The sequence below is a fragment of the Hyaena hyaena genome, unplaced genomic scaffold (assembly GCF_003009895.1).
Source record: "Hyaena hyaena isolate Hyena2069 unplaced genomic scaffold, ASM300989v1 scaffold_118, whole genome shotgun sequence".
NCBI classification, from domain to species: Eukaryota; Metazoa; Chordata; class Mammalia; order Carnivora; family Hyaenidae; genus Hyaena; species Hyaena hyaena.
This window is the reverse complement of record NW_024080751.1, coordinates 813,939-882,147: the sequence shown is the minus strand read 5'-3', so window position 1 is coordinate 882,147 and position 68,209 is coordinate 813,939. Positions and strand designations below refer to the sequence as shown.

At 63.1% G+C, this 68,209-nt stretch overlaps 2 protein-coding genes and 2 long non-coding RNA genes across 4 annotated transcripts; 3 read left to right on the top strand and 1 right to left on the bottom strand.

Annotated features, from left to right (window-relative positions):
- The first annotated feature begins 12,105 nt into the window (after positions 1 to 12,105).
- LOC120234975 lies at positions 12,106 to 20,924 on the top strand. The gene is made up of 4 exons (XR_005529254.1): positions 12,106 to 12,198; positions 12,868 to 13,192; positions 20,336 to 20,477; positions 20,820 to 20,924. It is a non-coding gene; the product is annotated as an uncharacterized LOC120234975 (long non-coding RNA).
- Positions 20,925 to 28,224: 7,300 nt separating this feature from the next.
- Positions 28,225 to 41,604, bottom strand: YTHDF1 (YTH N6-methyladenosine RNA binding protein 1). The gene is made up of 5 exons (XM_039237046.1): positions 41,332 to 41,604; positions 41,143 to 41,167; positions 40,060 to 40,139; positions 31,323 to 32,843; positions 28,225 to 29,560 (listed from the first exon to the last, which is right to left on the bottom strand). Exons 1-5 carry the CDS (start codon positions 41,356 to 41,358, stop codon positions 29,534 to 29,536), a joined length of 1,680 nt encoding a protein of 559 aa, XP_039092977.1. The 5' UTR covers positions 41,359 to 41,604; the 3' UTR covers positions 28,225 to 29,533.
- A 142-nt stretch (positions 41,605 to 41,746) lies between these two features.
- On the top strand, positions 41,747 to 47,564 carry LOC120234918. Its single transcript, XR_005529241.1, has 2 exons — positions 41,747 to 41,861; positions 47,307 to 47,564. It is a non-coding gene; the product is annotated as an uncharacterized LOC120234918 (long non-coding RNA).
- A 6,166-nt stretch (positions 47,565 to 53,730) lies between these two features.
- BIRC7 (baculoviral IAP repeat containing 7) lies at positions 53,731 to 56,817 on the top strand. The gene is made up of 6 exons (XM_039236940.1): positions 53,731 to 54,082; positions 54,701 to 54,800; positions 55,055 to 55,136; positions 55,242 to 55,287; positions 56,433 to 56,504; positions 56,624 to 56,817. Exons 1-6 carry the CDS (start codon positions 53,731 to 53,733, stop codon positions 56,815 to 56,817), a joined length of 846 nt encoding a protein of 281 aa, XP_039092871.1.
- Positions 56,818 to 68,209: the final 11,392 nt, after the last annotated feature.

The window sequence follows — 68,209 nt, the reverse complement described above, 5'->3', positions numbered from 1 at the left end:
ACCAGCTCCAGACACTGTGTGGGCCTCCGCCTTTGCCTGAATATTCCGACACCGGGGTGGGGTCGGCCAAGGCTTCTGTCCCCTCCGTAGGGAGAGCGCCCCTCTGAGGGGTGGGTGGGAGCAGTCTAGGTGGAGTCCCACTCTGCCCTCCAGCCTCAGGAAGCCTGGCCACAGGCGGGTGCCCCCCCAGGCCCATCCAGAGGCCCTGAGGTCCCCGGAGGACCCCGTCAGGCCTCCCTCCTCAGGGTGCATGCACCCTGAACACACCAACCAAATGTGTTGGGGCCTGAAGCCCAGGCAGGGGCCCTCCCAGGTGCCACAGAAAGCCCACCCTGGTCCTGGGGCCGCCCTCCGTCCCTGGGGGTCTGTGGGGAACCGGACAGGCCAGGCGCCCTCCACACCCCTGAACATCAGGGTCTGGTGTGAGCGTCGGGTGAGGGGAAGGTGGGGCCCAGACACTCTGGTCCCCCTGTTCGCTCTTTAACCTCCACATACCACAGAGGACTGGACAGGCCCCCCCAGCCATGCAGGTGAGTCCCACGCACCCCCCCCCCAGTTCTGCGCATCCCGCTAGGTGATGTCATACCACACACAACCCATCAAATGTTCGATTCTGAGGACACCAGCCCTCGCCTGCAAACTCAGAGCCCAAGGCCTCGCAGGTGTGAGGGTGGCCTGCAGAAAGGGGCACATGGATGGGACGGGATGCCCTCAAGGCCTTCCCAGGAGCCCCAGGTCGCCCGGCACAGCGAACCTCTCTGTGGCCCTCCCCAAAAGAGGGTGCTGTGCAGGGCCGGGGATCACCCACGGGCCCCTGCAGCGGGGCGTCCACCTGCTTGCGGAACCTCCCGACAGGACTCTGCCCAGCTCCACGCACGCAGGGAGCCCCACCCCACCCCTCATCCCCCGATGCCAGGCTCAGCCCCAGAGAACCAGCCTGGGGCACACCCCCTGCAAAGTGGACTCGGCAAGGGGGTCAGGGCCATGGCTGGTCTGTGATGCCGCACGGCTCCACGGCACACCCTCTTCTCGGTGGTTCGCTGGGATGCGAGGTGGGGCCACTATGAGCAGTGAGGGGCGGGCCCTGAACCCCCCAGGGGCTCAGTCTCCAAACACCCCATCCCTCCATCCCAGCCCCCTGAGGGCAGGCCACAGACCCCTGAGGTCCTTTCAGATCCTCTCTCTGACTCCGGCCGGCCCAGGTCCCTCCTCCTTGCCTTTGCTCACATCCCCCCCCTCTCCAAATCTATCCGCCACCCCCCCCCCCAACTAGCACTGCAGAAACCAGATCCACCCACAGCTGTCCCACCACTCAGCCACCCCTCCCGGGTCTGGACACAAATCCGGAGGCACGGGAGTGAACCCTAACCCTTGAGGCTCTGGACAAGGCTGGGCACTGCCGTCTGAGGCCCCTCGTGAGGGGCTTTGTGGGGAACCCACCTCCCTCCTCCTGAAGCCAGCGCCTCCGAGCACAGAGCTGGGCTGGTTGGAAAACACCCTCATCCGCTCCTCCCGGACCCGCTGAAAGCCCCTCCCACCTGCCCGTCGTCCCCACCGCGGGACAGAGCGTAGCCCCTGCCCACCCAGTGGGCGGGGCCCAGCACCCAGCAGGAGTTTGGGGACCCCCCACTCCCCCCAAGAGATCTCCACGTATTCAAACCTGGACTCGTGCCCAATCAGCAGGCAGGATGTGTGCCGGGCGTCCGCCTCCAGAACCACGGCCACCAGGCCGCCCAGGCCCCCGGAAGCAAGGCCTGGCCCCCTTCCCTGACCACCAGTCAGAGTTTCCACTGCTGCATGGCTAACACGAGGGACCCTCGTCCGCTGTGTCGACCAGGAAGCCAGGCTGCCCCCCACCCCACGCGCGTCCAGGAGGAGACGGAGCATCGAGAAGCCCCTCTGTGCACAGAAGTAGTTTTCTCTACTGTGTTGTCTCACGACTCTGACTAAATGTGAGTGGTTGACTTTGGGCCCAATTTTCTAGACTTCTTGATCCTGACACACTATTGACATCCAAGAGTTAAACTTCCTTGATGTCTGCAAATAAAGGAAGTTTAACACCTCTCCAGGGTGTGAGCGGCCTCCCACGGATCCCTGCGGCAGGTTCCATGCTCCCCAGGCCTGTCTGGCCGGGGCACCAGACCCCGTGTCCTAGAGGCTGCTGTCGGCTCCCAGACCGCTCTCCCAGGCACGCTGGCCGGGGGCCGCAGGGCCGGCCTGCACCCCTCCGACCTCTGGTCTGGGCTCCAGATTTACCTAGGGGTCTTGCCAACTTCCTTGGTTTGCAACTCTCCTTCAATCTTTTTTCTTTTTTTTAATTTTTTAATGTTTATTTATTTTTGAGACAGAGAGAGACAGAGCATGAGCAGGGGGAGGGCAGAGAGAGAGGGAGAAACAGAATCTGAAACAGGCGCTGAGCTCTCAGCACAGAGCCCAATGCAGGGATCAAACCCACGAACCGTGAGATCATGACCTGAGCCGAAGTCGGACGCCTAACCGACTGAGCCACCCAGGCGCGCCTCCTTAAACCTTATCTAAAGAAAAAACCAAACAGCAACGCCAATCAGAGAGGGTCTTCCCATGACTTTCTTCCCAGGGGGCTGGCCCCTCGCTGCCCACTAGAAACCCCTTCTGGGGGGTAAGTCCACGACAGAGCTGGGTTGACCCTCAGCTGGGCCCCGGACACAAGCCCCAGCACAGCACGGGTCAAATCCCACCCACTCCAGCTCAGTGCCAGCACTGGACTGCGCCTGGGCACCGACTTCGCCCCTCCAGCAGCGAGGCCTGGGAGGGGCTGAGGACAAGCCCGAGGCTCCGAAGGATTCACGTTTGGGGACCTGGCCGGTGGGTGACGCATCCAAGGACGTCCCACGTGGGTCTGGAGCTGTGCCCTCATCACAGTCCCCAGACGAGGGGTGGGTGCAGCCAGGAAGCCGGCAGCTGGGGAGCAGTGTCACAGCCCGGGTCCCTGAGCTCTGCCCCCCAGTCCCTTCTTGCACGCACACCCAGACACACGGACACGCGTGCACACACCACAGCACAGACATTTCCACCCTCGCCCGTGGATTGCTGGCTCGGCCTGAGGTAAGAAGGAAGAGGGAAGAGTCGCTAGGCAACCGGCCAGGGTTGCTATGGCACCTTCGAGAGCAGCTGGGCCAATCAGAGCTGAGTGCGGCCAGTGTCTGTCAGCCGGACGGAGAGGGGGCGGGGCAGGCACTGCCAGCACGCAGGGCGCAGGGGCTTCGGCGCAGACCTCGGCCTGAGGAGGACAGCGCACCTCATGAATATTCATCGGGCTGATTGAGGCAAAGCCAATTAACCACTTGGTGGCTCAAGTATTCCTGGATCCATTCTTCTCTTCTAACCATTGGGCAGCCAAAGGGCAGCTGCACTGACTCTCTGCCTGGCCCTGGGAGTGGTCTTCATGCTTCGGCTTCGACCTAGCCAGTCGCAGTGCTGACCCAGGGCGTCCCGGCCACCCTGCAGTCAGCCCCCTGTTTGAATGTTTGAATTCCCGCCCAGGAGCCAAGAACACAGCGGCGGGGTTCCCAAAGGACGTGTCCGCTCCATCCCTTGCTCCTTGCTCCCTGATTGGGGCAGTGACAGAGCAGAGACCACGGCCTTTGCCAGCCTCTCCAGTGTCAGGCCAGCCACTTCCTGGAGTCCCAGTTCCTGTTTCAGGCTGCGTCCCCAGAGAGCAGAGCCTGAGGCAAGGGTTATGTACCTCAGAGGCAGGGAACAGAAACTACGTAAAGGAACTCTGTGGGGACAAGGTGGGGGTGTGTGTGTGACCACCGCTGGGCCACCACCTGAGGGCACACTGCAAAGAGTCCATCCCAGCTGGACGTCCAGAGGACAAGGACCACACCCCTCTCCCTGTAAAGTGGAAGCTGCGCCTCAGAGCAGACCAGAGAAGGGTCAGTTTCTCTGCCTGTTTCCTTCCAACCTCCCCTTCCCTCTGGTCCAGGTTCGCCCCTCGGGAGTCCTCTGGGGCCACTTGGGAAGCCAGGTCCCTCCCCATGGTGTGGCGTTTAACCGGGGGCTGCGGTGTGGGGTGTGCAAGAGGCTGGGGGACGGGTGGGGGAGCCGGGCTCTCTGTCCCAGCAGCCACTGCACTGACCTCTCTCCCAGTCTCCAGGCCCCTCCTCAGGGCCATCTGTACCCCCTCTCCATGCCCCCTGTGGGATGCCGCCCCACCCCTCCATCTACCTTTTGGCCCTTTGCATCAGTGAGACCTGTCCATCCACACAGGCCTGACCCCTACCCCGGCTCGAGCCTCCAGGGGAAGAGTCCAGAGACTGCTGTCACCACAGTGCCGGGGCCCAGGCCACAGCGGGTGCTCAGTCAGTATTTATTTTGGTGAGTGAGGATGACGTCAGTAGCTCCCCACCCACTTGTCTTTGTCGTTCTGTGACAGCAGCTACAAAATGGGACAGTCTGTCTGGATGGCCTGGCTGCTGACCATCCCTTATGGTGAGTGCTGGGCTGAGGGCCCCAGAGCTCAGGGCTGTGGAGAGATGGGGTCTGGAAGGCTCTCCATTTCCAGATGTGACTCACCCCCTGTGCCCCGGGCTCCTTAACCCAAGTGGGAACTGCCAGGACCCCCGCGAGAAGTCGGGACACCCCTGGCCTGGCCGGCTGTGGTCCAGGGAAAGGTCGCTGTCGTCCGGAGCGGCCGCTGGCCAGGGCGAGCGGCTCGCCGTGCCTGTCCCCGGGGCACATTCAACATCTCCACTGAGTCTGAATCTGCTGGAGACAGCCACCGAGCCCCACCCACACAGGCACGGGGGGCACAGCCGCTCCTTCCCCGGCCCCTGGCTCCACTGTCCTCCCCCCAGGTCTGGACAAGCTGTGCCCCAGAACTCATAGGGTGCACCCCTAAGCCCACCGGGTGCACGGAGCCCGGAGTCCTGCACGCTGCCTGCTGGGCAGGGGTCTGGCAGGCTCCAAGCATGGCCGGGGGGGGGGGGGGTGCACCACCAGCTTGGCCTCTGCCCCTTCCCATCCCACCCAGCCCCCTACGTGCGCCGGACCAGAGCAGGGTGCCTGCCCAGGGGTGGAATCCAGCTGCACCAGCTCCCCGGCCACAGGCCTGCCCTGCCTGCCCCCCGGGGCAGAGGGGAAGATCTCTGTGGGCCCTCAGGACCGTGCGCACCTGGGAAAGGGCGCCTGGCCACTGCCAGGCCCAGTCCTGACCACCCCTGCCCAGTCACAGGCCCTGAGGGGTCACTGCAGTCGGAGCCTGTTTTCTCTGCCAGAGAGGCTCCCTAGGGCCTTCGTCTGTGCCGTCAGGCCATCCCACTATGCCTGGCACAGAGGGGAGAAAACCGGCGACCGGCACGAACGCCCACCTGAGCCCTCACTGGGCTACCCCTCAGCTGAGGGCTCTGCCAGCCTCTCCCCCACCCACCGTCCTGCAAATCACATCTCCAGCTCCCGCTCTGACCAGGAAATGGCGTCTCAGCGCCACAGCCTCCAGCGGGGTCCGGGTGGGAGAGGCGGTGATGGCCCCACGCCCGCCCGCCGCCTTCCTCCACCCCCCACCTTCCCCAGGTGCTGCCCACTCCCGCCCTCCCTCACCCCGGGAATCGGCCCTCCATGTCTGGGGCCACAAGGCAGGGCCAGATGCCCCCCCCCCCCCGGGGCTCTAACATACGGGATGGGGAGGGTGCCAGCCGGCAGACAGACCCCCAGTGTCCCATCAAACCTTGGGGTCAAGATGAAAGCCTGAGGGAGACCCGGGGGCTGCTCTGGGTGGGGGCCAGGCGGAGGGTCAGATGACAACGGGGACAGGCCAGATGGGGAGGGGGCCCCTCCCGCAGGGCCCGGGGCAGCCGGTGGAGGCTCAGGGAGAGGACCGGGACTGCGTTTCGCCGCGTTTCGCCGGGGAGAGGATTGCTGGCAGGTGGGGGCTCCGGTGTCCGGGGGGGGCCACGGGGGGGGATGGCAGGAGGCCTGGGCCCAGCCAGGCCTTGAGGCGGGGGTGCCAGAAGTCAGTGGAGGCCCTGGGGGGCCCCAAGCCCCCTCGCTGTCCTGGAGGGAAGGCCGGCAGCCGCGAAGGGAGCAGGGCTCAGCAAGGTCCGGCGGCACGAACACTCGCAGGAGAGGTGGGGGCACTTTTACAGCCCTCGGGGTTCTTCTCGGGGACCCGCCCCTGGTCTGAGTCCCCCGAGCTCCCGCCACCCAGACTGTGGGGTGTGAGGCTGACGCTTAGACAAGCCAGAAAGGAGCCTCCTGCGAGCCCCGGGCTGGGGTGCAGAGAGCACGCGCGACGGCGGGGTGCGGGCGGGCTTCCAGCCCCGCGCACGGAGGGCTCTGCCAGCAGCTGTGCGGGTCCTTCCCCAGAGGCCTGGACACTGGCGGGGGGGGGGAGCCCCGCGCACGGCCGAGCGGGCGGGCGTGCGGGGCGCGCCCTCTGGGGCCCCGGAGGGGGAGTGAGGTCCAGCCAGCGCTCCCAGGGGCGGCCTGGCCTCGGAGGCCCTGCGGGGGGGGGGGGTCCCCCGAGTGTGGTGGCCCCTCCCCCTCAGCCTGGCTGTCCCGCCGCGGCCGGGCCTCTGGTGGTCTGGACCCTAGGACCACCCCTCACGCCTCTGGCCCACTTTTGGACGCGTCCCTTCTCCCTGCCCAGGCCTGGTGCAAGGCAGATGCTCGCAGGGAAGCAGGACCCCTCAAACTGGGAGAGGGTGGGGCTCTGGACAGCACCGCACAGGGTGGCCTTACTCCAGAAGCGTTCGTTTTCATTAAAACGTTACTTTCACAAATGAGGGGCCCCTGGGTGGCTCGGTCGGTTGAGCGTCTGACTCATAATTTCGGCTCAGGTGATGATCTCATGGTTCATGAGCTTGAGCCCCGGGCCAGGCTCTTTGCTGACAGCTCAGAGCCTGCTTGGGGGTCTCCCCATCTCTCCCTCTCTCTCTCCGTTGCCCAGCTCACGCATGCTCACACTCTTGCTCTCTCTCACTCTCTTTCAAACAAACAAAGAAACAAATAAATAAAAAGTAAAATGTTACTTTTACAAACGAAACAATTATTCTCCCTAAAGTCTCTCACAGTCCCTGGGAGGCAGGGGATCTTATTGTCTCCATTTCTCAGATGAGAACACTGAGGCTCATGTGGGTGGGAAGTCCTTGGTGAGCAGGGCCAAGTGCACCTTGCCCAGGTCTATCCACTTCCGGAACCCGCCCTGGGGCCCTGAGGCCAGGCCCAGCCTGTGTGCGGACACCGAGAGCGGCAGCCGCACTCCAGGGGCAGGGGCCCTGCAGGAAGGTCCTAGGAAGGTGGGAGGCCGGGGAGCCCCTTGCAGCGAGGTCACCTCCAACGGGAGCCCCCACGACAGCCTCACCCATCGCACTGTGAGAACCTTCCACTTTGAAGAACGACTTACAAGAAAACATTTTTGCAGTGACAGAAAAAGCACGTTTCGGGTGCCCTCACCCCCTGGGCCCTGGCGGTAGCCTGAGCCCGTTACTTTCACTAATATCGGCCTCAGCCCGCAGCAGGATGAGCCAGGACCAGAGTTCTGGGTTCCGCGCCCCGGTGGGGGTCTGGGCGCCCTGGCTGTGCGGCTCGGCCCACTCGCCGGCCTCTCGGCGGGCAGCCCGTCTCTGCCCGTGTGTCTGCCCCAAGTCACCCCTGGAGGGAGGCGGGGGTGCATGGTTGAGAGCCCGGGTGGGGTCCCTCGGGGCTGGTCCAGGACAGGCGGTCGGGCAGGCCCCGCCCCTGAGCCCTCCTCCCCACCTTGACCCATTTTCAGGGACGCAGGATCCTGCAAATGCCCCTTCCCCACGAGCAGCGGTGCGGAAAGGAGCTCGTGCCCGGCATGGGGCCTGGGCGCAGGAGGCAGACCGGGGGGCCATTCAGCTCTTCGTCTAGATGAGGGAGAGTGCCCGTCCCAGGTCACCTACTGAAGGCGGCAGCGTCCAGAAGGCACGTCTCCACCAGGCGGGCCTCCACCCTCGTCAAGGCGAAGCCACAGGTGTCTGAGTCGCTGCAGAGGACCCGCCCTGCTCACCGGCCCTTTCGCTCCGCCCTGCGTGATGCACGTGTCCCCGTGTCCCCGTCAGGGTCAGACCTGCCGGCAGGGGACACTCCCGTCACTGCCTCCCGGGCCCTGAGTCCCTGCCCCTCGGGCACAGCCCTGCAGGGAACTGCTGCCCAGGGAGACCCTGGAATCTCCAAGGAACAGCGGCCTGTGCCGGGGCCGCCTCCACAGCGGGACAGCCAGCCTGCTCCGCCAGGGCAGGAGGGAAGAGGCCCCGAGGCAGGGTCCTGATGCTTCGCTAGGAATTAAACCAAACACAGACACTCGGCCCGGAGGAGGGGTGCAATGGGAGGGCCACAGGGCCACCACGCCCCGGCCCAGGCCCAGCACCCTCGGGCGATGTCCGTTGCCCCCCTCTTCAGCCGAGGAAGGCGGCCCCTCCCGGCCTCCTCTCACGTCAGGCACGCTGGGCTCTGGCTGCCTCGACTCTTCTTGCACAGACAGTGATGGCTCTCCCTCCCGGGGAGGGTCCCGAGAGAGACCCTCTCCTACCAGCTGCACCCCCAGCCCCCAGGTGTCCGCCCGCAGCGCTCAGCCTCCACGCGAGGAGCCGGCTGACTGAGTCCCAGAAAGGGGAGGGGGCTCGGTTCCCCTCCAGGCACAGCCAGGCCCCCCACCCTCAGGCCCAGGCTCCCCTGTCCCCCTCCCCTACCTCCCTGCCCCCAGAGGGGTGTGGGGGCCCGGCTCTCAGGGTGCAGGCACTGCCTCACTGTCCTTACTGTGGGCGGGACGCCTGGGGGTCTCAGCGTTCCCTCTCCGACTCCCCCCACGTCCCGCGCCGTCCCACCCTGCCCCCCACCCACCTGGCGGTCGGGGTCTCCGGCTCTGCCCTTGGGGGCCGAAAGCCTGCCATTAACTCCGCCCTTGTTGGCAAGGAGCCGGGCCAGAGACAGGGACACCTTACAAAGGTGTGGGCGGGGGCAGGGAGGCGAGGGACCGACAGTGTCCTGGGACTCAGCGCGTCGAGGCTGCCACCCTCCCAGCAGAGGGCCCGGAGGAGCAGGCCGCCTGGGCGGAGCGGCTGCTGGCTGCCGGGCCGGGGAGAGGCAGGGACAGGGGAGGACATTCGCTCCCTGGGCCTCGGCCTCCAGAGGGGCCCTGCCTCCCACAGCCAAGGCCAGCTGGAAGCCAGAGGCGCAGGGCCCGGGGGGGGGGGGGGGGGGGTGCTCACGGCTCCTTCACACGCCTGTTAGAGTTAGTACCTAAGAGGCTTCCCCAAGGAAGGTACGGCGAGCCAGAAGGGCCGGGGAGGCGGCCGAAAGCAGAGCCGCACGGAGGCCCGGGGACGACCGTGTCACAGTGGCCACAGTGCACGTCCGGGGACCTGTGCTTTCGTTGCCTCTGCACCTGCCCAGTGGGCACGCGGCCCCCCGCACACTCCCTGGGGGCCCTGCGCGCAGAATGTGGGCGCCTCCCTTGCCCGCCTGGGCGGGGAGGATGGGGCCGCCCGCGCCCCTCCCGCCCCGTCTGCACTGTGCCCACGTCAGGCAGGCCTCCCGTTTCAACAGTCACAGACTGGGACACGAAACCCAGGGCTTGGCTCAAGGCTTTGGTGCAGAAACTGTGAGGGCCTCCCACCCCGGGGCCCCAGACGCCCACCCGCCCCGTCCTGCTCTCCTCTCTCTCATCCCCTCTCCTCCTGAAGGGCTGTGTTTTGGGAGAGCTGCGCGCTTGCACCAGCGGAAAGTCACCATCACACGTCCTACGCGAGCGGAAGCCGCGACGGACACAGGGAAAGCCAGCAGCCTGACACGCTGCAGACGCAGGGTTGAAGGCCCCGGGGCGACGCAGGCGAGAGGCTCCACGTCCCTCTCCGTGCACCCAGCCCCCAGCCCGAGGCGGGCGATCCCCGGCCCAGGTCCCGGGACGTATCTACCAGGCCCAGCCCAGCCCCCGCCGCCAGGCAGGCCCACGTCCACCGGCCCCACATCCCTCCCAGAGTTGCCAGGCACAAGGCATCGGCTCCGTGTCCATCCCCTGCCTGCAGCATGGAGCCCCCAGACCCCAGCATAATTGGCGGAGGGTCTCACAGCCCCTCCCCAGAGTCTGCACTGGTCACACATAAGGGTCGACCTTCCCGGGGCCCACAGTCCCGCTCAGCCCCGGCCGGAGTCTTGTCCTCAGATCCACTCCCCTCCCCAGGCCTGGGTCCCAGGAACACACTCGGGGTATCTCTTTGGGGCAAGAACATCCCAGACATTTCCCCCAGCATGGGCACTTCCTGTGACACTTGATGTGCAGGGAGGGGGAAGGTGCGCGCCCTTGAAGAGAGGCAGGAACACGGTCCTGCCCCTAAGCCACTGCTTTTCCTGCTGGAATCACTCCTGAGAAACAGCCGGCCGGGCCGGATGAAGGTGCGGGTGAGGGAGGGAAGGGGAGCTGGACGCTGAGAGACGGGGGGAGGCCCAGGGTCAGAGAGGGAAGGGGGATGGGCAGCAGGGAGAGGGGCAAGGAAGGGTAGGGGGTGGGGACAGAGCTGCGGTGGGAGAGAAGCAAGCGCAGGCAAGAGAGACCAGAAGGGGACGGAATCGGCCTGGGGAAGAGCGGCCGGACGGGAAAGGCCGGGGCAGGGATGGGCACGGGGCCCTGGATCTGGACAAAGGAGGCCACCCTGTCCCTTCTCATGAGCAGACCTGGTGCTGTCTGCCCCGCCAAGAGGGTCCTGCTGCTCCCAAGCCATTTCTCGGGACCCCCAACCTTCCAGGATGCAGATGTGGGCGGGCTCAGGCTCCAGGGCCACTGGGGGAGGGGGGACACCTCGCTTGGGGCCCTGAGATCCCAGGGAGAAGGAGGCAGCACTGGGGCGGGGGCGGGGGGCACAGAGCAGGGCAGGCACAGTACAGGCCAGAGCTGTGGCTGCCTTGTGATGGGAGAGGGGGCCTTGACGGGGGCCTGAGGAAGCGGGGGTCTGCCCGAGGGCCAGGCGCCCCTGCTCCCCACCCGCGGAGAAGCTGTCCCTCCTCATCTGCCACCCCACTGCGGGGGGCGGGTCACAGGCATGCTTCACCCCAGGTCTTCAGAGCAGACCAAGGGACAAAGGGTCCCCCAACCTGTGGCCAGTTTGGCCTCACCCGTCCTTCACCCGGCCTGGCTGACAGACAACCAGCTGGGGAGCAGGCGTCCTAAGGTAGGAGGCCCAAGTCCAAGGGTGTCCCTGCCTCTAGCTCCCAGGTTCCAGAGGGAATGCGCCTTACTGGCATTCCGCATGCCTGGGGGCCAGGGCAGGACACCGTGGGGACTGGGCCCCACAGCCAAGGGCTGCCAACCGCTGAGGCCTGGTGAGCGGGGCTGTGTGGGCCCTGGACGAACTGCAGGGAGATCAGGCCCCGGGGACCTGCTCCAGGCCCCCAAATGCTTTCTGGAAGCCAGTAGCGGCCGCAAGCCCTCGCCCCCGCCTTCCCAGGGGCGATGCGCTGACACCAAGATGCTAGGTGAGGCCAGTGGGGGCTGCAGGGAGGCGGTGGGGAGCTACTCGAGCCAGGACCAGCCCTGGGGAGGGGGAGGCTGGTCCGGGGCAGGGGCTGGTGGGGACGCAGCTGGCCCTGGCTCCCACGTCCTAGCTGGGTGGCCACAGGGCTGCCTGGAGCCTCAGGGAGGCCCGGCTGGGGCGCCTGGGGAACAAAAGCCCTGTTCCCGCCACTGGCCGGGCATCCAGCCTCCCCTCGCCACGGCGTGGGACCTGTGCCCCGGCCCCCAGTGCCCCCGCCCAGCCCAGCCCAGGTGCAGCACGTACCTGGGAGCCCACAGCAGTCTCGCGAGTGCCCGCAGTCCGGTGGCTCCGCAGCTGTCGCCTAAGGACCCGTCCTCCCGGATCAGGCTGGAGGTGCCCAGGGCTGCGGGGCCTCGGTCTGTCCGTCTCTCCTTGTGGGGCCGGCGGCCAGGGAGGAGGCAGCAAGGGGGCGGGAGCGGCCAGGAAGGGGCGGCCTCATTTCCATGCGGGGCCCCTGGCCCCTGAGCGGCTGCCCCATTGTGTGCCTGGCCTGGCTCACAATCACAGCCTTTGTGGTGGCCTCTCCCACCCAGGGGAACTCAGGCACGGTGGGGGTCCCGGCCCCCCACCAGCTTCTAAGGGCAGGTCCCCCACATCAGGCCCCATCCAGACCTAAGCCGAGGGACAGTTGGCTGGCTCCAGGCGGGGGCCTGAGCCTGGACTGAGGGTGGGTCTTGTTGTGCTGCACCCCCTCCCAGTCCTACGGGTGAGGAGACGGCAGAGCTTTGAGCCGAGGGCGTGGAAGAGGCCCAGCAGGAGTAGCGCGCAGAGGGGCCCGGCGGGGTTGGGTGGGGCCCCTCCCCCTGGCACCCTTAGTCCGGCTGTGGGAGGAACCAGGCGGGACGGGACCTGGGTCCTTCCGTTGGGGGAAGTGTGTGGGGCTCCTGGTGCCTGGGAGGGGATCTGGGCGTCGTGCAAGGACAGGTCTGTGGGTGGGGGGCTCCCAAGCCAACACTGGAAGCTGTGGACTATTTTGTGGCTACAGGGACCCAGAGCAGGGGTCAGGCCTGGAGTCCCTTGCAAACTGTCTCTCCTTCCCGAGGCTGAAAGCGTCAGCCTCCCCTCACCAGGCTTCATCCACACTGCCAGCGCCGCTGCCGCCTGCCTCTCCTCACCCATCCCCCTCCTCCCGAACTGGGAGTGGGGGCAAAGGTCAAGCGGCCCGAGCCAGCTGTTCCCAGATGTGGCCACGGCCCCACCCCCTTTCTGGAGGAGTGACTAGCCTTGCGCCCAGGAGGGGCGGGGGCGGGTGACGAGACAGCAGGAGCCGCGAGGGCGGGGGTTCGTCACCGGCTTCTGTGGGTTTGTTTAATCCCACGCCATTCGCCATTCGCAGGCTTTCGCGGAAGGCTGCGGGGAGAGAAGGGGGAGGGGGTCTCGGCCCACATCCCGCCCCCAAGAAGACACCTGACCTGTCTCCAAGTTGCGGGCCGGGCCCGTGGTGAGAGGGGCCTTTGTGCGCATGGAGGAGGCTGCCTGGAACCCGGAGCCCTGAGCCGACTGGCTGCACCGCCCCGCGCCCTTCACTGCAAGCTGGGGAGCTTGCAAATAAAGCCACAAACACAAAATCTTGTGTGCCGGAGAGAGACTGCGGCGTGGGCATCGGCGGAGAGCAGGTGCGGGGACCGGTGACGCTGGGCCCGCGCAGGAGCCGGGCAGCAGTAAGTCGACTCCTATGAAACAGACCCACCAGGAAGGTCCCCACCGGACGGGCGGAGGCTGGGGGCGGCTCCCTTTCCCACCCAGCACCCACGGGTCAGCTCCACCCCCACACCCAGGGCCATCCTTCTTTCCCTCCGGAAAGCCAGGGTGATGGGCCGCGGGTTACTGGGAATGGAAACACACAGCCTCAGTGCTCAGGACTCCGAAATGTCAAATGGCAAAAGGAAATAAGATGCCTGCAGGCTGCGCAAAGCTTGTCTGATCCAGGGGAAGGAGGGAGACACCCACACATCTGCCCTGCCTGGGGAGATGCTGGTGGTGAGGGAGGCGGGCGGCGGTGCAGGGCTCCGCCAGGGAAGGAGCGGGTCTGCGAGGGGTGGTGACCCTTCCACGGCCCAGTAGGAGAGGGATCTGAAGAAAGATCTGGGCTCTGTAAACCTGAGCACCGCCCCCCCCCCCCCCGACTTAGAATGCAAACAAGCTTCAGGGAGCTGGAAACCAGAGCTGGCCCGGGCCCTTCCAGGAAACCAAGGGTGGAGGGTGGGCATCTGCCATTGCACCCTGACTGGACCCAGACCCTTCGTGGGAGAGGACGGGGTGACAAGTCCAGGGGCAAGGCGGGGGAGCAGAATGGGGTTCAGGGTACGATTTCAACACCATGGACAGCGGACCCCCTGGGGCTGGAAGACGCGGCCACATAAGTTGAGGACCGGCAACCTCCACCAGGCTGACAGAGGCCGAGAGCAACACAGAATCTGACGGAGTTTAAAGTGCCAGCTGCCCAGTGTCCCCTGCCCTCCACCCCACCAGCTTGGGTCGGCTCTGGCTGCGAGCCCCACAGGCTTCCGGGGCCTTCCTGAACATTGGGTGGGGGTAGGTGAGTATGTTGGGCCGGGGGGATGTTGCATGTCTCAGGCTAGAGAGAAGGGCCATCTTGACCCCACAGAGGACAAGGAACTGCGGCTCCAAGGGTCAGGCTGAAGCGGCTCCAAAGGCCGAAGGGAGCCCCGGGGGGCTGAGGAAGGGATGGGGGCTGGGGGTCCCGACCCCCTTCCCCGTGGGCTCTCCGTAGCTCCCTCAGAGCCAGAGAGGGCCTGAAAGGAAGGAAGCAGGACAGTGAACCCAAGGTGGGAGGGTCAGTGGGCTCTGCTCTGAGGGCAGAGGGCACAGGCCCGGTGGCCTGGGGGAAGAAGGGGGCAGAGGCCTGCTGGCCAGGCCTGGGCCTGCTGCTCCCTCGCCGTCTGCTCAGGAACAAAGGCCCACAGGGGACGCCTGAGGTGGTGTCGCTTAGGAAAGCCTGGATCCTTGGCCCTAGAGCAGCAGATCGGGGACAGTCCTCAGAAGGGCTCCAAGCCCAGGGCGCTGGCTCAGCGGTGAGGCCGCCCGGTGTTGCCTGGGGTCTAAATCTCCCCATCCCACTCAGGACACAGTGAGAAAGGGGAGCCGTCTTTGATGGGGGGAGGAGTCGCTGTCTCCCTCTACACAAACACCCTGCACCCTGGGCTCTCTCTGCAAACCCCTTCCCTTCCTGTGGAGGCTGGAGGGGCCGGTGGGGAACGAAGGTTTGTGAGCGGAGGAGGGTGGGGGGAGTGTGTCACGGGGACCCGGACAGGAGGCTCTAACCTGCAGCTAAAGCCTGAGGGCAGGGGCGTGCCTCCGGTGCGGCGAGGGTGTGGGCGAGGGTGCGGGCTGGGGAGGCCCGGCTCTCGGCGGGTGTCCGTGCGCGCCCAGAGGCGCTGCGGACGGTGGGCTGTGGGAGGAGCGTCGAGTGCGGGCGGTGGGGGAGGCGTTTCCGTGGGCAGACGTGCGGCCGCAGGGTGCCGGGCACGGTCGAGGGCACTCGAGGGCGGCGTCCGTGTGAGCGGAGGAGCGCGCGGGGCGGGACGCGGTGAGTGTGCGCGGGAGGCACCGGGCGCGCAGTGCGTGTGTGCGCGTGTGCGCGGCGCGCGTGCCCCGCAGTTCTCAAGGACACCTCGGGGAGGCGGCGGCGGAGCCGGTGTCCGGGTGACGTCACCGCGCGCCCCAGTATAATCGCCCGGTGCCCGAGCCGAGCGCGGATACGCGCGGAGGAACTGCGGCGGCGGCGGGCGCAGGGGTAGCGGCGCCGGGGCCGCCGGGGCGAGCGGGAGCCGGGCGCCCAGAGCGCTGACCGCGCGGACGCTCGGCTCCCAGCGGGCCCGCGGCGCTCGCGGACTTGCCGGCTCTCCGCGCGGCGTCCACACGCCCTCCTGCGCCCGGGGCGGCGGCGTGCGGGGCCGGCGGGCGCCGCGGAGGAGGCGGGAACGGGCGGCGCTGGGAGAGGAGGCGGCGGCGGCCGAGGAGCGGCAGGCGGCGGCGGCGGCGGCTCCCGCCCGGGACGGGTAACTGCGCTTGGGGCGCCCGGGGCGAGCCTGGCGAGCGACCTCTCCGGGTCTCCCGTCTCCCCACCAACGGCTCGAGCGCCCTCTCCCCTGCGCCGGCGCGCGGGGAGGACGAGTTCGCTGGGTTGAAAAAGACACTGGTGTTCATCTCCGGGCATCGAGATTCTTTCTTTGAACGACACCCGTGGCGCGGCCCCGGGCCGGGCCGGGCCGGGGAGGGGGCACCGCGGCGGAGAGCAGCTGCAGGGCGTCCGGCGCTGCCCGGCCGGAGCGGGCGCTGCGCCTCTCCGCGGCCCGCGGGAGGCGGCCGGGCGCGCACACGCCGGCTCCCACCGCGGCTCCTGCGCCTCCTCGCGGAGATTCCGTGGGGCTCCAGGCTTCGGGGACGCCCCAGGGGGCTTGCTGGGGGCCCCCTCCCTGCTGCGGAAGGGAGACAGGAGTGGGCTCCTCAGAGTTGGGGGCGGATCCGGGCTGGAGTCCGAGGAAGCCCCGTCGGCGTGGCGCAGCGCCCCCGCCCCGCCCGCCCCGCTGCGAAGCCGCCGGAGCATTTGCGGCCTTGGGGCGAGGACCCCACGCGAGCCGGAGCCGCGGCCCCGACCCCGGCCTGGCCGCCCGCCGCAGCCTGAGGGCCCCTCTGCGTGTTCACAGCGGACCTTGATTTAATGTCTATACAATTAAGGCACGCGGTGAATGCCAAGAGAGGCGCCTCCGCCGCTCCTTTCTCATGGAAATGGCCCGCTGGCCCGGCCGGCGCGGCGCCCCTCCCGCGGGAGGAAGGCGAGCCCGGCCCCCGGCGGCCCCTCGCGCCGCGGACAAATCCGGCAAACAATGCGCCCGCCCAGAGGGCGGCCCAGCTGCCGGGCCGGGGACCAGGCCGCGGGACACAAAGGGGCCCGCTCGCCTCGGGCGGCGCAGGGCGGGTGGGGGTGACCGCAGGGAAGCCTGCGGTCGGGACGAAACTGCAGCCACCCGGCCTCGTCCCTCGGCCACGTGCGTCCTTAGCGGGCGGCAGGGCATGGCGGGGTGTCCGAGGAAGAGCCGAGGCCGGGAGACAAAGAGGGAGGGTCCGCAGGGAGCGGCGGAGCGGGGGGGGGGGGGGGGGGGGGGGGCCGGCGCGCCGCGTGCCAGGAGCCGACTGTCGGGGGTGAGGGCACTCGGTTTGGGGAGCTCGGGCCGCCGCGCCGGAGGGCCGGGGCGCTGTCCGCGGTGCTGGCGGTGGGCCGGCCCCGCGGGACAGGGTCGCCACGGGCGCGGAGCCAACTGCGTCCCGAAGGCCACTCGCCCCAACCGCGGGCCCTCCGGGCAGTTGCCATGACAACGAGGGAGGGGGTGGGGTAGGGTCTGAGGTCACTGCAAAGTCTGTCCTTCCTCGGTCCACTCAGCGACGAGGTGGGGGTGGCCCTCACCAAGCGGGGAGCTGCCTCCCAGCCTCCAGGAAGAGACTCAAAAAGGGAAGGCGGAGGGAGAGGACAAGTCTTCACCCGCGTCCAGGGTCCAAAACAGGGCCCGTGTCTGCACCGACCGCATCCTTCCCCAGACCTCGCTCTGGACTATGCGGGGCTCAGGCACGTGAGGCTCCGCAGCCAAGGGGGAAGATGGCAAGTCCCTCCCCCACCATCTGCAGCCGCAGTGACACCCACTCAGGTTTGCTGCAGGCATTTTTTTTTCCTGTCCTCAGGAGCCAGCGCCACCTGCTGGTGCCCTGGCAAGGGCTCTGTGTGGGCTTCTGCTCCCTTCACCCGCCAGGCTCCCCCCATCCCCGCCAGCACCTTAGGTCACTCAGCTGCCTCTGCCCTGGGGCAGACAGACCCCAGCCCCGGTCCGTAGGGGGCGCAGGTCCTGCGCAAATCCACCTCCGCAAATCCCCAGCCCTGGCTTTGCAGCTGTGCCGGCTTCTGTCTTAAAGCCAGGGCGAGGGGCCTTGGTCTCCCCAAATTTTCCTTAGTCAGGGAGCCGAAAACCCGCACAAAAGGAACCCATTTAGGTTTCAGGGAATGGCTCTTCAGCCCCCCCCCCCCCCCCCCCTCCTGCAACCGCAGGGCAGGAAGCCTGCCTCCCAGCTTTTCTCAGCGTGCACACCCAGCCCTGTCCCTGACCTGCACACTTTCAGGCCCAAGAAGCAGCCAGGGGACCCCATCGACCCACCCCACCCAAATCAGGGTCACTGTGGAGGCCAAGGACAGAGTCTAGTCTCCTGTCCCCCTGAAGGACAGGGAAGTGCCAAGGTGGCCCCAGCAAGCCTCGGCCTGACCACGGCACCACAGAGCTGACCCCACAGCACTGATCTTGGGCTCGGTGGCCCCTTCTCCTTCCTCTCTGTGAAGGGGGTGCAGGTAGCACCCCCAAGGGCACTTCTGGTCTCAAGGGGGACCCAGGGTCACTCCAGGACAGCACTGAAGGGACAGCCCTGAAGGCCTGGGTGTCCCTGCTGGGCATGGAAGGAATGCGGCCCTTGTCCAGGCTGAACTTTCTCTTGCGGTTGCTCCTGCAGGCAAAGTGGACTCTCCTTCCCAGAGAAAGTGGCCTCTGCCTCCCTGGGTCTCTGGTCCAAAGATGAGGCTGGGCTCCATGCTCCCCCCTCTCTTCCTGGGGACTTGGCTCCCGACTGGAGTGGGCCTCTGAGCAGTTACAAGATGGGGTAGGGGGGAAACCCTTTCCCCTGGGCTGGTCAGTCTCTGCTGGGGGTCAATCTCTGTTGGGAGCCTGTCCTTCTAGAACCTTCCTGCACAGGGGGCATGAAAGTCACAGAGCACCTGCACCCCAGTCCCTGGGTGGGTCCGAGTTCTGCGGGGGTCTCAGGGTCCCCAATGAGCAGGCTCTGCCAGGGCTGGCCAGCTGCTGCACTGCAGCCAGAGCCCCACACTCTGCATCCAGCTTGACACTGCACACCCGTGCTCAGCCTCCCTCCTCCTCCCACAGGGGCTCGCACACTGGCGCATGTGCACGCTCACATATACCTGCACACAGATCACTGGTCCCACTCCCGGGGGGAGCTGGCCTCCCTGACCAATGCTCAATGCCCCCAAGCTCCTGGTCAGGGCCCGGCCTGCAGGATACCCCCTGCAGAGGAGCCAGGGAGTCACCCTAGGGGACACCTAGGGCGCAGCAAGCTTGGAGGAGCACCTCAAGAGCAAGCTAGGCACCAAATTGGGGTCCAGCCCAGGGCTCTACAGCATGGGGCCACCTCAAGCGTGGGGCCATGAGAACATGGGCAGAAGGCAAGGGACCCCCATTTGGCCTGCCAAGAATCTAGCCCTGCAGAGAGGATTCTTCTCTGCTCTGAATGAAACCTAATAAACTGCCAAGACTGGCCGTGCCCACCCAGAGCCTCCTCCCAAAGCCACCCACACGTCCCCTCTGGACTTCACAGCACCCGGCCTCGCCTCGGAGGGAGGCCCCCCAAGGCCAGGCCCCTGGCTGGTGTGGAGATTGGGAGCTGGGCTCTCTGGGCCACCTCGTGGTCCAGCCTGTAAGCCTGGACACGGTGGCGGATGCGCCCACAGAACGGCAGACCTCGGCAGTCCCGCCTCCCCTGTGGGGGGGGCTCCCAGCAGCCAGGTGGGGTAGGGTGCAGGGTGGCGATGTCTGGGGAGAACGCAGAGTCTGGAAATAGGATGGTGAGGCTGCTTCACCGCACAGGCGCTTGCACACACCTCCCTGGCTCCCTCCCTCTGGCAGCTGCCGAGACAGGCACCTCCCGGGCCTACACCCTTCCTCTGCCTGCTGGGCTCCCGCCCCAGGCGCTCAGCACCCAGGGGCCTGCAGCAGGAAGGCAGGAATGACTCAAGAAGAGGCCCCTCTCCGAGCCATTCCTACAGACGCTCTGCGGGAGCGGGGCCTGCTGAAAGCGGGGGGCAGCCAGCTCCCTCCCCCAGGCCAGGGCTGCGGAACTAAACGAGATGGGAAAGGCCCCTTCAGATAACAAGGCTCTGTCTGCACGGGGGGTGGGGGTGCTGAACCCACCTCAGATGCTCGGCCGCGGTCCTTTCCGGTGGCCCTGAGGTACTTCTGGGACCCTGCAAGTCCTCTCCCTTCCCCACTGGCGCCTCCAGGCTGGGCTTCACCTCGGAGTCGCCACCCAGTGGGGAACTCCTCATTCAGGCCTGGCCTCCATACGAGTGTAGGCGCCGGAGCTGTCCTGGGGTGTGACCACTCTGGCCGCTTGTACTGAGACCCCCCGCCCCCCAAGCTGGGGCCACACCTGTGAGTGGCTCCGGGGAAGTCCAGGCCTGCGGGCAAAACCTGCACCCTGCCGGGACAGATCACCAAGATGCCCCGTCATGTCTCAGGAAGCGCACGGCCGTCCCTCCACAGCACGCCTGTCAGGGCTGCTCCACACACCACGCTCAGGTAGACTCCGTGCAGCCAGACAGCACGGGACCCTCCGTGCGGCCACCCTGGAGGCCTGCAAGTGCCGCTGCTCACGACATGAGGGCATCTTGCAGGCTTCTGAACTTGGACGGGCCCCAGAGGGGCCCCGGGCACTGCATGCACCGTGGAAGCCAGCCCCAAAGGCCACCTGCGTGAGTGTGGCAGCAGAGGCAGCCCCCTCCCTGCTGGGAGACTGCCCTCTGCCACGGCACCTCCAACTGGGGGAGGGACACGCAGGCTCACATGAGGTGAGGCCCCTGGACACCTGGATGCCCTTCATTGATTCAACACGTATTTCAAGCCCCTCACAGGGACCAGGCCACAGGTGCTTCCAAGGTCTGGGCAAGACTGCAGAACAGGGGACCCTTCTGGGCAGGGGGTAACATGGGTCCCTGCACCCCCACCCCCCAGGAACCCAGCTGGAACGGAGTCCAGGACACAGAGGAGGTTCTTGATGACAGGAGACAGGAAGGTAGGCCCCACGGCCATCACACACGAGTAGTCTTTCCTCCTCTGTGCTGGAGAGTGAGCCCAGGCACGGTCACTCGTAACTGTAAGCAGTTATCACCACCACCACCATCGCCACCATCACCATCACCACCACCATCATCATCGTCATCACTATCACCGTATCACCACCACCACCACCATCACCATCATCATCACCATCGCCATCGCCACCATCACCACCACCATCATCATCGTCATCACCATCACCGTATCACCACCACCACCACCACCACCATCATCATCACCACCACCACCACCACCACCACCACCACCACCACCACCACCACCATCATCATCTCCACTGTCACCAACACCATCACCATGATCATCATCAACCTCACGGTGTGGGGCCACTAGAAGCCCCTCTGGCTGGTCCTGGTTTTAGGTCCTTGAAGCAGTGGGGGTGGGTGAGCACAACGAAGACGATGCAGAACAACACGGCTGTGCCGCTGGGCAGTCCCTCAGAAAGCCCGAAAGCCAGGCTCTGTGCTGACAGCTCGGAGCCTGGCGCCTGCTTTGGATTCTGTGTCTCCCTCTCTCTCTGCCCCTCCCCCACTTGCACTCTCTCTCTCCTTCAAAAATGAATAAATGTTTTTTAAAAATTAAAAAGAAAGAAAGAAAGCCCGAAAGCCCATGTGCTTCTGGAAGGGGGACCGCAAGCTGAGGACACAGGAAAGGCAGTGACAAGGTGGAGATGGGAGTTGAGTGGTGACGTGTGGGGCTCTTGCTGACAGCTGGGTGTGTGACGCCTGGGTCCTCGGGCCCACAGCACAGGTCTCCTCATGCCACAGACGCCCCCAGCCGTCAGTGCCCAGGCAGCCCCACATTCAGCCAACCGTTGAGTAATCTCCAGTGTCCTTTCCTCACCGTCCTCCAAAATGTCAGCAAAGCCCCTGTCTTGGCATCCAAACCGCACCTCCCCAACCACTCTGCACCCAGAGAGTGCAGGGCCCCTGGGCACGCAGGCTTTGCTTCCTGGCTTCTCAGAGCCCACCCGCCTGAAGCCTGGAGATGGTGGCCCATGGGCCCACAGAAAGGCCTGTTTCCAGCCCAGTCCCACTTTGCTCACGTGCAGAGAACCCGGCACCCAGACGGAGGGGAGGGCAGGGTTCCCTCAGGGACCCCTTGTTGTGTCTTGGACCATTGTCATCTTTATAACAGGCCCTGTGTTACCAGGGCCTGTGTGCATGTGCGTGTGTGCTGGGTGTGCGGGCGTGGGCGTGTGAATGTGCATGTGTTTGTGTATGTTGGCATGTGTGTGGTTACATGTGTGTGCATATTAGGTATTTATACGTGCGTGTGTGCTCACATATGCCTGTGCGTATGTGCACACCATGTATGTTTGTGCGTTTATACACATGTGAGGGTGTGTGTGTGTGTGTGCATGCACACCCAGAACACGGGGCAGCTGGAGGCTAGGGAAGAACCACAACCCTCTGGGGCCCTGGACTCCCAGCGGCCCTGTGCTCTCCTGCCCGGGCTCTACCGGAAAGGCTCTTCTGCACACCTTCCTCCTCCCCAAATCGCCCTGCAGGCCTCAGCCTCATGTTTGTCTCCCAGAGGATTCCCCGGCCGCCCAAGGACAGGCATCAAAACCCCAGTGTCCCTAAGGCACGGGATCTCCTTTGGCCATTGCTTTATTCCTCCGCAACCCAGGGCCCTTCACCGGCCACCAGGGCTGGGGCCTGGCCAGGAGAGGCAGACCAGGACCCATGCCATCATCCCAGGCTGATCAACGTCTGCCTTTCTCCCCAAGTAGGTTCTGTCCTCCAGACCAGTCAGGGCCTTCCCACTCCCCCCACAGCAACCTGGCACCCACCAGGTGGCACCCCTCTGTGGCCTGTGGACACAGGCAAGAGCAGAGCCAGACCTGTGACATCCCCACCTGGGTCCCCAGACCCCCAGGTACCCCGACTAGAGCTGACCAGCCCCAAGCTTCACTGTCCCCATGGCCCCGAGTCCAGGCACCCACAGAGGACCACCCCTGTCTTCTGGGCAGCTCCCCCACTTACTCCCGCCCCACAGCACCTCGCCCCTATACAGCTGGGACTCCGAGCACCAGGAAGTCTCTCCAGAAGGCTGTGTGCCCACCCCTGGCTCTCAGAGGTGGGGACAGGCATGGGCCTGCTCAGGGCAGAGCCACAGCTCAGGGAAGGACCAGCACCCCACCAGCAGCGCGGGCACAGCCCCAGGCCTTGACCTCCTTGCCCACAGCCCTGACCACGTCCCTCTCAGGCCACAACCCCGTGCCCTTGCTGATGCCTGGCCACCTCTAGACGCAGGTGCCTCGGTGCCTGCTGCTCCCCGCCCTGCACCCAAACATCCCCTTGCCACCGAACCCCAGATCCAGGCCCACCTTCCATGCCCGTTCTCTGGGTGCCCAGGTCCCCCTCCTGGCTGCTCCTGCCCCACAGGCTCCCCTACCTGTGCTTGCTGGGGAGACCACAGGCCACGCCCTCCCGCAGGGCCCTGGGCAGTTCACAACCCTGGCCCCTCCTGCATCTGGGCCTTCTCTGGGAAGACCTTCCGGCCAAGCACACATCCACACTGCCACTCCTTCCTCCTCAGAGTCCCTGTAGCAGCAGGCCATAGCCTGCTCTCCCTCTGAACATATCTCTGATCCCAGGGAGGGGGGGAATCCCCCAGCTGGCCCCGTGGCCCTCAGTGGCAAGGGATCGTATCACCAAGCTCTGTTCCCTTGAAGGCAGCCAGTGACCAGAACCCCAAGGGCTGAGTTCCAGTTTCCTGGGACTTTAGGGTGGGGGGCAGGCGTGGAAAGGAACAGATCAATTCCTCCTGGTGACGGGATGCAGGCGCCTGCGCCAGCAGTACACTGGGCAGGAAGGAAACTCAGACACCAACCCAGGGGACAGGGGAGAAGGACAGAGGGTGCCATTCGGCCAACAGAAAGGGATGAGCCACGGGCACCCGTCACTCTGGCCTTGGGGGCATTGTCTCAGGGCCCAGGCATGAAGCCAGGACCTCATCCCACCTGGGGCCACATCAGAACCTTCGTGTGCAACACACCCGGGCTCAGGGCAGGGAGCAGCCATTGCGGCCACACCGCATCACCAACACTGGTACGGATGACACCTGTCACTCAGGACATCACTCAGACGATCACTCCCACCAGCTGGTGGTGGGAGTCACAGTGAGCTAGGGGCCCTGTGGTGCTGCTGGCTGCCCAGGGAAGCGGCAAACTTTTAAGTGCCTAGGACAGGAGCAAGGGGTCTGCTCTGGGCGTCACCACCCAGCTGGCCCGGCCCTGGCATCCCTCCGTCTCGGTGCTGGCACCCAGGCTAAACCCACTTGGGGACGTCTACCGTGCAGGGATTCCCCGGCCACAGAGACACACTCAGTGCACTGGCCCTGGGACAGCAATCACCAGCTCTGCTCGACCTCCCGCGTGTGCAGAGGAGGCCACCGGGTTCCAGCCACCCAGGGACACTGCAGCGTGTGGAGTGGACCCCAATGGACCCGTTAGGCCCGCAGGAAGGAGTGTGGGGGTGGGTCATCTCCCAGACACACAGGGAGGTTGGTGGCCTGTGACACAGGGAAAGAGGCTGGACCAAAAGCGTCCCCCCGCCCCTCCCCGAAATGCTGCAAAGGACCCCGCTGTGTTAATAACCAAACTGGAGTCAGACGGTGCTGAGGTGAGAGGATCATCGCCCTCTGACACTCACGGAAGAGCCTGCGTGAGTGTCACCATGCTGAGTGTTACACCGCGGCCGACACCATGCTGGAGTATGTGGGTGAGAGACCCACTGCAGACCTCAGATGGTGTACAAAACACGCACACACCTGTATACATATTCACACCCGCACACACACCTGCCTGCACACACCTATATACAGACATGCTTACACCTTCACACATGACCCCCGACCCACACACATACACACCTGCATAGTCACACCACCCTGTGGACACACCTGCACACTCACGCTCACAACTACACACATATGCACACACACATATTCACACCTGCACACACACACCTATATACATACACCCTCACACATGACCTCCTACCTGCACACATGCACACACACCTGTATACATACATAGTCACACCTGAACACACACACCTATATACATACACTCTCACACACACGACCCCCTACCTGCACACACGCACACCTGCATCTGCATGCACGTCTGCACACACTCATATTCACTACACACGTGCACACACCCTTTCATGCACCTACAACACACATGCACACCTATACATGCACACACATATACAACACAAACTTACATATACATGCACACATGCACAAACACAGCAAGCACATAATCAAGAAAATGGGGCAAAATGTTAAGAATAAGGAAATCCAGGTAGAAGGTATTCTATGTACTTGTTCTTGAACTCTTCTGTACATTTGACATTATTCCAAATAAAAATATGAAAACGAGATGCACCCTCCTCATCAGCCCCCTCCCCGCCCCCACCACCATCCTAACACCTACGTGAGCAGCTTTCCCTGGCCTCACGGCCTCCAGGAACTTTCCGGGGTTGTGATGTCCCACACCCTCGCCAAGAGACTTCTGTTCCCGTCTCCAGGGCCCATGCCTAGTCCTTAGGGTGTGGCAGGCCTCCCAAAATCGTAGGGGAAGGGGGCCCTCCCCCCGCCTGTGGAGCAGTGCCCCCCAAGCCTGGATGCTCTTGTGGCTCCCCAAGGTCCCTCCTGAGCCCGCCTAGATGGGTGCCCCCTCCTCTGTCATCCCACCGCAGTGCAGGTGGTCACACCTGCCAGCACCTGCCACCAGCCACTAGAGATGTCGTGGCCAACACTCACCCAACACAAACCATCCCGTGTGTGACACCAGGGATGGCTCAGGTCTCACGGCAGCATGGAGATCACAGCAGAGCCCAGTGCTGGGGGGGGGGGCGTTGGGGGGGGGGCGTGAGAACAGCAGGGGCACTTCTCACCCCCACCAGCCGACGGCAGCTGTCCTCTCCCTCTCCCCACAACCTTACAGAAAGGCCCTAATTTCTGGGCCAGTTGGGCAGGGCTGAGGAGAGACGGGCAGTCCCATCCCCTCACCTCCCTTCCCCTCCCGGACTCCCGGGGGCAGCGCGAGACCAGGCCTCCACCCTGCCACAGCCACAGCCGAAACCTCCCGGGCTGCCGGCTGCCACCACCCAGAACGGTCAGCGGGAGGTCGGGCCGCCCTCCACCTGGAGCAGCTGCTTTCGCACCAGCACTCAGCCGGCCAGGCCGTCAGGGACCTGGTCTCCTCCATCCGTCAGCACGGGAGCCCAGCAGGAAGGTCCTGTCCCTGCTGTCCCGTGGGGCATGGCGCCCGGTGTGCGGGTCCCCCTCTGTGCGGCACGCCACAGCCTCGGGGCTCCCTGGGCTACCTCTGTCTGCATACCGCTGACACGCCAACCTCAGACAGCCCCGGTCTGTCTTGAGGCCTCAGTGGGCAGAAGGGGACGAGGAGCCGGGGTCACCGCTGCAGGTGCACAGCAGAGCCACTTAGCATGTGTCCGGAAGTCACCTGACATCACCCACGAGCCTTGCACTCCGTCCAGCTGTTGGCAAGGTTGGTCATTCCGACTCGGGGGGACTGAACTGCGGGGGTGGGGGGCACACATCCCTCGCGGGCGATCCAGAGCGCGGCTGCGCAAGGCCTCGGGAAGCGGTTCTGAGGTGACCCCCACGCCCTGGGCGGCCATGGGAGTCGGCAGGTTGGGGCTCCGCCCAAGCCACTCCAGGAACTGCCCCTCGGAAGGTCACTCTGCAGGGGCAAAGCCAGTCCGCTCCTGGCTCTCGTCGCACAAGGGCAGGTGACGCAAGCCTCCTCTGTGGGAGGGCTGGCCCTCCCCCCTGCATCTAGGCGGCAGGAGGGGTCTCAGCAGTTACTTCCCAGCGTGGGGTCACTTTGGTCACACCTTTACCTGGACCCTGCAGTAAACACAGATGCTGAGAAGAGACAGTCCACTAGGTGTTCTCAGCTCAAAACAAATTCACCAGGACCCTCCTCCCCACAAAGAACTATAGTAAAGACGTCATCCAGGATAACCGTTCAAGCCCCTTTCCTAACACGTAGGTTTGGGGGGGGGGGGGACCGCACATGCACATCTCAACAGCAACCACTGGGGCGTCCGACTTCAGATCAGGTCATCAAGTCACGGCTCGGGAGTTCGAGCCCCGCGTCGGGCTCTGTGCTGACAGCTCGGAGCCTGGAGCTGCTTCGGATTCTGTGTCTCCCTCTCTCTTGCCCCTCCCCTGCTCACACTCTGTCTCCCTCAAAAATAAACATTTTTTAAAAATTAAAAAGAAAAAAGTAACTGCAAGCTGAGCAACAGGTGGCGCCTTGCGGGGCCCACCAGGGACAAGCAGAGGGTCACCTGCATGAGGCCAGGGCCCTGCCGCCTGCCCGCTCTGGGCCACACCCAGCAAGGACCCCGCCCTCTGACCTCAGCCGGGAAACACAGCTAGTGACCTGCCTTCACCCTCCTGCGCAGAGGAGCCCAGGCCACAGGGAACCCAAGGGGGCACAGGACCCCAACTGGGGAGATGCCACCGGCAGGCAGGCCCAGCCAGCCATCTCTCCGGGACTCCCCTCTCAGCCAGTCAAGCGCCCACATGAAAAAGGCACCTGTGAATGGCGTGCTCCGGGGTGGGGCAGAGAGGAAAATAAGAGCTGACTTGCTGGCTTTCAGGGGCCAGATACTGACATTATGCAGCCTTTTATAAGCATCATGTTCACATTGCACGCATCTCTGTAATCCTTTCCTACCACGTCACACACGATCTTTCCTTCCTCGGATGTTTAGCCTCAAGTGGTACTCAAGTGTACTCAAGGGGTACAAGGTACCCCGAACCCCTGCTCCCAGACTAGGTGACATCTAAGGACACAGCCCAATCAGGAACTGATCCTGTGAGACAAGCCGCATCGCAGTCCCAGCCTCTGCTTCTCGGGAACTAACGTCGCCCCTTCTTGCATGCCTGTGAAAGCCCCGGGCCCGCTCTGCTGCTTCGACCCCGACTGAAGGTGGGGTCATTGTTCAGCCAGTCACCCTGCAAGCCAAGAACCACTCAACCTTAACCTTTAAAGGAGGCCGGTGACCACATGAAAGAAAACGGCACTTAAGGAACCCATACTCGAGGTCTAGACGCACTTTACCAAAACAAAATCCCAGAAATAAGCCTGAGCAAACACGGAGCTGCATCTGTACTGGCCGCGTGTTCTCCCGGCAGGGAGTGCAGTCCCCTGCCCAGGCCTGTTGGCGCAGGGCCTGACTTCCCGACTTCCTGTGTTCACCAGCCACGGCCTCACTCCAATGGCTGGGCCCTGGCAGGGCGAGTGCCCAGGAAAGCACGAGAACGTTTTCTGGGATGGTGCTGAGGTCATGTATCTTTGTCTCAGCTCTACCTCCAACTTCCTATCTCTTACAGTTCATGCCTGTGAACTGTCAACAGTAAAACTGAGTAGGCGCTGGACTTCCTGCCACACGCGCTGACTTCCTGCGTGTGGCATCCGCGGATGAAGAACAAATGGAGGAAGGAGGCGGGCTGGACGGCAAGTCCAGGGAAGCCGGGGCTGCAGTGTGGAAAGGCCTCAGCACAGTGCAGGGCGACTGTGAACCTGGAGTTATAACCGGATCTTTAAACAGTTCTTCCGTCTTTCCCACAAACCACAGCGCGGGCCGAGCGTCTCGGGCAGAGAATCGCATGTGGGCCCTGGAGCAGTGACCCCTCCCCCGCAGCCGGCTGCGCAGTGACCACCACCACCAACCCCTGAAACGGGGGTGAAGAAGGACATGACCCCAGACTTGCTAAATAGGTATTGTTTATTAAGGCTTGTATTCTCCGGAGGAAAAGTTATCCGATGTTGTCCCGTGACTCCACACAGGCAGTAACAGTTCAGTGACACGTTCTAATACAAGTCTAAATAATACAGCTTAAACTTCAACTCAGAGGGTCTTTTGGAGTAAATAGTTTTCAGAAGGTATTTGCTCTCTAACAGTAAGGTCCCCTACGATGGGCGCGTGCAGACTGTGCCAGAGCGACAGGCGTGAGCACCATGGTCATGCTTAACTCAGACTCCGGGGGGCAGCGAGTTCAAGGTCCCTTGTTCCACAAAACAGGACAGCAAATTCAGTTTCTAAAAGGGATTTTTTGCTTTTTTTTTTTTTTTTTGCCCATTCAACAGGAAAAAGAAACCAGACGCACACGACGAACCTGACCACCGCGGCACTGCCCGCCGCACCGTCTGTGCCAGCAGATCACGCGTGGTGCTCAGTGTCCTGGGCAGGAAACTCAGAACGGCGTTCGGGTTCTCAAGCTGACGAGCGGGGGCAGCTGGGGTGATCCGCACACGGCTCGGAACGGCGGATCGCTGAGCCCGGCCCCCCCGCGTGCCACCCCCGTCCACCCCGCAGGGACAAGGAGCTGCGAGAGACACGGCGGCCGTGGTGCCTGAGACCGCACGCGGGTGGGCGGGCGCTCCACGCACCAGGGCACGTTCACCACCTCTGAAAACTAAGATGTATCTTTCTCTCTAGTAGAAAAATCAAACGGATTAGCATTTTAGACAGGTGACAGGTAATAAAAATGGCAAACTGGCCAAATGAAGTGATCATTAACCTGTTGATCTCAACATTTTGAAAAGAAGTATTTTAATAGAATACAGTAAATGCCAAAACCAGTCACGGTTCCCTGTGTCTGCTATGGAGCAATAAAGGGGTGAGAAGGGAGTTCCACGTAAACATGTTAAAGGACGGTGACTAGGAAAGTAAGAACATAATTTCTGTAAACAAAACAACAACAAAAACAACAACAACAAATAAAAACAAACCTTCGGTGTATCAGGACTTTGTTTGGTTTGGTTTTGAAGGGTACTTATATTTCACATTAGATCCGATTGACAGGCTGACAAAAAACATACCCCTTTATTAGTGAGTTCTATCATACTACAGTACACAGGAAAGTACAAATGAACGCAGATCCATCTGGGCAAAAATAAAAGACAAGGAGCGCAAGACGCAACAAGCCGGGCCCCGCACAGACAGCAGCACCACGCACACGTTCTCATCAACGTTTTCAGCCAAATGTCAGAGCACACGAGAGGCTGGTTCATCCTCACTGCTTGTTTCGGTTCTGCCGTTCCTGGGAACAGAAAAGGGAGAAGAGCTGAACACGCAGAGCGAACACGCCATGTACACTCCCTCCAAAGTGAGGTCCCCAGCTGCCCTGTGGGCTGTGGCCGCCATCTGGACCAGGCTGGCCACGCCGGCAGGCGCCCTGGGCCTCTGATGGCCGCCTGGGCTCGGCACCCGCCTGCTCTCCGCAAGTCCTCTCGGGCCAGATCTGTTCGCCACCACACACAGAACCATCCTTCCCAGGGCACACGTGACGAGGCCATGACACATCTCGTCTCTCCCCACGTCTGTCCGGCCGGCTTCTCATCAACAGGGCCCTCCTCACAGCGCTGCGGAAACAGAGGTCTACGGAAGAAGCGCGCTGCGGAACATTCTGGTGGGGCTGCACGCCTCTCTCAAGCTCCCTGGAGGAGCGGCCCTGAGCCCCGAGTCTGCCTGCAGGCACACATCTCAGGGACCAACTCAAGACTATCTTCCCAAAGCCCACTCGCCAACCCAAGTTTGGGACCCCAGACCCTTAAAAACAGCAATCAGGTTAGGGGCGGAAATTTACCCCTCGCCTCGTCACAGCTCTCAGAACCTAGTGAGCGAGGAAGAGGTAAGGGTCACGGCAGCTAAGGTTCACCACAGCCACGCAAAGCTGCAGCCACGCTCAGGTCCAGCAAGGAGCTTGAGCTTCATGACCAGTGATCTCTGCTCTATCCCCATAAATTCAGCCATTCGCTATTTTACGTCATACCTGAGTCAGCATACAGAACTTCAGTGACAGGAAATAAGTAACAAGCCCCTCTCTTTCCCAAAGGAAAGAAGGACCAATTTATTTTCCAAGTTTTACACGCTGTGAGTGGTCACAGTAAGTGCTGCGCCTGACACCGCTAACAGCGCCATCACCTACAGGCCTTTCAGCTAAAACTGCTCCAGAACATCTGTCATTCACAGACGGGCGCTGCATCTGTCAATCCTGAGAGCTAAAAAGACTGCAAACCCAACTATCATCAGGTGGTATTTAATTTTAAAAAGGATGTTTTGATACCAAAAAAGCAGAAAACGATCTCAGGATGAACTCGGCGACAAAGCAGCTTCACATGGTCTGTGTTCCCGTCCGGGCCAGTTCACGGGCACCCGAGCCCTGCTCTGCCGCTGCACAGCAGACGCGCTCCGGTGCCGGAACCGCTCCGGCTCGGGAAGGCCCTCGGGAGCGGAAGGGGAACGGCCTACCTCAGAGGCCCAACTCAAGGCTTGCGCCCTGGGTTCTAGATGCTTAGGAGAAGTCTACGTTCCAACCCCCCCACCCTGCCACCCCTTCTTCACCACTTGGACAGAGAGTTCAAGTTTCCAAAATCCGTAAGACCCCAGGTTTTCAAGAGAAAAAGGAGCCATGGCCTCTAGACCTGGGCTTCCCACACGAGGAGGGCGGTGCCCTGGGGTGGGGGGCCCCTCCTGGGTGGGACTGAGCAGCCCCCAGGCCAGGCAGGGCCTATAGCCCCTGTAGCCGCAGCGGCCTCGCTGGTCTACAGTGGTCGCCCAGTGCCACAGGCTGTTACTTCTGAGTGTTCCTGCGAGAATTTCTGCACTGCAGCCCCAATCCTCATGTTCCCCAAACACCGAAAAGCTGCAGTCACGTCCACTTAAATGCCACTATTAGTGACCATGCTGGGAAAGCCCAGGTGACGCTGCCCCTGCCCAAGGCCACTGGAAACTGGCAGTCACCGGGCCCCACCCAGCAAGCGCGGCCCGTCTAGAGCGCGTGCCTGAGACGGCAGACCCACCTTGCGCACCACCTCCTCCTCCTCCTGCCGCTTCTCATAGTGAGAAAAGTCGTCAAAGATGGAGGTCGTGTGCTTGTAGGAAGCGATGATTTTCAGCACTTGCTTCGCTTTTTCTAAGGGCACCTCTTGGGTGTCGCGGGAGTTGGTGACCGGCTTGTTGTCGTTATTCTCCAGCCTGATGTGCCGCAGCTGGTTGTTGGGCACGTCCTTGACAAAAATCCACTTCACGTCAAACTTGCCCTTCCACTTGTCCTGGGACCAGACGCCAGCGCTCGTGCCGTAGTCCACGGGCGACTTCATCTCGGCCACCCCGCAGAAGTGGCCGCTCCCGTTGACGCTGAAGAGCAGGTACACCGGCCCCTTGCTGCCCGCGGCGCGGAACGCCCCGTCCAGGCGCTTGTTGCCGTGCTCGGTGCTGCACCAGATGGAGTACTTGATGGAGCGGTGGATGTCGTCCTCCGAGTAGCTTTTGATGATGAACACGCGTCCACTCTTAAGATTCCAATCAAACTCTTTAGGGTTATAGCTGTGGGCCGCCTTCAGTTTTTCAAGAACGGGGTGGGACTCCACGCTGGGGGCAGAATTCGGCTGAGTATTTCCAGGAGAGTTACCATCGCTGCCGGCCCCTCCGCTCTGCCCAAACGCCGCATTTCTGTTGCGAGGGGCGACCCAGCGGGTTTGGGGTGGCTGCTGAGGGCTCGGGTACTGTGGTTGGGCCAAAGGGGGGGGCTGGGCGGGGAGAGGCTGCACGACCGGCTGGGGCTGGGGGGCGGGCTGGGGGGCCGGAGCCTGCTGGGGGGCCGGAGCCTTGGGCACGGGCCCTTTGCTGTCCCACGTGCCGATGTCCATGTTATGCTTTATAGGCGGGGGAGGCAGGGCTGCCCCAATTACGGGTCCGCTTTTTGCTTTCATCTTCGGCTGCGGTTTTGCCGGCTTGCTGGCAATGGCAGCCCACGAGGTTGGCTTTGAAACCGGCATACTGACGTTTGTCCCACCATTCCCGGAAAGGACGCCGGTCATCGCCACGCTGCTAACCACCGACCCCACGGTCTTGACAGCAGAGGTGGTGACGTCCCCGATCTTCAGGCCCACCATGCCCTGCTCCAGGCTGTTCATGCCAGGGGCCTTGTTGAGGGCATCGCCGTGGAAGCCCGTCTGCCCGTCCACAATCGTGCCGCCCAGGGAGCTCGGCGGGTACGTGTAACTGCTCCCGTAGGCCGAGCTCTGAGCCTGCTGCCCCTGAGAGCCGCTCGTCCCCCAGGCGGAGAAGGCAGGGTTCTCGGGGAAGAAGTTGAACCTGTGCTGATAGATGCTGCTGCCCAGGCCCCCGGGCTGCCCGAAGACGGCGTCGTGCATGAAGTGGTGGTCTCCGTTGCTGAGCTGTCCGTAGGTGGTGAGGTACGGGATCGGAGGGTCCCCTCCAGTGGACCAGGGCGCCTCATTGAGGGAGTAAGGAAATCCAATGGACGGTGGGTAATAGCTGGACAGGTAAGGATCCGCCATGGAGGGGTAACTGTTACTCTGGGGAAACAAGCACGGGACGAGTTAGACGGCTCTTAGGACGCGACTCGGAGACTCTCTGCCTCTGTCCAGGCGGGCCGGACGGCACCACCACTGCCCACAGGAACCACCTGTGGCCACCAGCTGAGAACACGGCAAGGGCTGAGAGCAGCCAGGTGGTCACCTGCAGCGTGTTGGGTCCACGTGACACGACCAGGCCCAGCCGGACCCCGGTGGTTGCCAGCAGCCCCTCCTCCGCCCTCAAGCAGCGGGCTGTTTACACGGGAGGGAAACAGCGAGGAGTGGCGACGCCGCTGACGCCGCACAGCTGCAGCACAGGCAGCTCCACGGGGGGGTGAGAGCAGCTGCCGGAAGGCCCAGGCCGCGTTCAGGGATCTCAGGGCGACAGGGCGGCTTGCCCGGCAACCTGGTTTCAAGCCCCCTGATCGCTCAGCGCTCCTGGGGTATCCCTCCTCACGGGCAACGCCCTTTTCCAGTCGCCTACGGGACCCCTCCCGCTCCCCCCCATCAAGGGCCACTTCAGAGCCCCCTCTCACGTGCCTTTCCTGCCAGCCCACCCCCACTTCCGAGTCCAAAGTGGCCTCATCATCTCGCATCCCTTCCGCGGCCTGGGCGTGGCCTCGGCTCTCACAGCAGGTTAGGGGGCACGGAGGCCGCGCCCAGCTCACTGACCAAGATTCAGTGTCCTGCCTGGTCCCTGAGCTGGAGAAGCCCTTACATCAGGCTCCAACCTCACCTGGGGTCCCTCACTGAGAGGGCTCCCGTGTGTCGGCCGGAGCCTCAGAGAGGGCTTGTCAAGTGGCCACACCCCGCAGGAGATCTGCCCAGGACGTGGGTTAGACCCGGGGTCAGCGATTCTGGCAAAGCGTCTCCTTGGGCAGAGACTCAGCGGGCTTCCGGCCACAGCTGCCCCCGCCCCCAGCCACGCCGCTGTCAGGTGACAGAGACGATTTCCTGGGGAGTGTGGGTGGTGGGGGGGCACCGAGGGGTGCAGGCTTCCTGCCCAGGGCAGCTGATTTAAGGAGTGGAAAGGCCGTAAAGGAAAACAAGAGTGGAGGCAGCAGCAAACTTTGCAGTCGTGCTGCCATTTTCTGACTGCTTAGTGGGGCCCCATCTTCCCCACTACCCTCCTCTAGAAACAGACCAGAGACCAGAGACCTCCTCCAGCCCCACACCGACTGTCACGCGAGAACACCCGCGGCCCCGGCTGCTGGGGAGGGAGGGCCAGAGCGCCAAACAAGCATTTGCACTTTGCCACAGCGAGAAGGCGAGGGACTCTCCAGACCTGCCAGGGGACCCGCTGGAGGACAGGCCGGTCCGTCAGCAGTTCCGGCCTGACACGCGACCGCGGCCACCCCACCTCCTGGCTGTCCATCTCCACTGCCATCTCCTGCTGCCCCGTCCCGCCTAGGATTTGTGGGGCCTCAGGAATCAAGCTCCTTCCTGTCGGCTGCTCCACCTGAGATCAGACAATTGCAGGATCACTTTTTAAAATGCAAGGACTTTCCCGTAATAAAAATCAGGGAGATGCTCAGGGAGCGAAACACAGACAATGAACGGGCACCATCAATGTCCCAGGAGCCTCAGAACAGCTGGCGCTACCTTCTAGCAAAAGGATTCCAGTGATTCCGGAACCTTTCTTGTAGCCTCCCCTCGGTTTGCCTGCACCCAGCCTGGGCCCTCGGAGACGCTCTCCGGCTGGGAGGGAGCGTGAAGCACCAGGTTTGGGCAGAGGACAAGCTCTGCGAGGCGAGGGGCAGCCCTGAGGGCTGAAGCCTGTCGCCTGACCTCAACACCCAAAAATGGGACTCTCGCGGGGCCAGTACCTTGTGACTTGTGACTTACACGTAAGCCTTACCCGTAACAGGACATAATCAGGACACAAGTCATCATATATTATGTTCTCCATTCAACACCCCTCACAGTTCATCTAAAGTCCTGCCGTGGAGTGGCCAGAGCTGGCATTCCAGGCCCTGCGACCACACCGCGCACAGGCGCTACTGGCCGGGACCGTCCAGGGAACAGGAAGCGAGCCAGCTGGCACCCCTGAACCCTCAGCTCCACTCATGGGGGTGCCTTCCGGCAGGAGGAAGTCTGGGAGAGGAGTGGTGGCCCTGAGCGGACCTCACCCTCTCGTCCTGGGACCTGTCAGGGTGGGGGTGGGGGTCCCAGTGAGCATGGACGGGACAGTCACACGACCACCTGGACCAGGTCTCCTCCAACACCACGTTCTCACAGCAAAAGGAATGAAGACTCCTCACTTCCAAGGTCCCAGACCAAGGGGCATCCTGACCAGCGGCTACAGGCCCACCAGCAGCCGGCCCCACGTGCACCGGGCCTGGCACTCCTGGCCTGACGCCAGCCCTGCCCACGGCCTCCATCCATCCGTCCGCCCTCCCCAGGGCATGAGTGGCTCCAGGCCACCCGGAAGGTTGTGTGAGGCCACCTCAGCGCCGTGAGCCTGACTCCGTCTCTACCCGTCTTCCTGGCAGCTCTTTGCTGCTCCATTGGCCGTCCTTCCTTCAAAGCTCCGAAGCCAAGCAGCAAATCGGCGTGCGCGCCTACGCGCTGCCAGCTGTTCGCCCGGTGGGAAGAGCCAGGGGTGTTCACCCTCGCTTGCTATCTGTGCTGCACACCCTCCCTCCCGGGCTGAGGTGCGAGGGAAGCGGTCCCTGTTAGTCCGTCCATCCTTCTGCACCGCGTAGGGGCCGAATGCTCTGGCCTGAACTTCCAGCAAAACTGAAGTTCTACTCCCCACACGGGTGAACCAGAATGTGGCCCCCACGGGCAAACCCCCACCGTGCAGCGCTGGCTCCCCCGGACAGACGTGCTGCCGCCTGGACACGCCCCCGAGGCTTCCAGCAGGAAGCTGGCGTACCAGGGTGCGGTGCGTCCAGGAAAAGGCAGAGCCTACAAAAATCTTGTTGAGGCCAATGCAGGTAAAACCACCCCCTGCCTGATGCTCTCACATATGAGACTTGGTCTAATTATAGCCTTTGCTAGAACACAGGGCCTCAAAAAAGGGAGGCGGATGCCTCTTCAAGGCAAGAGGAGGCTATGGAAGGAAAGACGGTGGCGTAAACACTGGACTCCTGGGGCGCCTCCTTGTGGCTAAGTCCAAAATCACAGACAGAACGGGCTCTCCAGACAAAACAGACTTCCAAGTCTCGGTCCGTGATCCTTACATCACTTTCACTGAAAAACCACAGTAAAACACAATAATAAATCTACTCTAAAACTGACACTTTTCCACACTTAGTAAAATATAGCCACATTAAGAAAGAAAGAAAAAAAGAAACTCATTCTGAATGGACAGAACTTAAGCTTAAATGGAAGCTATCAAAGGCGATCATGAAGACGGACAAAGGGACCAGCGGCCGCACCCAGGGCCACCATGCAGGAGGCCTGCAGCCCCTTGGCTGGCTGGGTAGTGCAGTTTCTGACACAGAGAATTTCTGCCTCTGTGTCCAGCTTAGGCATGTAGTTGTTTGCGTTAAGTGGCTCCACACCCAGCACGGAGCCCAACACAGGGCCGGAACTCACAGCCCTGCGATCAAGAGCTGGACACCCAACTGACTGAGCCACGTTGTTTTGAGCAACTTGACGTTAACAAGTATGTGAGAGCCTACTGGGCCCTGCCAGCTGCACGTGATGGTGGCTCCACTGAGTGGGTGGCAGCACTGGAAGCCCACAGCCTTCAGACACAACCACAAGAAAACCAGGCCAGGCCACGGCCCGCAGGACCACGTGCTCCTTGCTACCTCCTGCAGTAGCTGCAGCCAGAACTGGCCGGTGCGGAGCAAGCCCCGAGCCCGCCGCCACCAGGCTCTCCGCGGGAAGTGGATCAGCCCCCGGGGCATCGGTCCAGCCGGGCTCTGTGCTGCTGGGAGCAAAGCACTCCCCAAACCAGACAGAAACCCTGCGTGACAGCCGAGCACAATTTTCAAGGCGAGCTGAACTTTTTATGAACAGAAACACCCGAGGCCAGACACTTTCAAAGAGTAAGAGGGTGCAAACTTCACCTTAGCCACATGAGGCAACCTATGAGATGGGGCGCACCAGCTTCTGGAAGTACCTGAACTCTTAAGTCCCCCCCCCCCCCCGCCCACCCGCACACTTCAAGCGGCTCTGCTCAAAGTGGAAGTCAATTCTCAAGTCAGAGAGGTCACTGACGGCACACCTTTCTAGAAGAATACGCGTAAACCAATTACAAGTGATCAGCACTGATAATGGGAACAGGAAAACTTGCAGAACTTTCTCATAAAGTGAAAGCATCCGATTACACTTAGAACCCAACTGAATTATTGAGAGAAAACTAGAGAAGTTTGCTTCTATTCCTTTCTGTCTATGTCAGATGTGCCTGGGCAAACAAGTGGGTCTGTTGACAACTGAGCACCGTGGCTAACTCCCACAGTGCCCATGCTGCGTGGCCCCCACCCAGAGACCGTCTGCTCCCCAGCGGCCCCCCACAATCTCCTAAAGTTCACATGTATTTCGCGTCACAGAGGGGATGCGGAGCTGCTGCATCAGGAAGCGCCTGGGGGCATCCAGAAAGGGGCAGAGGTTGGCCCGGAGGCACTTCCTGCAGGAGCCGCCCGCCCCGAGGACCACGGCTCTGTTGCAAGCCACGCATTACAAACTGAACTAACCTGAACAGCACACTTGTAAACACTTTCCAAATCACCCTGGTATTAAAACTTCAGAAGACTCAAAAACAGAAATAGTCCTAAACTTGCTACTACAAACACCCAGATAAAAAAAAAAAGTGCCACAGGGCTGACGGCTTCGTCACCATCCTCGCTGTGGTGACGGCTCCACAGGCACACAGGTCGAGTCACTGGGCAAACAGCACCCTTCAATCACGTGCAACCTATCAGGTGTCAAAAATTCCTCGATAAAGAGAAGCACAGCACCGGCCACACAGGCCACGGCTCCCGCACACCCCCAGGCGGTCAAGCTGGCCGTGAGCACCTCCTGTCTGGGAGCTGGAGGGCAGAAACACAGAGCTTTCCTCAATAGGAGTCTTCGCCAGCAGAGTCCAAAACCAGAGGTGTCATCAGTTCCCAGTGGCTTTTGTCTGCAAGGCGGCCATGTGCAGGGTATCCCGTGTGAAGAAAGGAGTAACAAACACAAGGACCAAAGGAGCCCCCTGCTGTGTGTGTGGGAGAGATCATCTCCCCCCCCCCCCCCCCCAACAAATGGGCTCCACCCCTGGGCAAACCAGGCCTCTCCGGTCCCATTTCTTCATCCACAGAACAAGAGCACCAGGAAAATTAGGATCTAAGGGCTCTCCTGTGTTACCTGCTGCCTACACTCCAACAGTTGGGCATTTCTGGAAAATCTGTTCTCAACCAAGAGCCTGGATTTACTCTTGGGGCCCCTGGGTAGCTGCTGGTTGAGCATCCAACTCTCGATTCCGGCTCAGATCATGATGCCAGTTTAGTGAGCTGAAGCCCCGTGTCAGCTCTGGGCAAACAGTGCAGAGCCACTATGGGACTCTCTTTCTCCACCCCTCCACAGCTCGTGTGCACGTGCCCACACGCTCGCTCACTCTCTCAAAATACATTAAAAAAAAAAAAAAAAAAGACCATGGGTCTACTCTTAAGTAACGTGATTAACCATCTTGCTGACAAGCACACACCTGAGTACCCAGGACAAAGGGGCCGTTTTAAAGCTGTTCCCAGCATTGCCCGAGCCCGACCATTGTCCCCCCAGCTGGCTTCCCAGCGCGAAGCGGCTGTAACTACCCTCCTGACAGAAAATCATCTGCTCTACCTCTAAAGTCCTCCCAAATAACGTGAAAGCTCCTGCCTCATAAAAACATATTTCAAGCGAGTGAAACAATTCCTCCCACTTTTCTCTGGTCAAAATCTAAAACACAACACGGCTACAGCATCCAGATCACCTAAGGAAAAAATAAAGTACTCATTTAACTTCTTGCCGCCCCCCTGACTCTGTCACCGAGGCCAGGGCGGTTCCCTGCAGCACGTGGTCCTGCCCAGAGGAGGGGTCTATAAAGGGCATCTTGGGCATCATAACTGCAGGTTTGCTCAGTAAGGACAGGGGACCCGGGGGCTCAACAGGTTGAGCCGACTTAATTTCGGCTCAGGCCATGTTCTCCTGATCCGTGGGATCAAGGCCCACGTCGGGTTCTGTGCTGACAATGTGGAGCCTGCTTGGGAGTCTCTCCATCTCTCTCTCAAAAATAAGTATTTAAAAAAAGGATGAAGACAGGGAAGGTTTTTAAGTTCTAAGACACTTTAAAAGGGCAGATTAGCGAGGAAAGAGACAAACTAATTTCACTTCACCACAGGGAAGAGGCAAAGCCTGGTTTTATTCCAAAGCGAACATGCTTAGTACATTTTAAAGCAGGGGACACCGCTTAGACCCAAACTCCACGAGCCTAGAGGTTGTTCCCAGGGCAAGTCAGCCCCCGGGAGACGCCATCGAGACCTTTCTGCTGGGCATACTGACGTGTGTGTCAGGGAAGAAGGCCAGGAAGGCTGCTGAACATCCTACGATGCACAGCCCCCACAAACAAAGGCTGTTTCAGTCCAAAATGGCCATGGTGCCACGGCTGGGAAACTGAAACACCCAGGAAAAACGGGCAGCTCCCACCTACTGGGCCTGGACAGGTGCCATGTCGGAGCTCATGAGCCCCACCCGCCTTCCTCCCGACAACCCCACCAGCCTCCACGACCAGCCTTCTAGAGGACGCTGAGGCGCAGAAACGGCAAGCCCCCAAGGGAGTGTCACTCAGCAGTGGGGGGAAGACGTGAACCCAAGGCTGAAGTCTGGCTCCAGAGCTCGAATCTCAGATGCTCTCCTGGACCACAATTCTACCTGCCCAGAGCCAAAATAACCCACCAGGAAGTTTCAGAGAACTACACACCCCTCCGCTCCGTCAAAGGTGCTGCATCGCTGAGCCATGGACGCAGAAGCCAACAGAGGTCTTGCATTCGGACGCAGCGGGACCTGCTGGGGGGCGTGGCACCGCCTTCCCTGCACTCACGCCGCACGCTTAGCTCAAGGTTAGTTTCCAAGTAAGTCGTCAGCATGCTCTGTGTTTCTAGTACTTTATACGGTGCTGCTTTGTTGTTTAGGATGATGAAGTCAGAAACGTAGCCGTAAAGTTGCATTACAAAACTCTGACAAAACTAAAGTCAAAGATTTAAAATTAAAAACAAACAAACAAACAAACAAAACCCACACTCACCTGGTTTGACTGTCCAGAAAGGTAGGGCTCAAAGTCATTGTCATGGACTGTATCCTTCTGATGCAAAGAACCATTTTGTACTAGAACAAGAAGTTGCAACATGTTATGTTCAAATTTTAAAAAATTACTTTCAAGCATGGAAATCAAAGACAGTAAAGCCTATGTCCTCAAGTTCTAAACATTGCTTTTACTTAGGAATGAACACAGGCAGTGCCCAGCTGACATTTATACAACTACCTAGAGTGATGACGCGCAACTCTCAACAATTCTGTTCTTGATAAAATTTAATCATAATTAGGTAGACCTTGACAGAATAACGCAAGAACGTGTAAATGGGCTCCGGTAAAGGTGGTCTGGCCTGGGCAGACGGGCGCCAGGCAGAGGCCTCAGTGCGTGTGCAGGACGGAGAACGGGGAGCCCCAGGCACAGGGCGGAGGCAAGGCTGTAACTGAGTGATGCTTCTGAGCTCATCAGTAGCCGGCTCCCCGCTTGCTTTCCGCTGTCACATCGCTCGGCCAAGAAAGGAAAGGAAAGGTAAATAAAGTGCTGGGCCCCTTCCAGTCTTAAAACATGATGAACCATATTTGGTTACACCGGGGTAACGCACACTGGTCAAAAACAGTCTTCCAAGTAAACACGAAGTGTCACTTACCGGCTCTCACGACAGTGAGTCTGGGGGGGGGAGGGGGAACCCTGAGCCAGAACCTCAGGAGCCGCTGAAGGAGACCCGGAGCATAGGGCTCTGGCTACCGGGCGCCCGCTACCCCAGGGCCCCCGGGAGCCGCCGCACACCTGCCTCCTTCCCTGCCCGGCGCAGAGCCACCATCTTGCGGGGGGAGGAAGGACGGGATGCCTCCCGCCACCCGCTGACTGACTTCTCCTTGAAAAGTCCCGGTTCTCCAACTGCTGAACAGCCCCCGGCACGGCCACCTAACACTGTATCTCCCGGAAGCACGCGGGAGAGAGGCGTCCGGCTCCAGACGCCCTTCCAGCCCGTCTCTCCGCCGCATGGCCCGCCGTTTCCCGGAGGCCCCCGCCGCCGCCTCCAGCCGGGACCTCACTGCCCGCGCCGACTTCGCTCACCTTTATTATCCTGTCCTTTTGTTCTCTGTGTCGCCGCAGGCCGGGACGTGCGCGCAGACGGGACCCCGGGGAGACGGAAACACAAAGTTATTCACGAGGACCCCTCCCGGCGCGCGGCGCGCTCCGGCCCCCGTGCGCCCCGCGGTCCCGGGGCGCCCCCGGCCTCCCTCCCCCGCCGGGCCCCGCTACCTGGGGGTCCACGCTGGTGGCCGACATGCTTCATGAACGGCGCGGCCGGGGCCGGGGCGCCCGCCGGCTCGGGCCTCCCCGCGAGGCCGGGCCTGTCACCCGCGCTCTCGCGGCCCCGGGCCCGCCGCCTCCTCCCCGGGCGCCGGCCGGGCGGGCGGCGGCGGCGACGACTGCTGGGCGCGCGGGCCGCTCGCGGGGCGCGGCGCAGCGAGACGAGCCCGGACGGGACGCACTGACGAGGCGCCGACTCCAATGGCGGCGGCGGCGGCGGCGGGGACGAGGCTGCGCGACGTCAGCGCGCGCGGGGCAGGCCGGGAGCGCCGACGGTCCGCCACGCGCCGCGCCTGCGCGCCCTCCGCCGGCGGGACGGATGTCGCGCTCCGGTCCCGGTATCGCGCGGCGGGGGTGGAGCGCGCCCGGGAAGTCACGTGAGCGCTCCGGCGCCCCAGGCACCCCACAAGCCTCCCTCAGAGGGGCAGCCCGGGGGTGAGCTCTGAGGTCGTGGGGATGCACCTCTTGGGCTTCCTAAGGTTTGTGTGGCAACGACTGTCCCCGGGAGCCCCGTGCTCCGGCCTCCTTGAGGGAGCTGCCGGTCCAGCTCCTTCGGGTCTCCAGGGGGCTCCCCAGTTTCCGGCCAGTTTGCGTGTTAGACTCCTGACCCCAGATTTCATCACAGGGAGGAAGAGACCGTTCAGCCCCCGCACTGCGCCCTAGTCCAGGACGGGCCAGGGGGCTTTCCGTCTCTGCCTAAGGAGGGACAGCCCCTTCGTGTTCCAGCTCCCTGAAAGGAGCCCAGTCCTCATTCGCACTCACTCCCACCCCTCCCAGGGTCGGGCCCCCTCCAGAGCCCCTGTGGCCAGTTCCCACTGTGGCTTCCGCGTGGGTCTCTGAGCTCCCTTTCCAGCTGTCTTTCCCAGTGCACGCGCATGTCGCATCTTCACAAGCCCCAGATCTGGGCGCTTGTGATGAAGGGGAGAGGCCTGGAATGCTGGCTCCCAGTGGGGATCACAGGACTGCTCCCCAGAGCAGAGCCCGGGCGGATGCCAGCAGGCAGGTTATGCACAAAGCAGGGTGGCTGGGGACTGCTAGGATCAGAGATCACAGTGGGACCCAAGACAGGCTCCGAGCCTGCGCGGGCCGGGGGAGACAGGGTCCGCGGGGCACCGGGCTACATCTCTAGCGGCTGCAGGAGGAGGTATGGATGGCTCTGCTGGTGCGTGGACCACGGGGGAGTCCGCTGCTCCAAACTGCACATCGCTGGGTCTCCCGGGGGTCCTGCCTGACCCAAAGATAAGGAAAGGCAGGTTGGACACAAGGCCCAGAGGAAGATCTGATGCCCTGCAGACGAATCTGGGTCCAGCAGGACTTTGGTACACTTGGGCCATGGCAGCTCACGTTAAGGTGAAATCCTGCATTTGGGATGGGCCGTGTCCAGCAAGGCGGCAGGCATGGAGAAGACACATCGAGATGGTGGTTGCCTGTTAGGTCAGTTGCTGGGGGGCGGGGCACCTAGTGCGATCTTACTCCTGCTGTCTGCCTTTGTGTAGGTGAGGCTGGGCATACCATGTGGGCATCCTCATCCCCGGGGCCCCGGCAGCACAATGCCAGCAAACCCAGAGCCAGGAGAGCGCAGTGGTCAGAGCCTGGACACATGGCCTTCTCGGAGCCCCTGCTCCTCCTTTCTCCAGTTGACATCCCTCAGACAGGAGTCCGTGGTGGTGACAGTGGTGGCTTAGGGCCACACAACTGGTTACGGCTTCTTCGCCCTCCTGTGCACCATTCCTTCCTTGTTTGGGACATAAAAACTCTCCTCTTCCAGGATAACAGCGAGGAGTAAAGGGTACGTTGTATGTACAGCCGTCGCATCAGGGCAGCCCGTGAGCGCGGGCTGTTCCCTGCGTTCGTCACCCGCCCACACCTGCCCAAGGAGCCACCCTGCACTGGGGGAAGTGGCTGCTCAGAGCGGCGGTGGGTTTTTGGGGGGAGCCTTCAGGACTGTGTGAGATTCTGTGGCTGCTCTAATGAAGTGCCACGAACTGGGCCGCTGGCAGCACCAGAGGCTTATTCTCTCTGGAGACTCGAAGTCCAAAATCAGTGTCATTGGGTTGAAACCAAGGTGTCATCAGAGACGCACACCCACCAGGGGCGGGGCCTTCCCGCCAGTTTCAGCTCCTGGCAGCCCCAGGCCTTCCTCAGCTCCCTGTCCTCAGCGGCAGGCCTTGTCCTTGGCCTGTATGTCTCTGAATCTCCTCCTTTTTTATTTATTTTACTTTTGAAGTAGGCTTCATGCCCAGTGTGGTGCCCAATGAGTGGCCTAAACTCACAGCCCTGAGATCAAGACCTGAGCTGAGATCAAGAGTCAGAGGCTTACCTGAGCCATTTAACACCTGAGCCACCCAGGCACCTCTGAATCTCTTTCTTCTTGAAAGGACACTTATCATTGGGTTTAGGGCCACCCTACTCCAGTATGAATGACCTTGTCCTAACTTCATCCTATCTTCAGAGACTCTACTTTCAAATAAGGTCATAATCACAGGTACTGGGTAGGTGTGAATTTGGGGGAACACTATTCAGCTCAGTGCACGGATCCCAGGTGATATCAGCTGGAAAATTTGGAGAAGAGCATCCAGGGGCTGGGCTGAGTTCCACCCACAGATGTGGAAAGAGAGGCCCCCGAAACGAAGGAGGTAGGGTCATGCCAGCTGGTTGGCCAGGAAAGGGGCAGAAAGGGGCAGACAGGATCTGGCAGCCATGATGCAGGCCCATTGGCTGCCACCCCAGCAGCTCAGAGACCCGGCAGAGCCCAGTGCCAGCCTCGGCGAGGCGGGGAGCCGGCGCTGCCCAGAGCAGGGCGCGTTGCAGCCAGCAGAGAGAATAGGGGCTTCAGGGCAGCTTGAATTTGGGGACCTTGCAGGCCCAGCCCAGAAGGCTGAGGCCCCTCTAGACCAGCACCAGCCTTTTCCTCCGCCAGGCCTGAGGACCCAGGAGGGATGGTGTTACGGAGTTTGGAGCTGGCCTTTCTGTGAGCGCAGAGGGCCAGCCTCAGGGAGGGGCATGGAGCCTCACCCGGCCCAGCTCCTCAGGACAGGGAGGTTCAGGGCCTGCAGGCCGGGGACAGAGCAGCTCCTGGCGGAAGAGGTGTGGGGCCTGCAGTGACAGTGGCCAGCTTAGGCTTTGGGGCAGGGCAGGGACCTCCGGAGCAGGGGTGGCCCAGCATCAGGACCTGTGCTGAGACCGACGGGCTCTCTCCACTGCCTGGAACCCTCTGCTCCCATCCCCACACGTGACCCCGGCTCGTCCTTCTGCCTTAGGGAGGAGCTGAGTCCTCACTGCCACGTGTGTCCAGTGGCAGAGAAAGCCCACCCCGCTCTGGGCCCTCCACCCTTAGACAGGGGCCTCCTTCCGGCCGAACCCAGCTAGCGTGGAATTTTCTAGATGTTGCTGGTACTGAAGAGGTTTGTTTCGATTTTCTATCTATTCCAAAGCCATACAGGCATATGGCTAAAAATCTCATCTTTATGCTCAAAGTGACAAGGTGGAAGCCCCTGGGAGCGGGGCCAGAGCATTCCCTAGGCCCCCACCCTGACTGCACGTGTGAGCACAGGCCCGCCTGTCCGTCCCTTGCCGCACCGTCCAGCCCGCACACAGCTCTGCATCTCACTGAGCACATCCCCTCGTCCCCCCCAAGGTGGTTCCTGGGCGTTTGGCTCTGGCGTCGCTGCCGTGAGCGTCGGGCCCTGGTGCGCGTGCACCACCCCTGGGGGAGGTCCCCGCAGGCGGGTTCGCTGTGCTGAAGGGCGCTCGTGTCGGCCACGACATGACGTGAGGTCTGGTAGATGGCCCCCAAGAGAGGCTGTGCCGATCCACCAGCTGGGAGGCCTGCATCCCAGCCACGGGGCGGAGCCTGAGGCTGGCGGTCCTGAGTTTGGGTGACCCCCCGGGAGCGAACTCTCCCCAGGGTGTCGGACTCGGCTCACCCGACAGCCGGCTGTTGGGGGCCTGCAAAACGAAGGCACCTGTCCACCCGACGGGTAATGAGGGCACCCACGCCGGCGTCCAGTCACTCTCTGGTCACCTTCCCAGCTAAACTCCAAGTTTGTCCCTAATCGGTGGCCTCTTTCCAGAAACCTCCTCCTCTTTCTGTGGACTTGCTTCGTCCCTGACAAAATCTGCTCATGGCCTCCAGGCATGTGGGTCCCCACCCCTGGCAGTAAGCTTGACCTGCCTCCTATGATTTACAGCATTTCAGTTTTGAAACCTTCTCTTTTTAAATATTTCACTGGGTCATTCATTCCATAAACATTAATTGAGCACTTACTACCTGCCCTGCTCACATGGGGTGCTGTGAGCACCAGGTGGTCTCTGCACTGAGGAGCTGGCAAGGGCCCGGGGAGCACTCCCACAGCCTGGAAAGTGGCTCAGCTTCCTCCCTGAGCGCCTGCTGTGTACCGGGAGCCAAGCACAGGGACAGGGAATGAGCCGCGTGCTGACAGTGACCCAGAGGGGGGATGCATCGGGGCAGACGGGCCATGTTGGATTAGAGCCGAGACAGGCAGAAGGGGCGCTGGTCTGACCTCAGCAAGGCCTCTGGGCCCGTCCAGAACTGAGGCTCAGAGGGCAGCTGCTCACCAGCCAGGCCTGGTGCCAAGGCACAACGGCGACTGCATCTGCCCCCCGCAGAGCGGCCTGCCATGGCCAGGCCTGTGTCCCCACACGCGTGCTGCACTGGTGGCCGGCTTGCCATGAGGAGGCGCGTGCAAACAAGCAGAGAGCCAGCCAGCAAGGGGCCAGTGGTTCTGGGCAGTTAGGGGGCCCCCCACTCTCCGCAGCTCCCTGCAGCCTGTCCAGTCATCAGTGGCTCCACCCCACTGCCTGACCTCCCCGCAGGGCCCGTCAGCTCCCTCCCTGCTTCTCCCCTCCCCAACCCCCCCACCCGGGGAGCTGTGCTTCTAGAATCTTAACTCCACTTTGCAGAAGGCATCTTCTGCCTCCTCTGTCCCCATAGACAGTGCCAGGTGGTCACCAGGAATCTCACGAGTGTGAGGGGCAGGGTATGGGTGCCCCCTGCTGGTGGCTGCTCTGCAATGTTGTCCCAACTCAGGTGGTCTTGACTTTGGCAATGCGATGATGCAGCCTGTGGCAAAGCACCCCACACCGCGGGTCTGCGAGGGCGCACCTCGGCTGGCCGCCAGGGGGCGACTCTCAGCCCCCAACCTGCAGGCTCAGGAAGCAGGAGGGGCGTCGGAGAGAAGGGAGCGCTCTGTTGTAGCATTTGCTCCTTGCTGCTTCATCACACTCCCTGGGGCGCGGAGTGCTCTGAGGGGGAACACAGACTCACACAGGCTCCCCGAGCCCATCCTTGTGACGCAGCGTCCCTCTGTTGACACCCAGACCCTGCTGGGTGACCGGCAGCAGCAGGGACCGGACAGAGGACAGAGGAGTGGACTGCTGAGAGTCGTCCTAGGGAAAGGGGAGGTCCCACATCGTCCCGTAGGATGCGCTGCTTCACAAAACACAAGTTCAAAGACGGAAGTGCTAAGAATGTCAAGATGGTGACCTCAAAGCTTGAAAAACCCCAAGCCCCGCCCTTCTGGGGTGGGTGGAATGCCCTGTGGGCAGCCCTGGGTCACAAGGCGTCAGGGCGCCACGAAGACTCTGCACCAGGGGTTCACAAAGAGGGGGGACCACGGGAGCCAGTGAACAGAAACCGTGGGGTAGGGGCTGGACCAGGAGCCCAGGGCAGGTGGGCAGGTGGGGCAGAAATGAAAGAGAGCAGGGCCTTCCCCGCACAGGGGCCTGGGTCTGGCCAGGCTGCCACAGGGAACAGGGAGGCAGGCATCTGGCCCCTGGGTGTGTCCTGGGGGCCCAGAGGAGAATCGTGCTGGTGCCTCAAGCAAGGCGGGCGTGGGGGCCTGGAGCAGTTGTGCGGTTACGGGTGCACCTGCCCCTTTCATGCCAGCATCATACCCTTCCAGGAGACTCCCTTCGGTCCCCGTGGTTTGGAAGTGGACGCCTCACCTGGCCCCTCCAGAGCCTTCGAGCCCCAGCCCAGGACAGTGCCTGCACCCGGAGATGAGACACCCTCCCCCCGCCGGTGAGAAGCGAAACTCGCAGGAGCTGGCGACGGCCACGTTGTCCTGGAATAACTCAATCCAGAGGGCAGCAGAGGAGGAGCCGGAAATGGTCCACCCTGTGCTTTGCCACAGAGACCAATACATTTCATTTTCTCTGAAGCTTTGAGTTTCTGTCACCTGTGGCTGAGAGTCCCGGCCACCGCGATGATGCATGGCACGCTGACCCAGGCCCAGACCTCAGATGCACAGAGGAGGGTGTCTGTGGAGTCCAGGCCCCCATCATGAGCCTGACACTGCTCAGCTGGCACCTGCTGGCGGGCTCCAGGGTCCCCACGACTGTCCCACACGAGCCCTGCCCCCACCTGTGCCTGTGGTACCCTCCTCAGGCTCCGACAGGCATGCTCAGCCCCTCCTTCCTGCCCCTGGCCTCCCTTCTGCAGCTCCCCTGGACCTCATGCTCACTCCGGGGAAACTTGGGGTCTGGCCAAGCCATCTCTTGTCTGCAAGGCCCCCGCTTGACCCATCCGTGAGACCTCTGCCCCAAACAGTGGAGTCTGAAAAGCCAAAGTGAAGGAGAGATAGAGAGCGAGCGGTTTTGAGCCCCTGTCGTCCACTCAGCCCTCGAGCTCTGCCCCCATGCTACTGGGAAATTTGAGGCCTGTGCCACCTGTTAGCTCTGCTTTCCCTGGAGCCGCCTCCCAAAGCTGGGGGAGCTCCTGATCCGGCCCTTCCTGAAGCTGAGCTGACAATTCCCCAGGCCCCTAGGCTGGGATCTGGTCCCAGATGTGGGATCCTCTCAAGGTTCCAGATGTTGCCCAGCAGAGCTGGCCAGTGGCCGTCCCCAGCCTCGCGGGGCAGTAGGGTGACAGGCTGCGGCTCACCATCTCTCCTTCTCGTTCAGGCCTCCCCCCTGCCTTCGGCCCATTTGTCATCCTCCCGGCTCAGCTTTGAGGGGCACCCGGGCTTGGGGAGGGGCAGGAAGGAGCCAGGCTCAGCTGTACTCGACTGTGTTCCCAGAGAAGCTGGTTGTCCCGCCCAGGCCCGGGCCCATGCATGCCAGGAAATAACCTCATTAAATGAGCCCGAGGGGATTCGGGCTGGGCTCCCACGGCAGCCCTGAGGCTGTGAGTCCAGGGGGCTGAGGGTGAGGTCCTGCGGCCTCAGGGCCTCAGCCCCAGCAGGTGGGGAGACGCCGGTGAGGCCCGCTGTTCGGTGCTCGCCTTTCCCGCGCGCCACCTGCTGGCCTCCGGGGGCTCTGCCCGCAGCTCCCCTCCTGCCCTGCTGCCCCGGCCCCGCCCACGCGCCCTGCCACCCACCCACCCCCGCCCCCGCCCAGCGCCCTGCCTCCCCCGCCCAGCGCCCACGTGCCCTGCTGCACCCCCCGCCCGCCCCGCACCCACGTGCCCAGCCGCCCCCGGCCTGCAGGCTCCACGGCTCCCAGTGGGCGCTCCAGGCAATGGCCCCTCGGGAACACACCCAGGATCCGTGTCTTGCCCATTCCCTCCTTATGCCCCCTGCAAGCCCCCCAGAAAGCACTTAGACCCCAGCGTCTGCTCCGGAGAACTCAAGGTAAGGTGCAGGGGTGAAGAGGGTGGCCGACACGGGAGCACCCTCTGTAAGTGACCCAGAACGGAGCCCATCCCCCACTCTCTTCCCTCCCCACCTCCCACCCCTGCTCTCCTGCCTCCCACGAGCCTCTGTGGCACCTGTCTGGGCTCTGCAGACCCCACAGAGAACCACAGGGGACGTGGCTCACGCCCTCCTGCTGCCTTGGCCTGTGTGTGGCTGACCCGGCTCTGTGAGCGCCAGGCATGCCCGGGTTGTGCTGATGGCCATGAGGCTGGGTGTCCCTCTTGCTGGAATCAGCTGCAAGGACGGGTCCCCCTTCACCGTCAGCAAGGGGCCCGGCTGTAGCACCGGGTCAGGGTGGGGTCTCGGGTGGACGGCAGTGGGCAGATGCCGCAGGGGTGAGTATGTGCGGGGGTCCCAGCACTGGGGCTCTGCCCCCACCTCTCCACACCTGTTCTTGCCCCCTCAGGAGCCCAAAGCCTTGATGGGCCTCCAGCGTGCTTCCCGGCGCCGCGTGCTCACTGGGAGCCCTTACCTGTGGCCACAGGTAGGGGTGCTCCTAGGCCAGCCAGGCTTCCGGACCCCCACACAGGGGGGTCACAGAGCCCTTTTCTCAGCCAGGAGAGGGGAGGCACAGAGGGGCCCCCGGCCCCATCTCAGAGAGTTTGTGGGATGCCTCCAGCCGGGGCAGCAGGCCTCACCGAGCCAAGAGCTAGGGCTCAACTTCCTCCCCCACCTCCTTTGTGCAGACCTGGGCCTGGCCTCAGACCGCACTCCAGGGGGATGTGTCCAGCAGGCCGACACGCCCGCCCAGGGGGCCTGGCCCCCGTCACCTCAAAGGGAAGCCAGCGCTGGTGTGAACAGCACATCCCACGGCTTCCACGCGAGAACATTCTCCGGTGGCTGTGGCTTGGAGGAGGCGGCACTGAGGGGCCATGGGGGCCCCTCTCTAAGGTCCTCTCGTCCTACTTCAACTGGCACCCCTCACACGGGCGGGAAGGAGGCCTCGATTCAGGGACCTTTCCCTTCAAATCCGCCTTGCTCTGGGTCTGTCAGGCAGCCCAGGGTCTTGTCTGGCTCCAGGAGAAAACACATGGGTCCTGCATCGTCTTTAGACCCCATCTGTAAATGATCAAGGTGATCTGGGGCGGTCTCCCCCCATCGCCCATCTGGCATCATCTCTCCTGGGGAGACTTCACTTTAAAGACACAGCACCCCCAAGGTCAAAGTGAGCCCTTAGAGGCATTGACAGACATTCGTTCATGGTTGGAAACTGGCAGAGGGGAAGTGAGCAGAGGGGAGTGTGGGCGAGGGGAGGGCAGGCAGAGGGAAAGGCGGGCAGAGGGGAAGCGGACAGAGAGCAGGTACATGGAGCTTGGCTGGGGGTCAGCAGCAGGTGGTAACAGCCCCGCTTAACGTCTCAGTGCCGGACGCTCATGGGCATTTTTGTTCCTTATTTTGAAATAACTCTAGATTCACAGGGAGTTTCAGAGACACGGGCAGGGGTCCAGTGCAGCGCCCGCCCCGTGGTCACATCTGGTGTGGCTGCAGCCAGAGGTCAGATCCCGAAACTGGCCCTGGTCTTACCACAGAGCTGGTTCAGATGGTGACTTTTATTTTCTTTCTATTTTCAGTGTTCTCCGTATTTCCAGAATGAGCATGTTGTAGCCAGTTTTACCTCCCTAGTTCCTTTATTTAATTATATAAACAAAACCCAGGGAATTGTTTCAAAATGCAAGCGCAGCTGCAGACGGGCAAGGCAGCGGGCGGGGCCCCCAGACGGTCTCCGGCGCAGGCAGCAACCCCCCCACCTCGGGAGACGCCCCCTTCCTCCGCTTCCTGACGGCGGAACTGCACGCCCAGACTCCCAGAACTGCTGGAGACTGCTTCCCCGGTGCCCCAGAGCAATAGGACCAGAGGGAACAGACCGCTCGGGTGCCCCTGGGGCCACCCGGGAGGGACGTCAGAGCCGGTCCAGGCCCCGGTCCCCAGCGTCCCCAGCGAGCCTGAGGGCTGCAGGTTTCTCTCTGGAGGGAAAAACAGGCTGGAGACTGGGTGCCCACCTCCCGTCCATGTGACGGTGGGGCTGGCGCGGGGCAGAGGGTCCGCCCCTGAGGAAGAAGGACCCTGGAGCAGGCGCCCTTGGGTTTGGCTGGAGTGGCCGGGATCAGGGTCCAGGGCCCAGATATCCGGAGACCAACATGTTGGGGAGTCCCAGCCCCCACGGCCTCCTCCGGCAGGAGGCACCTCCCCCATGGCCCCTGAGCAACCCCCCTCCCTCTCTCCATCGCCCACAGGCCACTCCAGCCTCGGGAGCCCCGGGACGGGGCACAGAAAGGGGTACAGTGTGTGCTGATTGCTGCCTGGTTCCATCCACTCACCACGCAGGGATTTCCCATGGGAAACCGGGTGGCCTGGGGCGTCTGGTGGGAGAGGGTTTCCGGGACACGCTGGGATCCTGGAACAGACAGCCGGTGTAGCCGGGACAGTGACGGGTCTCCTTGAGGACGAGGTGGCGGCCCCCACCCCGGACGTGAGGCACAGCTGCAGCTGGCGTGCGGGCCCACGGGCTCCCAGGTGCCAGTTGTGTGGCCGGGTTCACGCAGCTCTGCATCGAAGGTGAGTGAGGGCACTGGGGCCGGCCGGCAGGGGGCAGGCGGGGGGGCAGGCTCGGGGGCAGGCAGGGGGGCAGGTAGGGGGGCAGGCAGGGGGGGCAGGTTGGGGGGCAGGCAGGGGACGGGCAGGGGGGGCAGGTGCGGGGGGAGGGGGGAGGTGCCAGGGCAGGTGCTGGCCCAGTCTCGCCACCTCCTCCCAGTTCTTTGCGCCCCTCGCCGTGGCGCAGCCCACCCTGCTGGCGGCCTTGGGGGTGTTTTTGCACCAGGCCTGGGGCAGGTTAGCCCCTCCTGACCGTCCCCCCACCCCGCTGTCAGCAATGACCCTGAATAGTCTGGTTCCTCGCTTTATTCTTAACTTGTTTTGGAAAGGCTGCCGCACTGTGAGCAGCCCTGTGCTGACGCCAGTTGGGAGCCTCCAGGAAAAGCGTGTCGGGGACGAGAGAGGGTTCAGGGTCTGAGCAGACACGAGAGTCCGGTTTGCTCCAGGAGGGGGAGTCAGGTTTGGGCCCCAGGGCCGCGGCCCCCACACCCCATCCGGCCTTCCCGCCGGTCCTCTCCACATCGGACCCTGCATGCCCTCTGATCCTGCTCTGCCCACTGGGTGCCTGAGTGCAGCCCTCCTCCCGTGTTCCCTGAGTGTTGGCGCTGAAGACGCAGGGACCCCTGGGCGTGAGGTGGCTGGTGGAGACTGTGTGGCCACCACAGGTCTGAGGGAAGCCCACTGGGGAAAGGTCCCTTGGGGCCAGCGGCTCTGATCTGGACGTGGCGCAAGTGCAGTTTGGAAAGCTGGGCCCCCTGCTGGCAGTGCGGGCACCTGGCGCATGCCCACCACCCAGCAGGAGCTGAGGTGCAGCCACACCCGGGCGGCCCAGGGTCCGGGCCCAGGCTGGTTCTGACGCAGTGGGGGCACCAGGGAGGGCGGCGGGTGGCGGGTCCGTTTGCCCGAGCAGCAAGACCACTCTGATGCAGCAGTTGCTGGTAGCTGGACCTGTGACCCCTCCCCAAATGTCTGGGTCACAGTGGCCCCGGGAGTGCTAATTCCAATGGGAAAACAGCCCACGCTGTGTGACTTCACCCTCCAGCCTAGTCCCACTCAGACACGGAAGCTGAGGGAGGTGACAGAGGTGACTCAGGCCAGCCCCTTCCCCAGAGCCTCTGGAAGGACACAGCCCAACTGTCCCCCATCTTCATGGGGGGCTCAGTCGGTTAAGCATCCAACTTCGGCTCAGGTCATGATCTTGCAGTTTGTGGGTTCGAGCCCCGCGTCGGGCTCTGTGCTGACAGATCAGAGCCTGGAGCTGCTTCAGATTCTGTGTCTCTGACTCTCCCCTGCTCACACTCTGTCTCTCTCTGTTTCTCAGTAATAAATAAATGTTAAAAAAAAAATTAAAAAATAAAAAGGACTAGAGATGCACCCTGGCCTGCTGAGGCCCTTGCGCTCTGGCGGGGCTGGGGGTGGGGCTGGGCAGGGGGCTGTCTGCCCCCCCCTTCAGCTACAGGGATCAGAGCAACAGCTTCCAGGACCCAGCCCTTCACTAGGTCTCCCTGTCCCTGGAGGCCCTGCGTCATCCCCATGACAGGGGGCCGCCCTCCCCTTTAGGGGGCACTAAGTGCATAGTCCAGAGCACCTGGAACCTTCTGCCTTCAGAGGCCACTGGCATCTGGCCCAGCTCAGAGCTGACCCACAGCATCGCCTCCCCCTCTCCCCGTCTCGCCTCGCCCCAGGTCCCTGAGCCAGCACCAGCCCTCTGGTGCCCTGGGTGGGGTCTCAGTGCTCCAGCCTCTCCCCTTCTGTCCCCGAGTCACCACCCTCCCCTGTGGAGTGGGACAAGGCCCCTGCTGCCGAGGCCCCTGCCCGGGAGCCCCGTGACACACCCCTGCTGCAGAGAGCGCGTGATGCTGGCTGCCACGCTGGCCCCTTCCAGAAAGCAGTGGGCCCCTGGCCACTCCCCCGCGGGGCACCCGGGGGTCGGGACTGCGCCACCCTCATTGCCCCAGCTGTTGGAGGCAAAGGCCACTGCTGCCCCCAGGCAGGGCCCTGAGGTCAGGAGCCCAGAGGCAGGCTGGCTGGGTGCATTCCAGGACCAGCTTCCGAGGGCCCCGTCCCTGCGGCAGAACTAGTCCGGGCTGCCGTTTGCTCTATGGGGCCCGAGGACAGAGCCAAGCGCCAGTGCTGCGGCCCGGAGCAGAGCCTCTGGGCGGCGGGCCACAGTCCCACGCGGGGCCGCTGTGGCCCCCTCTCTCCGTGTGGCCACATCGTGGGCCAGGACGCCGGCTGTGCCCGGGACCGCACGGATGGGCAGATCCTGGGCCAGCTGCGCCCCCTTGCAGAGCAGGAGGGGGAGGGGGAGGGGGCCGGGGCTGCCCTGTCCACAGGGCCGGCCTTCCCCGGGATGGGCTCTGAGGAGCTGAGGCTCGCCTCCTTCTACGACTGGCCGCTGACCGCCGTGGTGCGGCCGGAGCTGTTGGCTGCCGCGGGCTTCTTCCACACTGGTGAGCCTGGGGGCCCCCGCAGGGGGGGCTGTCCCCAGCCTGGGAGTCTCTCCTGGCTGCTTCAGCCTGTGGCAAGTGCAGGGGTGGGGGAGGAGGGACAGGAGGCGTGTGGGGCTTCTGTGCGGCCCCTGAGACCCAGGGTGGGCTCTCAGGTCTGCGGGGGGCTGTGCCTGGGGCGGCCCCTGGTCTGCAGTCTCTGCCGGTTGTGGGGGGCGAGGCAGAGGCGACATTGCCACGTGGAGGCCTGGGCCTGACAGTCACCCCTTCTTCCCATCGTGGGGAATCCATCCTGGGGAGGTGGCACCTGTGCAGAGGTCCCAGAGCGCTCAGGGTTCCGGGTCTGACCGTCCACCCGCCTTGCTGTGAACGAGTGCCCGCACCACTCCCCACGTCACCCCCGAGACCGCGGGCAGCAAGTGAGATCCAAGGGGAATGCGAGGCAAACGGGGTGGCAGGGAGCAGAGGGGGCCCCGAGGGTTCAGGCGTGACCCCAGATGGCCCTTGCCGTGTGAGAGAAGAGCACCTGGGAGCCCCCAGGACCCCCCCCAGGACCCACCAGGCCGAGTGGGCGGGCCCAGAGGCTGGTGTGGGCGGGGCCAGCATCCATGCTCCTCCCAGGCCAGCAAGACCAAGTGAGGTGCTTCTCCTGCCACGGGGGCCTGCAGAGCTGGGAGCAGGGGGATGACCCCTGGACAGAGCATGCCAAGTGGTTCCCCAGGTGAGGGCCCCGCAGGCGGCTCCTGGGGTGGGCATGGGCCGGCTTCGTCTCCCCCACCTGGGGTGGGGGGCGAGATCTGGGGATGGGGGCCCTCTGGGGATGGCATTTTTGTCTCCACAACAGCCTTCCCAGCAAGTGCCTGACACTCAGCGAGCCCCCGCCAGCCTGCGCAGGGCACTGTGTGGGGCGTGCTGGCAGGCAGGGCCGACTGCCAGCCCGGCTGCGCCCCGAGGCTTCCCGGCTGCTTCCCGCAGGTGTGAGTTCCTGCTCCAGACAAAGGGAAGGGACTTTGTCTGCAGGATCCAGGAGTCTCGTTACCACCTGCTGGGCTCCTGGGTGAGTCGTGCTCCCCTAGGCCCTGGTGGGTCAGAAGGTGAGGGTCCCGCCCCAGCCCTGCACCTGTGTCTACTTAGGTCACAGATGTCCTCTGGCTCTTTTCAGGACCAATCAGAAGAACCGGCAGATGCGGCCCCCCCCACCCCTTCAGGTGAGCCGTGAGGCGCGGCCTGTGCTCTGCTCCCTGGGCACCTGCAGCCCGCACTGTGGCTCAGGCCCTTGGGTGTCCCCCCGCTGGAAAGCAGGGACGGTGAGGCCTGCGTTCTGTGTGCCTGGTGCCCCAGGGGAGGCTGAAGCGGCCGCTGCCACCACTGAGCAAGTCGCCGCGGGCGAGGCCAGTCCTGGGCTGGCCGCAGGGGTGGGAGGAGGAGAGGCAGCTCTGCACCAGGCGGCCCCGCCGTGGCGACGGTCATGAGCGCACCGAGGAGCTGACTGTGCTGTCCACACCCGTGCCCAGGACCTGCAGGGCAGAGGTCCGAGGGGCTCCAGGTCCAGATCCCGGCTCTTCTATCTAACCCGGTAGCAAGTGACTTCTGCTCTCTGACCCTCACTGTGCCGAGCTCTGAAACGGTGTGTGGGGGGGTCCTGTTTGGAGCTAAGCCCCGTCCCCGTGATGCTCTGGGAGCAGCGCCTGACGCCTGCGAGGTTCTGTCCACAGTGGCTTTGACCACGATGTTTGCTATGTTTTCCGCGTGGCGGCACCTCTGGGCAAACGCAGCCCTCCCTGGAGCGTAGACAAAGTGGCCGTGACAGCCACAAGGCCCTGTGTGAAGGCGGCACTGGTGACCGGCCATGGTAGCAAGCGGCCGCCCCCACCCCCCTCGGTGCAGCGTCCCTCACCCTGCCTTGCAGATGCCAGCGGCAGGCGGGGGTGGCCTTTGTGGAGCCAGTGCCCCGCGGTGCAGGCTGCGCTCCGCATGGGCTTCAGGCAGAGCCAGGTCCAGCGGCTGGTGCAGCATAAGTACCGCTGGGCGGTGCCGGCCAGCGTATCCGTGTCCCAGCTGGTGGCCGACCTGCTCCAGGAGGATGACGAGGGCCGGGCTGCCGAGGCCAGAGGTGCGTGCCCGCCCTGCCCCTCTCCGTTCTCTCCCCTGGCACATGCTCCCCCTGCCCCGGGGCTAGAGGGGCCTGTCCTGGCGGCCTGGGCCCTGGGGGCCTGGCATGCTGCGGGGGGGGGAGGGAGGAGAGCTGTTGGGCAGTGTGGGCTCCCACCAGAGCCAGACCTTGCCTGTGGCCCCCTCTGGGTGGGGCCTCGCTTCTCCTGGGGGCTTCTAGTCTGTTCCACACTGCCCACAGCTCCTGTCCACATGGCTCCTGAGCTGCCCACGCCCAGAAGAGAGGCCCAGTCGGAAGGTGCCACAGAGTCAGGTGAGGGTGAGACTCCCCTGGGGCAGGACGGTGTGCAGAGGGGGAGGTCCGTGGGGGGGTGGGGACGTGGAGGAGCCCGGCAGAGCCCAGGCCCAGAGGGTGCGGCTGGGTCCCCCCAGGAGCCCGGGACGCGGAAGAGCAGCTGCAGCGCCTGCGGGAGGAGCGGACCTGCAAGGTGTGCCTGGACCACAGCGTGTGCACCGTCCTAGTGCCCTGCGGCCACCTGGTGTGTGCAGACTGCGCCCCCGCGCTGCGGCAGTGCCCCCTCTGCAGGGCCCCCATCCGCAGCCGCGTGCGCACCTTCCTGCCCTAGGCGGGGTGAGTGGCCCCAGAGCAGGTCTCGCTTGGCCCAAGCAGGGCGCCCCCCGTGGGGGCCTCAGCAGGTCAGCACGGGCCCACCCTGCCTCTGGCCATCTTTCCCCGGGGGCTGGCCGGCACTGCAGGGAGGGGGCAGGCAGTGCTCCTGACTTCTGCCCCCTCCCCGCCCCAGCAGATGTTTATCAACCCACTGCCTCCCCTTGACGCCCAGATGCTTGCTGTTGTCCTTGTCAACACGGCACCCTGGGCAGCGCACCCCTGCACACACGCTGGGCACACACACTCCGCTTGGGCACATTTGACCACACCGGCAGGGCCCCTCTCTGCCTAGATTTTCTTAGTGATCAAGGGGAGAATGTGTCCTGTCCAGGTGCGTGTAGGGGCTGAGCCAGGCCCAGGGAGGATGGCTCTCGAGGTGCGTTGTTGTGAGAAAGGGCCTGGGCAGAGACCTTGACCTGGGAGCCGAGGCCCAGCAGGATGCGTGATGGGGGAGGGAGGGAAGCCTCAGCCTTTGCTTGTTGTGGGTAGCAGGAAACTTGGCCTCCTCCTGGCTGTCCCCACCATGTGCCCCCATGTCTCCCAGAATCTTCTGGGGGGTCGAGAGGCAGGGGAGGGAACTCCCTGCAGGCTGAGGTCCCTGGCAGTGGACCAGACGCCCGGAGCAGCCCACCCACCTCTCCTTCCCTCCCAGGTGCTTCAGATGCTGGCTGCCCCTCGGGCCCGTGGGGGGCCTGCTGAGGACGGCGGGGCTGGAGCTGGCAGCGCGGGTCCCCAGCCACAGCCAGGGCCGAAGGGAGCTGCAGACGGCTTGGCAAGGGGAAGAGGCATAAAAGTGGTTTTACCGATGCTTAGATGCTTTTGGAGATTTACAGTAAAGTGGTGGGTTTTCCCTGGATGGCGCCCAGCAGCCTCTGTTCCAGACGGCCGGCCCCTCCGCACCCCATTTCCCCAAATGCTGCCTCGCCTCCAGCCCCCTTCTCTCTCTCCCTTCAGCTTGTCTCCCAGCATTGTAACAACTTCTAATGTCATCAGCCTAAGACCACTTCTGAGTTGAGCTTAAAATCCAGCACCAGACCCCTGACTCTTAGGACGTGGGTCTACAGCTGGTACCCTTTTCTGTTCCCTGCTTGGGGGCACCTTAGGGACGCTGTGGGACTGGGGTTAATCCCTTCTGCGAATAGCATCACTGGCTACTGACAAGGAAGCACCTTGCTCTGTGGGCAGAAGGGGCCTGTGGTCCTGGTCAGGCCAGGCCGCCCTCCCCAGGCTCCGTCACCAGGGCACTCGAGGAGGGGGGGGGTTAGCCTGGGCGGCAGCCAGTGCGTGCAGTGTTTGATCAGGACCCCCACTCCCGCCCACCCCCCACCCCCCACCCCCGCTCAGGGCGGTGGGTGTGTCACTGCGGGTGTACGTGGACCCTCGTGGTGGGGTCACACCTTCCTGTCTCAAGGTCCCTGTGGGGCCCCCCCAGCAGTGGTGGGGGCGGCCTCCAGGGGTCCAGCGCTGTCGTCCCAAGTGCCCGAGGGAGGGCTGTCCCAGGCCGGCTGTGGGGGACGGAGATCCCCGTGCTGCTGGAGTCTTTTGTGTCTTTTCTTTTATTTATTTATTTATTTTTTAGAAAAAGAAAGCGATAAATTCTCTCGAGGCTGTGGCCATCCCCAGCCAGGCACTGGCCCTGCAGCCCGGCTGGTATCCGATCACCTGGCCCGAGGGTTGGGGCCCAGGCGAGTCTCCTCTAATCTCCAGTGGCCACTGGCTGGAGGTCACAAGCAGGAGGGACTGGTGCTTCCTCACTTACACAGGCCTGTGGGGGTGAGGCAGGGGTGGGCAGAGGTCAGGAGCCCCTAAGGAGCAGCCCTTGGCACCAGGGCAGGACGGCTCTTGTGTGGAAAGTTCCAGATGCCAGAGGGGCTGCATCCCAGTCCCTGGGGGCTCCCAGGCCTCCGGCAGGGGCTCTGGCCGCAGACACGTCCTGCAGAGTTTGGGCCATGCAGCTGGGGGTCGGGTGAGGGCGAACCCAGGCTCGGGCGGCCGGAGGAAGTTCCCCAGAGCATAGCTCAGGCTGGTCCTCTGTACTCCGGCCGGACTCAGGGGCCTGAACCAGGGCTCCTGTCACAGGAATGGGAGTCTCGCTACCCCTGGCGGCTTTTGGCTGAGATGGGCCTTCACTTAGGTAGGGGAAGGCTGTGGCTGCCCAGAGGACTGGGTCCCCAGAGGGTGGCTGCAGGCGTAGTGTGAAGGGCAGGACTGTCTCCGAGGGCCTGGGCGTGATGAACGAGCATCTCTGTGGAGAAGGACCCCCAGCCGCCTCTCCTGACCCCAGATTTCAGGGTTACCCGTGGTACCCGACAAAGGCTGCTTGAGAGGAGGTGGGCCAGTGGCCCAGGCGCCCCCACCCTGAGCCCACAGTGTGCAGGGCCCTGGATACAGACAGGAAACCGACACCCAGTGCCCGGCCACAGTGAGACCCGAGGGGGCTGCCACAGCGCCCTCCTGGGACGAGGCTGCTCGGTGCCCCCTCGTCCCCTGGCACAGCACTGTCCGAGACCCCCTGATAGACCTTGCTGGGCACTGAGCTCCATGGAGTGAGGCCCAAGCCCAGAGCTGATCTTGAAAAGTAATGGATAGATGGATGAATGGGAGATGGACGGACGGATGGACAGACAGATGCCTGCTGAGGTTTCCCCAAGAAGAGAAGCCTCATGGCTGTGCTAACCCAGTGGGCTGGGCCCAGCCGGGGACAGGCTCCGGTGGCCTAGCCAGGGGACGGGCTCAGGTGGCCATTCGTGTAAGGATGCCTGCTTGCACAAGAGGTCGTAAGACTTTTCATTGACATGGTAGAGAGGAAATGAGTCAGTCCACCAATGAAATCAACTAAACGAAATCAAGACCCAAATAAAACAAGCCCCAAACAATGGAAAAGATGACAGAATGGAAAACACATCCAACCACAGGCACTCATGCAGGCAGGGCAGGGGGGAGCCTGAGGGGCTGCGGGCGGGGGAGGGCAGGCCCATCTCAGACCCCACCCAAGCCCAGCGCTGTCCCCCTGGAGGATGGACTTGGGGCTCCCCAGGGAAAACGTTCCAGTGGGCACTGAGGACCTCAGCGGGGGAGGTGGCCTGGAGCCTGGAGCCGCGGGGAGCTCCACCACGACCTGCCCCCACTGCCCCGCCGTGTGCACAAGCATCAGTCGCCTGCCCCTTGAGGCTGTGTCTGCACGGCCATGGGCAGCAAGGCTTGCTGGGCAGAGGGGAGGCACCTCTGAACCCCAGGCCTGGTTCCCATCCTGAAATGTTTGCTTTAATGTAACCAGCACACGAAGCCCCTTCCACTCTCTCCCAGCCAGCAGGAGTCTGGGTGATGGTCTGGGGGTCACACAGCACAAGAGCTGGGGGACCGGGGGCTGGCCCTGAGCAAGTCTGGTCTCTGAACATAGGGTGCCATTTGAACACGTGGATCACCAACTCCACAGCCACCCGACTCCTGGGAACAGCAGCTCTGAACCCCCAGGGAGCTGACCCCAGGGAGGGTTCTGCTCACAGGATCCGTGGCTCCCTGGTGCACACAGTCCCCACTCACCCCGGCTTTGTCCTCTGCACCACGTCAGAGCCAGGGGCGATCAGGGCCAGCAAGGGTGCCTGAGCACTCAGGCTGCAAATCAGAGGAAGGTCAAGGGGGCTCACCTCTGAGCAGGAAGCAAAACTGCTGCCCAGATGGGGCCAGGTGGCACTGAGGGAGGGACAGGGACCCCCACAGCCAGCAGGGCCGGGTTGTCAGCTGCAAGGAGGCCGAGGGGCCCCTCCCTGTGGGTCTGAGGGTTCAACCTTCTGCCTGCAGCAGCTGTGGGGGCTACGGGGCAGACAGCCCTCCAGCACAGGAGCCCTGAGACCTGGGGGACTGGGGGTGAGCTGACTGCTGGTGCTCACAGCCCTGGGCCCCCCTCATCTCTTCTCAGGCGCCTGGGCCATCTGCCCCCTCTGCTCGGGCAAGGACCTCGGCGGGCACGGGGGTCCAGCTAAGAGGTGAGGTCTCAGGCTTTGCCAACAACAGGCCAGGAGAAGGCAGAGTCACCCCCTCTGGGCCTCTGCTTCCCTCTCCCTCCCCACTGCCTGGGGGCTCCCGTGGGAGCCTGGCAGCCACACACTTACACACTTACTGTCCTTGGTGGAAACCTGACCATGTGGCAGGCACCAATGAAGCCTGCGAGCTGAAAGACATCAAGAGGTCCAGATGAGGACTCCGGGCAAGCTGCAGGAGCATGGGACGGAAGCCCCAGCGCGTCCCAACCACGAGGCCACAGCCCCTCCTGCGCCTCAGTTTCCTTGTCTGTAAAATTAACAAGGAGAGTAGGCCCCCAGGCAGCACGTGACCACCCCTGTACGGCCGGCCGGGCCCAGCGGGGAGGGGTGACAGGTGTCAGGGCTGTCCTACCAACAAGTGAGTCAGGATAACCAAGTCCCTGCTTTAGCGGGAGGATGAGATGCAGAGAGAAGCGCTCAGAGATGCGCCCACGGTCTAGACGGACCCCGGATGAACCCTCCAGCCACAGCTATGCCGTCTTTCTGGGGCCTCTCCCCGTAAGCAGCCAACCGCCAGGCCTCTCCTCCTTGTGTGGGGAGGGGGCACCTAGAGGCAGCCCCCCTGGAGAAGTCGGAGCCAGCCAACCTGGATGGCTCTGCTGGGGGTTCTGAGGACCCAGCCCAGCGGGCAGTTCTGGGCAGAGTGGATGGGGCTTGACTAGGCAGAGGCTCCCCAGCCAGGCTCACTGGCGGTGCCCAAGGGAGAGGGCAGCTTGGCATCCAGTGCCCCGTGGACGCTCAGGCACCAGCCTCTGTGGGAGCAAAGGCTCCAGCCGAGATGGTGCAGGGCCCAGGCTGTCCTCGGCCCGGCCTCTCTGCACACTCGTGGCCCGAGCAGCGCTAGCCACGGAGGAGTTACTCCTGAGCGTGTCAGGGAACTGCATCCTCCTTGAGCAAGAAAGAGGGCACCAGCCTTGACTCACAGCCAGAGCACAGAGCGGCCCGGGAGCAGAACCGCTGAGTACAACATGACAGCCACAAGACAGCCACGGGGCAGCCACAGAGAGTTCCACGGAAGGCCCACATCCCCGTATGCTCCTGTGGGAGGGCAGCCCCTGCTCATCCGGGAGGCTCTGCAGAGAGAAGCAGTCACCTCCCCAGATGCTGGAACCCTGAGAGGCAGCTGAGGACGGTGAGGTCATGCCCTCTGGCCTCTGAACCCTGTAGGTAAGAACTGCATCCTCGTGGGCATCACCAGTTGTTGGAGCACCTCCCAGAGGCATGGTCTCCACCCCAAGCAGCTTGGAGCAAGAGTCCGATGGTGGTGGGTGCTCCTGCGGACCCACCTCCACACTCCCCGCCCTCCGTGGTGCGGATGCCGCCCAGGACCCAGCACCCACCAGCTTGGGGCAGCCAGCAGGGAGCCAAGCAAGAAACGGGAAGGAGACAAGGAAGGCACGATCCCTCCCTCCGCCCCTTCTCTGCAGAGCTGCCCCCCACGAGCGGGGTACGGCTCCGAAGAACGCTGCCTGGGCGTAACTCCTCTCCACAGCCCTGCAGGCCGGGGGGGAACACCCCAGTGGGCATGCACCCCAGGGGTGGGATGCCCCGTGCGGTGCCCGCCATGGTGCCCACACTTAGAACAGCCCCTTCACCAGCCCCCTGGAATTAACCTAATTAAGTGCACCGTCTCTGCCTTGTTGGGACCCTGACCCCTGTGGGGCTTCACAGGGGAGCCTGTGGAGAAGCTACAGCAGATCCTCAGAGAGAGGGTGGTGGGGGGGCAGGAAGGTGGCCAGCAGCACGGTCTTGGAAGCAAGGAGCTTCCAGAAGGAGTGAGCCTCCCCAGCCTTCCTGGGCGTGGCTTGGCCCTCCACCACCGGGGGTGAGACCCGAGGGGTCACTTAAGCTCTGGGCGGGCCTTGGTTTCTTCATCCACAGAACAGGCCCAACAGTCCCCCTTGATGCACGAGGGTGCTGTGCCCCCCTCCTTCCAGGCGGCAGCTCGTGACCCAGGCAAGCCTGTCTCCTCACTCTTGAAAGACAAGCTTGAGACGCCTTCCCCACGCCGCGGGGCTGCTGGCCAGCCGCCCTGGGCCTCCGTCCCTCCCTGGGCAGGGGTCAGGGCCAGGCGCTGGCCTCGGTGCTGAAACCCTCCCCCCAGCACTGCTCTCTGTGCACAGGGTCCTGGGGGGCAACCCACCCCACCAAGTCTCTGCCTTCCCACCTCACATCGGTCCATCCTCCCCGAAGCTCCCAGAGGCCCGTGGCACTTGCAGACCCCGCCCTGCCGACACTGGGGGCTCTCTCCCCGCCAACCAGACCGCAGGGCCAGCTCAGCGCCTGCCTCTCCAAACCCTCCCAAGCGAAGCAGAGGACCAGCTGACCGGTACTTAGAAACTTGCATTTCACTAAAGAGACGCTCTTCCCCGCGGGTGAAGCGTGATCGCTGCCAGGTGGCTCTGTCTCTCCTATCCGCACACAGAACTCTCCTCCAGCACCAGAACCAGCAGAGGCATGTTGGAAACTCCCCCAAGAATCTTCATTTGTTCTTTCCCACTTTCCTTTTTATTGCCTTTTTACAAATTCTGTAAATGACTTCAGAAGCGCTGATGAGTGTCCCTGCTAAGTTCCCCTTTCGAGGAAGTCACCTGGGTTCCCATGGGTTTTCAGGTAACCATGCCCCTCACTTGGCACCAGTGAGCGAGCTGCGTGGCGGACGGGGTCCCCAGCACCAGGGGAAGGCCAGCACCCCAAGTGCCCCACAGTCTGATTGTTCGTAGGGCCTATAAAAACCGGAGAGGAGGGAACCCCGCAAGTGTGCAGGCCACCTGAACTGCCATGTATTCTTGGGCCACGAACAGCCATGGATGCCACATGCCATGGATGGCCCTACATTTGAAATTCATCTCCTATATCAGCCACTAGTTCAGAGCCTGTGCTATAAATCCAACATCCACCTGGACATCCCTGTGCGCACCGGGCAAAGTCAGGAGCCTCCAGATCCGGCCGGTCCCTCCAGGGACTGCACCAGGCTTTGTCGGCCTTCTGCGAGCCACATGGGCTTGGGGAGAGTGACCTCCTCAGGGCCACCACAGCCTGCATGTCACACAGCTTCAGAAAGAGGCCTGGGTCAGCTGGTCCCCGTGGGGCAACACTTTGCTACGTGAATCCTCCAGGAGCCAAGGCACATACGTGTAACCCTGAGGAGTTGTTTGGTCGTTGCGGGCTGAATCATATCCTCAGAAATGTATGCTCATGTCCTAACCCCAGTACCTGTGAATGGGACCTTGACTAGAAACGGTCTTCATAGATACGATAAAATTAAGAGGCCGCATCAGATTAAGGCAGACCCTAATGTCACTGACCGCTATGATTTAAGGAAAAGGAGAAAGAAACTGGATGCAGAATACACGCAGGGAGAAGGCTGCGTGAAGACAGAGATGTGCGCCAGCCGGCGAACAGCAGGGAGGCCAGGGACGCCGGCGGCTGACAGCCTCCCTCAGCGCCCCCGGGAAGGAACCTGCCCTGCTGGACTCTGGCCTCCAGAACGGAGGGGAAATAAGTATCTGTTGTTTCAAGCTGCTTGTTTTCAGTGCTTTATTACGGGGCCCCTGGGAGGCTCACAGCTGTAAAGCCCGAAATTGGCCAGAGCTGGCTCACGCAGGGGGCAGCGGGCGCCCTGTTCGGGGTGGAGCCTGGCATGGACTCTGGCCCCGAGGGCTTCACCGACACCAGCCCACCTTCTCCCCAGGCCTCTCCCTTCGCACGGGGAAAGCGCCTGCGCGGGGCTCCACCACCGGCCGTGGGGGGTGCTCGACGACCCCACCTTTCTCAGGGGACCTCCAGGCTGTCCAGACCATCTCTGAGTTCACGGTCTCATCTGACATGTGCATCTGCGGATAAGGCTCCCCCCCCCCCAGGAAAGGACACACTCCCTGAGAGACCTCCCAACTGTGAAGCCCCCCAGGGCTCCGCCCCCAGAGAAGTGAGCGCAGGACAAGCCCAGACCCGCTGGGCACACAGACAGTGGCACCTGGAGAAGGGACACACACTTGAGGGATGCTCCTGGAGGCTGGGACCCCCATGTGGGGGGTCCCCTGGCACGAGCCGGGTGATGGCGTCATGCTCATGGTCATGGGCTCTGCTGACCAGGCACCTATGTCCACAACCACCCAAGCCCTGAAGGAGGGCATGTTATAATTGCCGCCGCCTCCTTCCCTTTGATCTCCTCCCGTCCCTGAATGGGGGGCTTGTCCCCACTCCACCCCCCTACCCCCCGCCAACACACACCACAGCTTCATCTGGGATCCAGCTCCTGGCAGCCAGCTATGTAGCCTCAGGTCAAACCATGGGCCTCCATCTTCCTCTTCTTCAGATGGGGGAGACGATGGGGAGAAAGGGTCTCCCTAGGTGCAAATCCAGAGACCTGGGGCCTTGGCAGAAGATGGGAATCTGCGTCCCGTCTGTGTTGTTACAGCAGGGAGAGCCTGTGCTCCCTCAGAACGCCCCCCCAGGCCGTCCCAGTGAACCCCCCCAACCCCACCATCTCCCACCCTGACGGGGGCTCACCTGTGCAACACTGACCTTCTCCAGAAGTGACTGAGTGTGACGTCCAAGGCAAGGTCTGAGAGGCATCGCAGCTGCCTGGTCTCCCCCCACGGACCCTGGACGGCTCCCCCCGGGGGGGAGACCAGCCCTGAGGAGGGTCCACAGGGTGAGGACCTGAGGCTGCCTGGCCGTTCCACGTGAGCGGGCCAACTTGGGATCCTCCAGCCCCATCCAGCCTGCGGGTGACCAGAGCCTCGGCCAGCAGCCTGACCGTAGCGTTGTGAATGATCTGGAGCCGGGACCAGCCATTTAAGCCGTTTCCAGATTCCCGACCCACAGAAAGAGTTACTGTTTTGAGCCATTACGTTTTGGGATGACCTGTTAGGATGGCAGCGGCTACTGCTCCCGCTGCCCACCAGCGCCGTGGCTCCCTTGGGTCTCCCTCACGGCTCCAGTTTTCCCGTGCACACACTGGGAGAACGAGGGACCTGAGCCACGCGGAGTGTCGGTGCCGTGCATCCCCCCAGCGTGGCCAGAGGCTCAGGCGCCAAGCGCCCTTCTCCATCAATTCAGACTCTCCCCTTAGAACAGGGCTCATGAACGAGCGTAGCAGTGACTTCGGCTACACCTTCACCGGCCTCTCGCCAAGACTCAGCACCTCTGCGCCGCATGCAGACCGCAGACCCCAGCTCTGCAGAGGCCCCACTTCTCGCAAGGCTGGTAGCTCGATCGCCCTCAGTTCCGGAACCCGCCATGGGAGTCAGAGGCCAGGTGCCCAAACTCATGGGGGCAGACGGAGGAGGAGGGGGCTTGGAGCTAACTGTCTGGGTCACAGGGGAGAAACTGAGGCTCGGAGAAGCTGCTGGTGTATAGTTGGTCAGCCCCCCAGGAGAACTGCCCGCACGGCCCAGACGGGGAGAGGGTGCCGGGCATTGGCTCAGCTCCTGAGGCGCATGGACCCCTGTGTCCATCCCCTACCGCCCCTACGCTAACTCACTTCCCTTCTCTGGGGTTGCAGATGAAGTTCAGAACATCCACTTACATTTGAATTTCAGATACGCGATGAATCATTTGTTAATGTACGTCCCATATAGCACGGAACACGCGTGAGGCTAAAACTTGCTTGCTGTTTATCTGAAGTTCAGGTGTAACTGGGCTCCTGTGGTTTCACTCACGGGATCGAAACCCTACTGTCCACATGGTGGGTATCGCATCTCCTCCTCGCTCTGGGGCCCCGCCGTCTGGTGTCCTCGGACTGGGAGGGGGCCATGATGAAGCCGGCGAGGCTGTCCCCTGCACGTTACCTCCAGGCCGGCAGGGGGCGTCAGATACCTCCCTCCCGATCCCCCACCAGCACCAACAGAGGCTTTGGGATGAAGCCTTCTTTCATCCTCATGACCGCCCTGGGGTTGGAGCCAGTTCTGAGCCCATTTTACAGAGTGAGGCCCTGAGGCCAAAGCACACAGGTAGGGGCAGGAGTGTGGTTCCTTACCTGTCAGGCAGGGACGGGGGCCTCGGGGAGAGGAACCCCCAGCTCTCCTCTGCCCTGCGCTCTCTGCCTCCAGGGTGTGCAGGGCACTGTGCTGGGCCGCCACACGGCCGATGCCCGGCACCGAGGCCCGGTCCCTGGAAGGCCAGCCTCCGGCTCCTCCGGCAGGCGGCCGGGGCCGTGCTCACGGCCCAGGAACGGTGGTGCCAGGACAGGTGGAAGGTCAGGAGCTCGCTGTCCTGGGGGTGGGGTGGGGGTGGGAGCAACCGAGACCTGGCTGGGGCCCCCGGAAGGGTGAGGGGCCCCTGCCCTCCCGCCTGCCCCGGCCCCACCCACTTGGGCTCCAGCCAGGGAGGCAGAGACGCCAAGTCACCCCCACCCGGAAGGCCTCCTTCTGGTTGTCCTGAACCCCCTTTGCCCCCTCGCATCCCCTCCGCCAGGAAGGCCTCCCTGCCCCGGCCAGACCCTGTGTTCTTGCAGTGCCCCCCCCCCCCCCCGCTTCACACCTCTGGCCATCGCTGCCAGTTTAGTTGCTCGCACTGACGTCTGTCTTCCCGCCGCCGCCCCGGGGGTGCTACCCCCCTGGAGGCCGACCCTCCCCCACTCCGGGCTCTTAGGACCTGCTGGGAGCCTCCGGCAAGCGTGAAGCAGAACATCGCGGACAGACGGCCCGGAACAGCTGCTCAGGACGTGTTCGCCACCCGTGCTCCCCGCACAACATGGAAACACGGCTTGGGTGTGGCTCTCCCTCCTCCAGGGGGAGGCCAGTGGGTCTTACCAGCATCTGAAGTGTGGCCCGACTGCCCGGCCCCCCGAGGTGCTCCCCAGCCCCCAGCACTGCCTCTGCTCCCCGCGCTGCCCGGGCTCCAAGGCCACCTGCCCGCCCTTCAGATCCCCAGACTTCACTGGGACGCCCCCACGGGCCAGAGCCGTGAACCGGCCACGGGGGAGACGGTGACGGACGGACAGGCCACACCTCCTCGGCTCTACTCACCTTCCAGACGCCCCCCACTTCCAGGTAGAAACAGGCGACGAAGACATTCCAGGTGACCCGGAAGGCTGCGCACACAGCGTACTGGAAAGTGGGGACAGGGTGGGGTGGACGAGGTAAGCTCTCTGTGGGAGGGGCCCGTGGAGGAGACCTGGGGGCTCTGCCCCCCCGCCCGGCCGCTCACGCTCCGTGTGGGGAAGGCTGCGCCACGGGACAGGTGTCAGGGTGGAGCGGCTCAGCGCTGGACTCCCCGGGGCTTTGGTGATTTCTAGGAGGTGCCCAGGCCGGTCCTCCCTGCCCGCCTGCCCGCGGGAGGGGTGCCCATGGGGGGGGG

Excerpts from the sequence above, each read along its gene's own strand:
- YTHDF1 (XM_039237046.1), bottom strand. The coding sequence starts at position 41,358 with ATGTCGGCCACCAGCGTGGACCCCCAG. Across the intron at positions 40,140-41,142 it reads AAAAGGACAGGATAATAAAG|TACAAAATGGTTCTTTGCAT; the intron begins GTGAGCGAAGTC and ends TTCTTGTTCTAG. Across the intron at positions 29,561-31,322 it reads AGGAGGAGGTGGTGCGCAAG|GAACGGCAGAACCGAAACAA; the intron begins GTGGGTCTGCCG and ends TTCTGTTCCCAG.
- BIRC7 (XM_039236940.1), top strand. The coding sequence starts at position 53,731 with ATGGGGCCCGAGGACAGAGCCAAGCGCCAGTGCTGCGGCCCGGAGCAG. Across the intron at positions 54,801-55,054 it reads CATGCCAAGTGGTTCCCCAG|GTGTGAGTTCCTGCTCCAGA; the intron begins GTGAGGGCCCCG and ends TGCTTCCCGCAG. Across the intron at positions 55,288-56,432 it reads GGCCCCCCCCACCCCTTCAG|CTCCTGTCCACATGGCTCCT; the intron begins GTGAGCCGTGAG and ends CACTGCCCACAG.